General features: G+C 35.8%; 6 protein-coding genes and 1 long non-coding RNA gene across 7 annotated transcripts; 5 read left to right on the top strand and 2 right to left on the bottom strand.

Annotated features, from left to right (window-relative positions):
• The first annotated feature begins 11,165 nt into the window (after positions 1-11,165).
• LOC110715739 (sm-like protein LSM1B) lies at positions 11,166-14,330 on the top strand. The gene is made up of 5 exons (XM_021894346.1): positions 11,166-11,519; positions 13,057-13,125; positions 13,208-13,323; positions 13,554-13,616; positions 13,746-14,330. The coding sequence occupies exons 1-5, from the start codon at positions 11,459-11,461 to the stop codon at positions 13,821-13,823; spliced, it is 387 nt and encodes a 128-aa protein (XP_021750038.1). The 5' UTR covers positions 11,166-11,458; the 3' UTR covers positions 13,824-14,330.
• Positions 14,331-14,414: 84 nt separating this feature from the next.
• LOC110715738 lies at positions 14,415-16,238 on the bottom strand. The gene is made up of 3 exons (XM_021894345.1): positions 15,947-16,238; positions 15,247-15,368; positions 14,415-14,971 (listed from the first exon to the last, which is right to left on the bottom strand). Exons 1-3 carry the CDS (start codon positions 16,068-16,070, stop codon positions 14,651-14,653), a joined length of 567 nt encoding a protein of 188 aa, XP_021750037.1. The 5' UTR covers positions 16,071-16,238; the 3' UTR covers positions 14,415-14,650.
• A 913-nt stretch (positions 16,239-17,151) lies between these two features.
• On the top strand, positions 17,152-18,560 carry LOC110715896 (protein FAR1-RELATED SEQUENCE 5-like). Its single transcript, XM_021894517.1, has 3 exons — positions 17,152-17,226; positions 17,576-18,433; positions 18,555-18,560. Exons 1-3 carry the CDS (start codon positions 17,152-17,154, stop codon positions 18,558-18,560), a joined length of 939 nt encoding a protein of 312 aa, XP_021750209.1.
• Positions 18,561-24,445: 5,885 nt separating this feature from the next.
• On the top strand, positions 24,446-25,277 carry LOC110715791. The gene is made up of 2 exons (XR_002510345.1): positions 24,446-24,591; positions 25,055-25,277. It is a non-coding gene; the product is annotated as an uncharacterized LOC110715791 (long non-coding RNA).
• Positions 25,278-27,467: 2,190 nt separating this feature from the next.
• On the top strand, positions 27,468-29,167 carry LOC110715940. The gene has a single exon (XM_021894558.1). The coding sequence runs from the start codon at positions 27,977-27,979 to the stop codon at positions 28,619-28,621; it is 645 nt and encodes a 214-aa protein (XP_021750250.1). The 5' UTR covers positions 27,468-27,976; the 3' UTR covers positions 28,622-29,167.
• Positions 29,168-31,519: 2,352 nt separating this feature from the next.
• On the top strand, positions 31,520-43,483 carry LOC110715897 (RRP12-like protein). Its single transcript, XM_021894518.1, has 18 exons — positions 31,520-32,184; positions 32,816-33,006; positions 33,108-33,368; positions 33,471-33,562; positions 34,378-34,587; positions 34,691-35,095; positions 37,058-37,218; positions 37,368-37,461; positions 37,569-37,625; positions 37,947-38,129; positions 38,477-38,539; positions 39,665-39,793; positions 40,340-40,501; positions 40,611-40,739; positions 41,338-41,439; positions 41,542-41,618; positions 42,203-42,292; positions 42,765-43,483. Exons 1-18 carry the CDS (start codon positions 31,634-31,636, stop codon positions 43,252-43,254), a joined length of 3,447 nt encoding a protein of 1,148 aa, XP_021750210.1. The 5' UTR covers positions 31,520-31,633; the 3' UTR covers positions 43,255-43,483.
• Positions 43,484-44,461: 978 nt separating this feature from the next.
• LOC110715929 (3-oxoacyl-[acyl-carrier-protein] synthase II, chloroplastic-like) lies at positions 44,462-57,712 on the bottom strand. Its single transcript, XM_021894547.1, has 14 exons — positions 56,912-57,712; positions 54,647-54,852; positions 54,330-54,533; positions 53,831-53,941; positions 53,647-53,742; positions 53,503-53,548; positions 53,330-53,409; positions 53,045-53,113; positions 52,868-52,952; positions 47,811-47,965; positions 47,640-47,720; positions 46,551-46,610; positions 45,991-46,157; positions 44,462-45,156 (listed from the first exon to the last, which is right to left on the bottom strand). Exons 1-13 carry the CDS (start codon positions 57,231-57,233, stop codon positions 46,041-46,043), a joined length of 1,632 nt encoding a protein of 543 aa, XP_021750239.1. The 5' UTR covers positions 57,234-57,712; the 3' UTR covers positions 44,462-45,156; positions 45,991-46,040.
• Between the last annotated feature and the right edge of the window lie 13,901 nt (positions 57,713-71,613).

A 71,613-nucleotide genomic window follows, 5' to 3' on the forward strand; every position in this document is an offset into this window, starting at 1 on the left:
CAGCCGTGGCTGTGGCGTCCAGCCCAGGCGCCAGCCCACTGGTGGCGGCGTCTGCAGCTGGCGCCACCACCGCTGGCTGGGCGTCCAGCCAAGGCGCCCCCCCCCCTTTTTTTTATATATTTGTTTTAAAATATTGTTTTTAATTTTTTTTTTGTGTAATATATTTTTGAATTGTTTTTATATTTTGTTGTTTATTTTTATAAATTTTTTCAATTTCGTTGTATTTTTTCTATGTTTATATTTTGTTTACAATTATTTGTATGTTTTTAGTTTATTTGATTTGGGAGTGGTAGCTATTTTTCGTATAAATTTTTGTATGTTTATATATTTTAAAATTTTGTGTAGAATTCACTGGGTCGTCATGGTGCGGGGAAGAATATAGAGCTTCTTAGTAGAAGCTATTCAGTGGAGAGGTCGGGGCATAGACATGTCATATCCCGTGGTATTTCGGCCTCAGCTCGTAGAGAACGGATCCACCGTCGGGATGAGGATGACGATGACGATGATGATGCTGAGGAGGGTGACCAGGAGGAGGAGCAGGAGGAGGGCGCAGATGAGGATGAGGATGTGGACGATGGCAGTGGACCGTATGATGATTACGGTCCATTCAGTCAGAGGGTTGATGACATGTACGAGACACATATGGTGGAGGTGCGTAAGGGTAGGGGTGGTAGGTTTGTTAGTAGATCTGGCACATCATCTGCGTCCACTGTATCTGGGGCAAGCAGGAAACGGTCGAGGGCCGGTAATGATTCTTGGGTTGTTAGGAGTGAGGTGCCCGGTGGGCCTGTTGACGGGAGTGTGATTCCTAGCTTTCTAGGACACATAGCTGCCCGTATTTGGGAGGACCAGGAGAGGCCTTCAGTTACGGGGTTGTTGAAATGTCATACCCGGGAAAAGACTTGTAGCTTTTTGCGTACATGGGCTGAGGCCTGGCCGGCGGAGAGCGAGATGTTCGGGCGACTGGAGGGCACTGGGGTGAATCACGTTCCTGCCACCATGCACGATAAGATTGACAGTACGCTGATCACGGCTTTCATTGAGCGATGGCAGCCGGATACAAACTCTTTCCACCTTCCGTTCGGTGAGATGACGATCATGTTACATGACGTCGAGGCCATTCTGGGGATTCGTGTTGAGGGTAAACGACTTTGTGTTGTGGCTGATGCGGATCAGGCAGATTTGCTGGCGGAGTTGTTGGCGGTGGACAGGGCTGCACTGTACACCGAGGCGCTAGGTGTTTGGGAACACGGAGGTGTGAAGATCGCATCCGTGTTGCAGCGGTGTTTGTACCCCAGTGCACGTAGGACGCACGACGCACAGCTGAGTGCTTATGTTTTTCTACTCCTCGGATGTACCTTGTTTCCGGATAAGAGCGGCGGAAACAAGATCAGGCCACGCGACATAGTAGAGGCATGTGACCCCGACAGTGTAGGCCAGTTTTCCTGGGGATCGGCTACGTTGGCGTATTTGTATCGCCAACTAGGATTTGCGAGTCGGTTAGAGGCAATTTCGCTGTACATCAACTGACGCACCAAACCGTAGTTGTCTTCGCCCATTTAAAAAACATCAGCCACGACCCGGAATCCGCAGTTACCATCTCCGATTACATCATTCCACCCTTCCAAGTACAACATGATGATCGTCGGTATCCTTTCCTTGTACGGAAACTGATCAACATCGTTTCTTCCTATTCACCATATAATTTATAGACAGTTAAGAAGGCAGGAGTAACACTTTAAAACTATGTGCAATAAAAACAACCAAAACGTACCAGTTCTCAGGGGCATATTCACAGACGATGAAGATTGACTACGACTAGATGACGATGTCCGACCACGAGAACGACCACGACCAAGACCACGGATATACTCAAACGCACTCATGTTCCGCCGTTGTCGACCTCGAGGACGGTCAACTCCTTCGGGTTCCTCATAATCTAAGGTAGACGGGTGGAACATGTCATGAAGTACATGAGTAGCGTCACGAATAATAGAAGGATGGCTGGAGGACACTCGGTCGTACATCGAACGAAACTGCTCCAACTCCTCCTGTTCACGGTCGGCCGTTTGAGTGTCTGCATGCTCACCAATAACAAGCGTCCTCCAGAATGAATGGACCTGATCAACATGTAACGACGCCCTTTCTTCTGTAATAACGCGGTGAATGGTGCATGCGCAAGGTAATCCATGAGTTACTGAAATAGTACACCCACACCGAGCATACACTTCGTCAGCCAAGTCCCTCACCCTGTTCAGCTCAGTGAGAATCAACCCCAAGCAGTAGTGCGACACACGACCATGGAGAATCTTAAATATAAAATGGCTATACATCGTACCATGTCGTCGTCTGGAGTCCTCTAGAGAGTTCCTGATGTCGTTCTTCTGAGTTTCAATTGACTTGTTCAGTCTAGCGAACAGTGTATCCAAAGCAGCGGTCGATGAATCAATCCAGTCCTTGGTAGCTCTATGAGCACTCTCAACTCTACATGTTGTAGTGTTTTGATGGGCGTTAGAACGGTCGCACATTCCACACTCAATCAAATAAATTTATAAATCCTAAAACTAACCCCTAAACAAGTCTAGTGGTAAGTTCGGAGTCGAACCACAAGGAACGGTAATGCTAGATTGTTCTTAATCTAATGCTTAAGCTATGCCGAAGTCGATTTACGGATAAAGGACACTACAACTACACTAAAACACATATAAAGAACAAGGTATGATAAAGTCTACTAGGGGAAAAGATCCACTTTGAACAATTAACAAGTTAATGGGAATCGATTTGATAATCAATCATGCAAAGAAAGAATTAAAATGGGAATTAATTACCATCAAGAGCAATCTCTCAAATTCCTAGCCTAGATCCCTCATTGACTAGGTGCATAAAAGAAATTTACCCAAAATGCAATCAAATATATAAATTCTAATTCACAATCCCTTGTCAAACTATAACTAACATGCAATTAAGTTTGCTATCTTGGGAGATCAATCCAATCTAAAACAAACAACATGCCATCATCAATTCAATCAATTTAATCACACAATTATCATCAAATTTATCTCAAATAACTCAATTAACCATAACAAAGCTTCACTCAACACCTAGTAGAAGGAAATCTACTCAAACATGATTAACAAAGCAATTAGTAAAGCATAAAGAGAGAAGAGAGTAAGATATGCTCATTGATATAAGGTGGAGATCTTCAAATCATCAAATTCCTCCTTTGATTATCCAAAATCCATGAAAACCATTGTGCTCCTCACTTTCTCTCTCCAAAATTTGAGAGTTTCTCTCTCTAAAAACCTAAAACTAACCTACAAACTATTCTAAACTGAAAAATCTGTCTTTTTTTAATGAGCAAAAAAAAATCTATTTATACCCCTTACAAAATTGCTTAGGAAGCTCCGCAAAAAGTCAGCTGAAACGGGAAAAGGTCCGACCGAACTCTGTGTAGGTTCGGTCGGACTCAGGGTAGGTTCGGCCAAACTCGGGGTAGGTTCGGTCGAACCTCCCTGATCCTTGTTTGGTCGAACTTTCCTGGTTCGACCCCTCCTGTAAACATGCTGAAAACTTGGTTGAAACTGCCTTGGAGGTTCGGTCGAACTTTTCAAAAGTTTGACCACACCTTGGTTCGACCGAACCTCTTAGAGGTTCGGCCACACCTCCTCATGAACTTCCTCTTCTTGCTTCCTCTTCTTCCCTTTTGCTCCTCTTGTCTTTGTCCATGCCTCCATACTTGGCCAAGGGGCCTCCTACCGTGCTTAGGACCGTCATGGAACCTGCAAAAGATAGCAAAGATCACGAGAGCATGGGGATGATAAAATTATGCATAAAGATTATCAAAACAAGCGCAAATAAGCATACTTTTCATCCATAAAAGAAAAGGAAGCCATAAGAGGAGAAAAGAGGTAGAAAACCTAAGAAAAACAGGAGAAAAGAGACCAATACACTACCCCTAAGGGTAACATAAATGTCACTCATCAAACACCCTCAAGCTTAACTTTTGCTCATCCTCGAGCAAAACAAAACAAACACAACGGAAAACGATGTATATATATATATTTTTTTTTTTTAAAAAAAAAAAATAAAATAAAATAAAACTAGAAGAGAAAGAATATACACTAACTCACTTTCGTAGGAATCACGAATGCATTTAGCGCATGCATCAAGCACTTTAAACCCCATAGATCGCTCTAGAGGACGAGTAAGCTCTCGTAAGGGTGTCCTAAGAGTTTAACCCATAACTCTTGACAAAAATCAAGGCAAGGCAATAAATAAATAAAATAAAATAAATCGAAGTAAGAGAAAAGTTACAAGCGTTCTAGAGTGGACTTTTATGATGGAACAAACACTAATGAATGTCAATCTTTCTAAAATAATAAAGGTATGCACGTTCTAAGATGTCCAAGGTTGATTGAAACATAACATATGCTAAGCATAGAGAACTAAAGGAAACACATTCCACCTTTTGTTTCAACCAATTAAACCACGTTCTCTCTACTAGTTTCAAATCCACTTTCAAGTTAGCTTCTCATGATTCCACGAAGAAACCGGAAAATAAATAAGAAATTAAAAACATTGAGAAGGTTACCCGACATCTTGGCTATGCAAACTCGCTCTATAGGCTTGATTCCTATTTCCCGCCATCATTGAATGACTTAACCCTCTAGGATCAAAAGGACTTTCAAGGTATTAACATATAAGCTAGGAGAGTAAAGGTGTGGAGAACTCTTGAAATTGGTGGTAAACCTATGTGAAGCACGGGTGGAACTTCTTCCACAAGATCCAAACGATTCCAAAACAAAAGTGCCAAGTATGCTTATTAAATAACTTTCCCCCAAGCTTATTTAACACAAAATAACAAAAACAGGGAGAACAACAATAACAAAACCCCTTTTTTTTGTGCTTTACATTCTTCTTTACTTTTTTTTTTCAATAATTCCTTTTTCCAAGCTTTTTTTTTTATTTTTTTTTATTTTTTTAAATGTCCTTGCCTCTTTTAACTTTGGACGGCTTTTTCTCAAAATGTATTTGGTTTTATGCAAAAAATTATATACAACACATACTTGCTTTGCAAATGAACTTATAATTCTAAACTTGCACCATAAACAATAAAACAAGCTCCAAAACAAAATTGCTTCACAAACTAAAGGTAGGATTTAAAGTGAAACCAAGGCTGGAAGGCTTGTATTAAGGTTAGAGAAAAGAATGTATATGGCTCAAAAGAGCTAGCAAGAGGGGCAAATATAAACTAAACTCAAAAATAGAAAATCTATCCTATAAAAAGAGAAATTCCTTTGTCATCCCCTAAAGTGGCACGGTCGCGATCTTGGGAGCTAAAAGTCAAGTTCTAGATACGAGAATGCAATAGCCAAGGATCCAAATATGCCGCTCAACAAAGTATGATGAAGGCTTGAACAATTTACCTCACTAGGGATAGCAATAACTAACTCTTGATTTCATATCCACCATAGAGAGCAACTCCATCTTACCACAAGCAAGTGAACTAGGGCTTCATGGTCTCAAAGTTCTTAACAACTACCTTAGCATATCATATCCTAGAGTCAACCTAACACATTCTCAAACCGTGCATACCTTTATAATTTAGGAATAAAGACATTCAAGAATACAAGTCCAAGCGTATTATGTCAAAAGTAAGAACAAAACAAAACACATTGAAAATTTGCCTTGATAGAAACAAAATCTTTTTGGAATTTTCAAAATAAAGAAAATGGAAATGCATATACAAATGTGCATGGCATATATGAATCAAAATTCCACCAAACATGATAGAATACCCTCCCCCAAGCTTGAATGAGGCAACATGCTCAAACTTTAAACCAAAGAATCCATGGGAGGAGAAAAGAAAGAAAGTCATCCAACCAACCAACATATGTCCAACAAGTCACAAATCATTAGAGGAAGAGCAAGGAAGGATATTACCGGATATTAGGTGGGTATAGTACCCGCAAATGACCCAATTAAACCTTCTTGAAGCCGACTACCTCTAAAATTGAATCTTGTTTTCCATGTGCTAGCAAAAGTGGAGTCAAACTTCCTTGATTCTTGATCCAAACCAATGCATAAGAGTATATTAAGTTATGTACCTAGCACCAAGCACACAAACATTTCCATGAGGCCAAAAACTATTCTAAAAATAAATAAAAAATGAAAGCAATAAACACGGGTTACTTCCCGAGAAAGGCTTGCTTAAGGTCCAAGCTTGACCGCTCTAGTAAATAATATTGCAACGATCGCAAGAGCTTGTCAAATGCACTACTACACATCTCATAAGATAACAAGTAAGAAAATGATATAAGAAGGCATGCACCAAGATTAGTGCACGCAAAAGAAGGTGAAGAGGGAGTTTCCAAGAAGAAGAAGAATCAAAAGAAAATTCAAGAAAATAAGAAGAAGAATAGAAAGGCAAACTCTCTTCACAAAAATCTTTTTGGGTGGCAAAATCACCCTTTTCCTCAATTGAAGACGAATGAGGGACATAAAAATCTTCATAGGCAAGGGGGTCCCCAATAGGCTCATTAACAAAGGAAGGAAGGGATATAGGAGTGTAGGGGATATGGTTGAAATTCCTTGAAAAAGGGACATGAGAGAAGGGGATAGGAGCAATGGTCTTACAAATGGTCTCTTCTTCACCACCATTCCTCAAATCACCAATTTGAGCATGAAAATCAATCATAGAATCCTCAAAAGAAGAACACTCATGATCATGATCTCCCTCAAACATCCAACTTCCAAGAGGAACTAAATAATCCCCTTCACTACAATCATGAACAATAACTCCCTCAACTTCCTTAAAGCCTAAAATCTCAAAGCCATGCATGAATGGATGCAAATTCATTTCAAAATGGTCTCTCTCCCATGAAGCATTCTTAATGAACTCACTCAAAAGGCTATGGGTTTTCATTTGACACTCAATAAACACATTAGACATAACCTTAAATGAATCCAAATACTCATGGATAAAAGGATCACAATCATGCACTTGAGACTCATCAAGATGGGAAAAAGGGTTAGGATTTTCAAAATCAACACTCTCTTCATTCTCAACTCCTTCACCATCACTCATATGCTCACCAATGGGATCCTCACACTCTCTTGGTTGCTCAAAATCATCATCATCATCCTCAACACACACATTAAATTGGGATTTTTCACAAACAAGCATCAAGGGTGACAATTGGCTTTCTAACTCTTCTTTTCTTCTCCTTCCCTCCTCAAGACGCTCCTCATTCTTTTTCATTATCTCTAATTGACCTCTCATAGAATTAAGAATCATTTCCTTATTAGGCCCAAGCTCATTATCAAGCTCAATGCACCTAATTTGAGATTCAAAAGTAGCAATAAGGGATTCAAAAGGTGTTGAAGGTTGAGGCTCAACAAGAGAAGAAGAAGTACAACCAAGATTGGAAAAATCAACATTAAGATCATGAGCATATACATCACATTGGGGAGTGGGGGCACAATCAAACACATGAGATTCATCATTAAGGGAACGAAGCACATCACAAGAAGGCATGGTAAATAATGAAGAATATTGAAACACACCATTAGCATCAACTTGAGCATGTACCTCATCATCATGAACAAAAGAGGAAATAGAGTTGAAATCATGTGTTTTAGGTTCACTTAATGGATCATGTAACAAATCATGGGAATTCATGCTAATATTAGAAGTATCAACACATTGCATATCAATAATAGAATCATGATTACCCTTATTATAGACATCCCAAGCAAACCAAACATAAAAATCCCAAGCATCATCAATTGATAATGCTCTAAATTCACCATTATGCATGCATTCAACTTCATCCCTAGTTTGCTCATTCAAACCAAAATAACAAATCTCACAAGCCTCCCTAAGACTACAACAATCAAAATCCAAATATCCCTCAAGTCTATTGAAATATTCACAAAAAGGCTCATTGTCATATTGAGGAAACGAGTTACTTGCCATTTTTTTTTACAAAAACAAGCAAAAATAAAAAAAAAATAAAATAAAAAGAAAAGTATACACAAAGACCTAGACTCAAGCAATCAAAAACAATCAAGCATTGACACCGTTCCCCGGCAACGGCGCCATTTTGATGGGCGTTAGAACGGTCGCACATTCCACACTCAATCAAATAAATTTATAAATCCTAAAACTAACCCCTAAACAAGTCTAGTGGTAAGTTCGGAGTCGAACCACAAGGAACGGTAATGCTAGATTGTTCTTAATCTAATGCTTAAGCTATGCCGAAGTTGATTTACGGATAAAGGACACTACAACTACACTAAAATACATATAAAGAACAAGGTATGATAAAGTCTACTAGGGGAAAAGATCCACTTTGAACAATTAACAAGTTAATGGGAATCAATTTGATAATCAATCATGCAAAGAAAGAATTAAAATGGGAATTAATTACCATCAAGAGCAATCTCTCAAATTCCTAGCCTAGATCCCTCATTGACTAGGTGCATAGAAGAAATTTACCCAAAATGCAATCAAATATATAAATTCTAATTCACAATCCCTTGTCAAACTATAACTAACATGCAATTAAGTTTGCTATCTTGGGAGATCAATCCAATCTAAAACAAACAACATGCCATCATCAATTCAATCAATTTAATCACACAATTATCATCAAATTTATCTCAAATAACTCAATTAACCATAACAAAGCTTCACTCAACACCTAGTAGAAGGAAATCTACTCAAACATGATTAACAAAGCAATTAATAAAGCATAAAGAGAGAAGAGAGTAAGAAATGCTCATTGATATAAGGTGGAGATCTTCAAATCATCAAATTCCTCTTTTGATTATCCAAAATCCATGAAAACCATTGTGCTCCTCACTTTCTCTCTCCAAAATTTGAGAGTTTCTCTCCCTAAAAACCTAAAACTAACCTAAAAACTATTCTAAACTGAAAAATCTGTCTTTTTTTAATGAGCAAAAAAAAATCTATTTATACCCCTTATAAAATTGCTTAGGAAGCTCCGCAAAAAGTCAGCTGAAACGGGAAAAGGAAGCCATAAGAGGAGAAAAGAGGTAGAAAACCTAAGAAAAACAGGAGAAAATAGACCAATACACTACCCCTAAGGGTAACATAAATGTCACTCATCATGTTCCCAAAATGAAGTACCTGGTTTGTCCAATATTTGACAAACTTTTCCCTGTGAGGGACCCATTGATGCATCACATAGTCCACCAGTGCCGGACACCACTGGTACGAATCCCTGAAGTTAGCCAATGCTCGCTCATACGCTTCCTCTGTGGTAGCCTGTAGGATCTTCCGCCACTTACCATTCACCAATCTCTCTGCCATTTCCAAATTCTTCTTGAAAAGGTTGTAGGCTTTCACTTTCACGCAGTTGTTGATGTGCCATGTGCACAATAAGTGGTTCGATTCGGGAAACAGCTCTGCTATGGGGGCAAAGAGACCTCCCTTTCAGTCGCTGACGATGGCTGCTGGATGAACATTAGGCCCGATGTAGTTTCTCAGCTTCTCCAACACCCAATAATAACTTGGAGCCGTCTCATCCTTGATGATTGCATGACCAATCAGAAAGTTCTGGTTCGTTGGAGCCATCCCAACCATCTCAACCAGTGGGAACTTGTACTTGTTTGTCTTGTACGTTGAGTCGATCAAAATCACAAATGGCCAAGACTTGATCATATCAGCACAATCAGGATGCACAAGGAAAAGATGAGTCACCTCCGCTGTATCTTCATCAGAATCAAACCAGAACAGGTAACCACGTGATTGTGCCTGGTGTAGCAGCTGCTGTATAGGGCTCCTTCCCTCTGACCGTTCAAACCTGAATTGCTGTCTGACGTTGTAGATGTGTCTTCGGTTTGGATGGTCTTCTGGAAATTTCTCTAACACAGATGCTAATATTTTAGCAGGCTTCACTTGAGCATCACTCATTTCTTTCACAACTAGTTTCGCAGCAGGACTTAAGCCGCTCAGTTGACGATGACCCTCTTCATATACTATCATCTCATGGTTGTGATACCCCCATTTAAAGTAACCAATCACTTCCCAACCGTCACGACTCCGTAGTTGTCGAACCTTTACTCTGAACTCACACCCACAACCTTTCCGCTTTGTATCAAACCGAGTGGCTGTACGAAAATCTCTTTCTTCTCTTTTGCGATAACGGTCACATCTCAAAATGCGATCCATTCTACCATCCCGTTGAGATTTATGAGTTACTACTACCAAACAAAATCCAGCTGCAATTGCAACCTGTTTTGCCCAATCAATCGCCTGTTGAGCTTCTTCGAATGGACCATCATGTCCAAATATCCCACTGTAATCATTTCCGTCTCCACCATATTCCTGCATCAATTATATATTACAATAAATACATTTAACGGATAATACATTTAATTTCTATATTTACACAGAATTAACACAAAAAAAAGCATAATTATATATAATCAAACTTAATTTTTATAAAAACCCAATTCGAATTTTCAAACTAAATTTAAAAATATACCATTTCGAATTTTCAAATTTAATTTTAAAAAAACCTATTTCGAATTTTCAAATTTAATTTAAAAAAACCCATTTCGAATTTTTTTAAAAAATCATTTTCGATTTTTTTTTTTTAAAAAAATTAAATAAAAAACAACAACAAAATCAAAAAAGAAAAAAAAAATTAATTTATAAGGGTGGCGTCTGCCAGGGCTGCCACAGCCACTGGACTGGCGCCTGGCAGGGCCGCCTCACCCAGTGGAGTGGCGCCTGGCCAGGACGCCAGTCTGGTGGTCTGGGCGTCTGGGCTGGACGCCACTCTGGTGGTTCTGGCGTCTGGCTTGGACGTCCAGGCTACGGTTTGGGCGTCCATCCTAGGCGCCGGAGCCACTCCGACGGTAAACCGTGAATTTTAACGGTGACTTACCTCGTTTTCCGTCGACGACGACGTACCTCCGGCGTCCCCCGCATCTCCGGCCTGCCCTCCGGTCTCCCCCGGCGAGCCAGTACGGCTCCACATTTTTTACACCGAGATTATTTCAATTTTAGAAAATGAGCATAATGGTCAAACTATATCATATTTGTGGGCTTTATATGGTAAATTGCGGGCGATATTTAGCGTTTCACTCAGTGAATGCTCTTTACAAAGAGTCAATAATACATAAAGGGTCAAACACTCCTCATCACGAAAGGGGTTCCTGCATTAACAACCAATCTAGATTTTAGTCGATTGTTGTTAGACCCCAATTTGTAAAATACCCAATTTCCAAAATCATCAGATAAACCCTAACCCTAGTTTTTTAATTTTGGGTGTTTGGGAGATTAATTCAATTGACTGGAGATAGTAAAAGGGGATTCCTTTTCCCAGTGCAATTGAAAAATTGGGTTGAATTAAGAATTTCTTGGTGTAAATTTGTTAAATTCTATTAGAATTTTCAAGAGATTGAAGAATTGAAATTCGATTCAATGTCTTGGGCTGGTCCTGAAGATCTTTTTCTTTCTACTTCACTTGCTACTTATCTTGATAGTAATGATCCTCTTTCTTTTTCTCTGTTTGATTCTGTTTCTTGTACTATGAATTCTGTGTTTTTTAATTTGTTTCCTGATTTATACTCTTTTTGACGTCGTTTCGCTTGATGGGATGCGTTAATTGTGATTACTTTGAGGCTCAATTGTGCTAATTTTACTGTTTTATTGATAACAATTTTAAGGGAATTTCTGGGTTTTTTTTTTTTTTTGAATTCATGATGTATTGTTGATTTAGATTACTATTGAATTCTTTATTTTTATGGATTTTTCATAGAAAATGGAAATTTTTTATTGTGCGGTCATGAATTCGTGGTGATTGTGAAGATCACTATTCTTGTATGCTGCATTCAATTTGAACAAAAGAGTGTTGTAGTGTCTGATACTAAATACTCTACCTTCATTGCTGTGGACTTGGGATCCTAGAATTTATGTCAAGTGTGATTCTTAGCATTTCGCTGGTACTTTGTGTCAAGACTGTCAACTGAGTTGCTGGTTTTTGCTTTGTTGCATGTTAGATCTCAAGCATGTTATTATGTATATAAAAGCGAGCATGTGATTGTACTCTAATACTTTGTTAGGATTTAAGAAAATGGAGGGAAAGGAAGGGAAGCAAATGTAGGGATGGGTAATCTTTCATTTGGATAACAAATGAGGGAGGAAGGGAATTAGAGGGGAAAGAAATGAAGGGAATAAATTGTAAGAAATTGATCTCTTTAACAATGGAGAGATTTGGATGGAAAACTCATCATTCTTCCCTTCCCACCCTTTCCCCTCCACCCCCCTTCTTTTTTCTTCTCCTTTCTCTATCCAAAGTTCCAAACACACCGTAAATATAGCGTTTTGTGAATGAATCTTGCAACTATCTTGGATCTTAGCAATGTATATCTATCATCCATCCCATTGCTGTTGTACTAGTATGAACTTTTGCTTGTTTGAACTACTTGTCTTTCTGCATGAATAAGCCTCTGTCTTGACTCTTGAGGCTAGAGGTAGTGAATAGTTTTCTATCCAGTGTACAACATTTGTCTGTATGCCTGTAATGTATATGATACCTCCTTTTAGTTGATATGGCATTCTGTGATTTAATCTTGCAACTATACTGGATTCTTAGCAATGTATATCTATCGTCCATCCCATTGTTGCTGTACTTGTATGAAGTTATGAACTTTTTTCATGTTTGAATTTCTTGTCTTTCTACATTAATAAGCCTGTCTTGACTCTTGTCTTGAGGTTAGAGTAGTGAGTTTCTTATCCAGTGTACGTCATTTGTCTGCACATAATGCAATGTTATGCGAAGTAGATATCTTATTATCGAATTCTCTTTAAAAAGCCTTTGCTGCAAAAATATCCCCCCCCCCCCTCTCTCTCCCTCTCTCTCTCTTCCCCACTTCCCTGGGCTGACCATACTGTTTCAAGTACTCTGTATATCTGATAAGTTTACTTCTCTTCTGGTTTCATACACAATCTGACCTGCATTTAACTAAGATTATTCCTTGTTTTAATTTTAACTCGCTAAACGTGTATATATTGTGCAGGAAAGCTTCTTGTTTTGTTAAGGGATGGTAGAAAGCTCCTAGGGATATTAAGGTCCTTTGATCAGTTTGGTACTACTTCTAAAGTATTGTTTATTTGTTGTCCATTCTTCATTGCTCCTCTCTGCTTAACCGTCTCCCTTTCTTCCTGCAGCAAATGTAGTTCTTGAAAGTGCCTGTGATAGAGTGATTGTTGGTGATCTTTACTGTGACATCCCGTTGGGTTTGTATATTGTCAGGGGAGAGAATGTAGTATTGATTGGAGAACTGGTAAATTTTATATCTATTGTTAAATTAATTTTTTTGAGGTTATAAAGATTTTGATCAGTCATCAGTGTTCAAGACTATGCCAGTAGGATAACAAGTAGGATAACAGTAGGATAACATGGTCTATTTAGGATTGGGGTTGTCTCACTGCCCAAGATTTTAATCCTGTCATAGACATATTAAGGACTAAGGAGATAATAGAGTTGGCTTAATATTTTTCTGTTGATGGTTAGGCTGTAGGTGAGGAAGAGCTTCCGCCACATATGACATGCGTCTCAGAAGCAGAAATTAAACAGGTAGAAAAAAAAATATTGTTACACTTCTTCCCTCCTTTGGTTAAGAAGTTGTCTAGTACTCCAAAATGCTTTCCTTTTTCAAAATACTGGTAGTGTAATGTGGATGCTGATCTATGTTTGGTTTTGTAGGCTCGAAAGGCAGAAAAAGAAGCTAGTGATCTGAAAGGAATGATAAGAAAGCAGATGGAGTTTTTAGATTTTGATTGAACGTTGAGCTCCATGCCTCCTTAAGACTTTGTTATCTACCATTCTTAAGTCAATTTCCCCTTCCTCCGCAAATATTAAAGCGGATATCCTTTAAAGGTAGAGTAATTAAATGGGATGCTCGACCCCATAACCTGTCTCTCCTTTCCCTTTTCTTCTTAGCTTTCTTTGGCCTCTAGACCTGTACCCCTTCTTTTTTTCTTTTCGTTGAGGTTATTTTGGACTCATCAGAAAAGAATGATCACATTGATCAGTTTACAGATACTATGTGCTCAGTTGCACCTGGATATGGTTAGTGCAATGTTTGTCGCTCGATTCATAACTGATTACTGTCTGAATTGTGATTGTGCGGCTTTATTTCCTGTACCTCAATTACAACTCAATGCTGTTACAATTTTTGGTTATTGATGTATAGCCATGTTTTTTGTTATGGCTCCACTACTAACCTGTTTATTGTAACAACAAAGATACTGTAGATTGTGCTTTTAATTTGCAATTGTCTTTTCATTAGTTTATGTTCCTGTTTCAATCATATTTTCAGTGACTCAATTAAGCAAAGCCTTTTATGAATGCTTTGAATGCTAAAGATACAAGTTTTTGCAAAAGTTAACCAAGCTTTATTAATAAAGTCGGAAAAAAGAAAACATTAGGAAGATTTCCTCAAAAAGAGAATTCTTGATGAATCTACCAAGCTCTAAATGTCTGATAGAGGGTTTATTAACCAATTCCAACACAAGACAACATACAAAATCTAAAGGTAGTATATAGGGCAGGGGGCAACTTCGTAGGAGTAGCTTATAAAACCGGTCACTAACAAGTAATGGGAAAATTCAGTCAGCAGAAGTAAGGAGAGAAATAAGAGACTCATATTTCGGAAAATACGAAATGAGCTCACTTCGCTTTGCCAACTCGAAGTCCTGGAACTGGAAAGCAGGTGCACAAGTACATCCGACAAGGGAGTAGTGGTTCTCATTGTCCCTGGGGGCAGCTTTGGTTGCCACACCATCTGGAGAAACGCTGATATCCTTTGTTGGGAAGGAACCAAACCAGACATTAGGAGGCACAGTGTACTGGGGTTGCTGATTATCCATCAAATCTGGACCAAGACAAGTTAACTTGATACTTCCATCCTTCTCATTAAGCTCCAGTATCTGCAATGTCAAATGTTCACGTTAGACTGGGATTACAGTTAGCCTGTACGACAACGAGCCCACAGAGAGAATTAATGTTAGATTTGCCACAGCCTTATGAGTTATGACATTCAATGTCGAACATATAATTCTTGCAACTTAACCCCCACCCTACTTTTCTGAATTACTCAAACCAAACAGCTGGAAGAAAGTAGTCATGAAATCAGTAGGGTTACAGAAAACACACAGCAAATCAATTAACACTATCACATAATTTACAGATTATGAGCTTTTACCGTTAAGGGCTCTCCCAAATAGAAGTGCCAGGTTTCTGCACATGGAATCCGGTGGAGTTTCGACACACTACCGGAAGGCAGCAAGAAATAGATTGCTGTACTTACAGGGCGATCAACCTTGTCTGCAGTAAACCAGCATTTCAAAAGTATCAGTGCATATTTTATAAAACACTGGTTCCACTTATAACATCAAACCCGTCATTTGTCTAGTAAAATTACAGCCTAAAATTGATTTGGCGAAAAATTCTAAGATCACCAAATTAAGTAAGCTGATGCAGGGTGTTTTTTATTAGTTTTTTAAAATCTCCTTATAGTTTCATAAACATGTAGCCTTGTTCTTACATACAGTTCATGTGTGTGCGACTAATCGTTATCGGGTTTTAACTAATGCTTTCTCAGCATTAATCAAGGGAAAATCAATCCCAACTCTCACTCTCTGATCAAACTACAGGGTAATTTCCTTATCTGCCCAAAATCAAAACTAATTCCCAATAGATCTTTGAGCTGTAAAAAGATTCAAAATGATCATTTGATTGTTTTATGAATTGATTAATTGTTGCTCCACTATTTTATCAATCAAACAGTATATAAACCAAATACAAAAGTAATAATCAAATACCCAGAAGATAATTTCCAATATAATATAACAAGATCATCAAATAACAGATTATTGAAGGGGAAAAATAGAGAAAGAAATTACACTGTGGGGGTAGTTGGGATTTGGAGACAGAAACAGAATGATCTCTGAAATTTTCATGAAAGAATCCACCTTCAACATGAGCTTGCAAATTGAGCTTTTTCACTATTTCTGTTGAAGTCACCATCTCTCAAGATCAATCAATATTCAATACCAACCTATTAGTTGATTTTGATCCGATTATTTGTCCGCATATTGTCATATATGGAGAGCGTTAACTTGGTTTTTCAAAGGGGGTGGGTGCCTTTTCGATGAAATATTATGTGGATGCCCGTATAATTTAGGTACATAATTGAATAATCAGTGAATACGATTTAAGAGTTTTAAGATACCATACATAATTGGTTTAAGGGTGTCCAAGAGATGCACGTAATAGAGTCCATTTGGATTAAGGGCATGGGTCATAAAGTTTAATTTTGATTGATGTTTGGGTTTGCATTCTTCGATTGTGTAGTTATGAGATGTCGCAATCCTTTAATTTCATAATGTTGATTTAAGGTTGCCACATAAAATATAATGTAATGGGATAGTCAAAGTGAAGTGTGTGAATAATGTAAAAGTCAAATAATGTCAATTAAACAAACGGAGGAAGTATGTTACTGGCCTTTTTTTTTTGTGTGTTAAGAGAGCCACAAAGGCGGGGTGAGAATCGATCCTAAGATTTCCTGAAACCGGAAGGAAAATACTCCTTGGGTTGCGTAGTTGAATATGTGGCATATTTGTCTAAATTTACATTTTAATCGAGTCAAGATCGAGATAAGAACCGCGGTAAGAAATGGAGGATGATTCTTGGCCACTCCTTCATGGACACCTTATAGAATAATAGGAGTGAGTTTGGCAATTGTCAACTTGCTAAGAGCTGGGCAACATTAGTGTGTTTACGCTATAAGTTTTTTTTTCCCAAGTATCAAACGTACTTGAGAAGATAACCTAGCTTAGATAAAGTGAATTGCTATTTGCCACAATAAAATTACTCAAGTTATAGTATTAAATGACTTTCATGCCCCTTATAATTTTAAAAATTACATAACAATCCAACCATTACTAACTTTGCCTTTGCTCCACCTTCACCATTAGCTCCACCACCCATGCTATCACTCACCTTGACTGGTCCACCACCACGACTCCACCTTAACTGGTCCACCACCACGACTCCACCTTGACCATCATACACCACGACTTTACCTTGACCACCCACGAGATATAAAATGAGTCGACGACGGTCGGCGTTCATATCGGAGGCACTTGGCGGGGACGATGAACCGTCGACGCCGTCGAGTCAGGTATATGTCGGACATTTTTTTTTCAATTTCCGATGTGCCCAGTCGCATGCTATATGCGACTACACCGTGGTATAGTCTCATATAACATGCGACCGGGAACCTTTATATATATATATTTTTTTTAAAAAAAAATTTTAAGCAATCCGCGTAATTTATATTTATTAATTTTTGATAATTATTAAAAATAAAAAAATACACTTAATTTAATTAGTAAATTTATGGCTTAATAAAAAAAATTAGTAGTTTAAATTTGCAAAAAAAAAAAATATTATATTTGTTTTCAATTGAATTTAATTTAATTTGTAGTTAAATTTAATTTTAATTAACTTAGTATTTTTCTTTCTTATAGGATCCAATTGAAGATTTTGGCGGTGATGGGGTAAATTATTACCCACATTTTCAGACCGATCAATTATTTCCAACGTATCGAGAGTTGTCACAATGGGCGAAAGACATTGCACTAACACTCAAATTTCAACTTGTGATTTCTTACAACCATAACGGATGGTTGTATTTGAGATGCAATCGTGGTGCAAGAGATAGGGGGAAAAATAGAGATCTTAGTGTTGCTCAACGACCAAAGACAAAAACTCAACATTGCGGTTGCAAGTTTTTGATCAAGGGTTATAAAGTTTCTGATGATGAAGGATGGCAGATTGTCTTGGGTCCCGATGCATATGGAAAACACAACCATGAGCTAATTGTCTATGAAGAAGGCAATCGACAAATGAGCAAGCTTAGTCCGGGTGCGAAGCAACTTGTTCGTGACCTGACCGATGCAAAAGTGAAGCCACAAAATATCTTAGCGGCTGTACGGAATCAGTTTCCTGATGATCATCCCAATCGTAGACATATTTACAACTTTAGGGATCGGTTGAGACTTGAAGATGCTGATGGTCGAGCTGCTGTTACATATTTCCTTGAACTTAGTATCGAGTCGCAGTATACACATTGGAGCTTGGTTGACCCGGATACGAATGTTTTGACTCATGTATTTATGGCACATCCTACGTCTCTAGCGCTCTTACGCACGTATCCGTGGGTCATTGGCATTGATTCAACTTACAAGACAAACAAATACAAAATGCCTTTTTTGGAGCTCGTTGGTGTTACTCCTTGCAACATGAATTTCTTGATCGGGTATGCTTTTATGAAGGATGAGAGCGCTGTGAGCTATGCATGGGTGATAGATAAGTTAAAGTTGCTGGTTGGTAGTGATGTATCGCCTACGGCTATTATAACCGATTGTGAGTTGGGTTTGATGTCGCCTATTCGGGAAATATTTCCTGACACTGCTCATTTACTATGCACATGTCATATTAACAAAGATATAGAGCATAGAGTTAAGAAAATAACGAATAATAAAGATCAAGGAAAAATTTTCAGGAAAGCAACATGGCCTCCGAAACTAGGAATAACACTACCATCAAGGGGCCCACCGGACATGTCCTCCTTCACTATCCAAGAATCATCATCAACTTGTCTTTGACGTTTATTAGTACGTCGTCTACTAGTGGTGCTACCGGTGTCAGAAGCGACAAACTTACCATCTCTAGCCCTTCTACCAACCACTATACCTGACGTATCATCATGCTCACCACTCTGATCAAAATTACCCTCAAACTCCTCCATCTCCTCGAACTCACTAGCTCGTCCGTGATCAGGCTCGTCGTCAAAAGGAACAGATACATCATCAGAAGCACCATCAACAACAGACTTTCCCAATCGTGCAGCATCCCTTTCTCTCCTAACAGAGGCATCGATGTTTCGGGCTCGAGTGTGTCGCGGCCCCGAGCTAGTCAACACATCATTCACCACAATTGATTTTCCACCTTGTCGCTATTTAATATAATAATAAAATTTCAAATTATTATATTCATAATTCTAACAATGATTATTATTATTTCAAGTATTATTACTAATAATTTTACTATTAAACAATATACTGTTCAAATCATTTTTTTAAATAACATATTTAAGTTGGTTTTCAGTTGATTAAACAATATACTATTCAAAAATTTATATTTTCAATTGGTTTTTAGTTTCAGTTGGTTTTCAGTTGATTAAACAATAACAATCATTTTTTTAAAACAATATACTTTTCAAAAAATTTATGACTAATTTGAAATTAACTTTAAATAAAAAAGATATATTTTCACATGGATCAAGTAAAACATGATTAATATTTAAATTTTATTATCAAATAAAATATTAATTCGAATTCAAAAAAAATACCGTAATTAAAAAAAATATTAATTCGATTTTTTTTTAAAAAAAATAATAATAATATTACCATAACTCAAATTACATTACTAATTTTATCACCAATTCAAAATTAATTTACGGATGATAATTAGAAATTTAAAAAGAAAAACAAATTACAATCATAATTGGAAATTTAAATTCAAAAAAAAAAAAACATAGTCGCGTGCTATAAGCGACTCCAACACGGCATAGTCGCATATAGCATGCGATTGTACCGTGGTACAGTCGCACGCTATATGCGATTGTACCGTGGTATAGTCGCACGCTATATGCGATTGTACCGTGGTGGAGTCGCATATAGCACGCGACTATGCGATTTTATGCGAAAATAAAAAAAAATTACCGACGAATTGGCCGGCGTTTTCCCCGCGTTTCCCGGCAAATGAACCCCCTTCCCACGCCGCGATTCCATTGTTGTCAGCCCCTTCCTTTTTCCGGTTGATTTGGTATGATAAGTGGTTGATTTGGTGTGATAGATAGTGAGAAATTGGATGATTTCGGCGACCTTTGGGTGGTGGTGGTGATGGTGTGTACGGTGATGGTGATTTCGGTGATGGGTGGTGGTGGTGATGGTGTTTAGGGTGATGGTGGTGGAAGGAGTATAATTGGTGAGAAAAATTGAATAATGTCAAACATAAAATTTATAAGGGTAGATGAGTCATTTAATACCGCGCCCTAAGTAATTTCCTTGTGGCATTTAGTAACACCCTAGATAAAATCCTTAAGACCTAATGTGAAAAGCGTGCTCTAATCCCTGTGAAATATCACATACAAGCCACAACAATTGCTATACAACTCCAAACAAGTGCGATGGTATAAAAGAGTTATGCCCTGTTCTATTTACCTTAACAAAATAATATTAAGTAAAAATAATTTCAGTTCTGTAAAAATAATTTAAGTTCAGTAAAATTAATTTCAGTTCAGTAAAAATAATTTAAGTTCAGTAAAAATAATTTCACTTCAGCAAAATTAAGGTGAAGAGAACAAGGCCTTAGTCCTTAAATATTATTGCAAGCCAAAATAACTTGTGAGGAGAAGTTTCGAAATCATTTACAATCCATGTAACTAATGTTAGTCATAGATTCATAATAAAAATAAAAATTAAAAAATAAATAAAAAAAAATTTAAATAAAAAAAAACCCTCGCATGTAAAAGGAAATATGTGAGTTTCTTCTTAAACAACACATATCATGTGTGTGTCTTAGGCCCTGTTCTATTCACTTTAAAAAAAAATATTAAGTAAAAATATTTCGGTTCAGTAAAAATAATTTCAGTTCAGTAAAAATAAGTTCAGTTTAGTAAAATTCAGTTTTCTTAAAAAAAGAATTATAATAGAAAATCAGTAAAAATAATTTGAGTTCAGCAAAAATAATTCCAGTTTAGGAAAATTTATTTAAGTTCAGTAAAAATAATTTAAGTTCAGCAAAAATAATTTCAGTTCAGTAAAAATAATTTCAGTTCAACAAAATTAAGGTGAAGAGAACAGGGCCTTACATTGATAAAAGAATACAAATAGTTGATCACACAAGTTTAGAAACTCCATTATTGTCATATGATTATTTTAAGGTGATTACTCTTTTAGTTACTAGTAGAGTAGTAGGTGTTAAATGGTAGGCTAGGTTGATCACCAACATTACTAGAATTAGCATGAAATCAAGCTAGTGCTGTAATTAGTGTTGCTGTGTTTAGGGGTGTACACCGGTCCAAAACCGGACCGGACCTGGACCGGACCTGTTTGGACCGGGGACCTGAATTAGAGAATTTTGAGGACCGGAGACCGGACCTGAATCAACAGGTCCGGTTTCGGGTCAGACCTGAAAATTCAGGTTCGGTCCGGGTTTAGACCTGAACAGACCTGAATTTGTATTTTCCCTTTTTTTTTTTCTTTATTCAAGCCAAAGTTTTGACTAAAAACTATCATCAACAACCTCCTACGAACAACCCACCACCACTAATACATACACCCCTACGCACAGCCCACCACCACAAGCTTCTTTCCTTCTACCACCTACCCCAACTCACCCCTTAACCACCTTAACCCCCTTAACCCAGACACCATAACCCCAACAACCCAGACCCATTGATACCCACCCATAACCCAGAAAAACGAAAAAATTACCCCCTTAACCCAGACACCATAACCCCAACAACCCAGACCCATTGATACCCACCCATAACCCAGAAAAACGAAAAAATTGAAAAAAAAAACCCACCACCGTCAGGCATCCACCGCACCCACAACCCAGAAAAACAAAAGAAAAAGAAAAAAACCCAAATCGATTCCACACATACATCCAACATCCGAACAAAAAACAAAAAAACGAACAAAAAAATCGCAAAAAACAAATTATACATAAATTGTCAGAAAATCCGAGAAAAAAAATACAGAAATTTCGAAAAAATAGATCTACAAACTTAAATTACAAAATTTATAATTTTACATTACAATTTCATTAAAAAAGATAATTATAATCGTAAATTATGTGAAAAATAAAACTAGATCTACATACTAACCTATATTCAACTAAAACTAAAGTATAAACATACTCTGGTGACGGCAGATGGTGGACGACGGGGCCTCGATGTTGGACGACGGTGCTCCAATCCCACGATGCTGGAGCCAGGAAGAGAGAAGAGGAGAGGAAGAGGAGTCGTTGAGAACCAGAAAGAAAGGGTGAGATTGAGAATCAGAGAGGAAGAGGGGAGATTGAGAATTAGAGAGGAAGAGGGGATACTGAGAATCAGAAAGGATAAGAGAAAAGGTGAGAGGAGAAGAGGCGTTGCAGTTGAAGTATTAGGTTTTTTAGGCTTTTATATTTTTTTTATATATATATTATATAAAAAATCCGGGTTTCAGGTCCGGACCTGAAAACCCCGGTTTTGGACCTGATCCGGACCGGAACCGGAAACCTTGAATTTCAAGGACCGGGACCGGACCTGAATCTACAGGTCCGGATCAGGTCCGGTCCCAACAGGTCCGGTTCAGGTCGGTTTTCAGGTCCGGTCCTGTTTATGTACACCCCTAGCTGTGTTGGTTTGAATTGTCGCACATTATGACATTAGGCTATGTTTGGTAAATGGATTTTTGGTGACTTTTTGGTTAGCTTTTGGCTTTTGGTTTTTTTATGAGGTCAAACAGCCAAAAAATGTGTTTGGTAATTGGCTTTTTAGCCAGTGAAAAAGCTGGCTTTTAAGCCAAAATGAAAAAGTTGCTTTGAATAGCTTTTTGGTTGGCTTTTGGCTTGTTGGCCCACAAATTATCTAATAAACAGCCAACTACCAACAATTAATTTACCAAACACTTTTATAAACAGTCAGCTTTAACAGCCAATTTCAAAAGCCATTATAAACAGCCAAACATACCAGCAGGACAACCAAGCCAAGTGAACCAGCCAACCGCCAAAACCCAATTGCCAAACAAGGCCATATGAATGCAGTGGCGGATTTAGGATTTTCGAACTTATGAGTCACCATCAATAATTGATCACTTGTTTCAATCCAAAAATCATATAAAAAATAAAAATAAAAAAAAAAATTATTTTACCAAAATGATTTCAATCCAAAAATAGGATATAAAAAAACATACTATAAAACTATTACATTAAACTAACTTTATGATTTTTTACTTAAAAACAAGAATTTTTTTTTAAAAAAAAGTAAGATAACTTAAAAGTCCTGTTATTAAATATAACAGGTCTCTTTAACGAAATATGAAAGCAGCACAAAAAATTATTCTAATTCAGGCTGACAAAAAGAGACATGTTTTCTAGAGAACAGGTCTCTAATGACATGGTGGCACTAGCAGCAACAAAGAGACCACCTATCTGATATTTTAATATGCGGTCTATTTGATATTTAAAAACTGACAGTGGGCTAATCAGAAGCAACAAAGAGACCGCCTATTACAGATAGGCGGTCTCTTAGATTTTTTTTTTTTTTTTTTTTTTTTTTTTTTTTTTTTTTTTTTGTGCTGGTGAGTCACGTGACTCACTGTGCACCTTAATAGATCCGCCCCTATATGAATGTAGATATGTTAGCAAACTTACTGTTGTACTAAAAAGCTAAGGTGGAAATACAAATGTACAAAATCCAAACATGTAACTTTATTCTATATACCATCAAAATAATAAGTGGACATTACATTAGTGTATGTGATGATGAATTTAACTATTGAAGCCTTTGATTGACAACTAATTTAGAGGCGCAAACTAAGAGAATTGCCTTCATTCATTAAACACCTCCATCATAATCAATAAAACTAAACACATTTTTATAATACTCGTACAATATAGCACGGAGTAGTAGCTGTAAACTAATTTCAAAATAGTGTTTTTTGATAAGGTCCCTATGTTATATAATTTGTGTTTTTTTTTTTATACTTACAACACTTTTTGTTTTTCATGCTTACCAATATATTATTTCAATCATTAATATTTTTAATTGTGAATATATAAAAATAATAAACATGTCAAAGTAGAGTACTTAAATAGTGTAAAAGTCAAACTGTTGCAACTATTAAAAAAAATGAAGTATAGAAGAAACGGCTCATATGATAGGACATAAATCTATGAGAATTGTTGTTCACTAGTAGAAAAATACAAAAAGGCAACCCCCAATTGGCACCGGTTCAAGCCAAACCGGTGCCAAAAACCGGCCTACAATTGGGCTGGGAATTAGACCGAGAACAATGGCACTGGTTCAGCTCAAACCGGTGCCAAAAATAAAATGGCCAGCGGTTTGAACCGGTGCCACTGAACCGTTGCTCCAAAAAAAAAAAAACCCCGGCCTTTCCTTTATATAAATACACTCTAATATAACCTAACCTAGCTACCTCCTTCTCTCTCCTCATTCCCACGGCACTTCTCCTTCTCTCTCCTCTAATCACGATCCCCTTATCTTCTTCCTCCTCTGATCTAAGCTAGATCGCCGGCGTTCCTCTCCTCCCCTCCTTCTCTCTCCGACCTCTCTTCTCTGTCCTCTCTCCCTTCTATGTCCTCTTCTTTCTAGATCTCCCACCTCTCTTCTGTCTTCTGCCCACCACCACCGACGCCACTAACCACCGCCGCCACTGATACAACTTATTTTCTGGTCAAATTTGAGGTTAGTGCATGTTTCTTGGTTTAATTGGTAAGGATTTCCGGGTTTAATTATTTATGTTATATGCCTTAATTTTTTTGGCTTTGATTGTTGTAATATTGTTCAAAATTTATTGGTGTAATTATAATTCATTGTCTTAATTTTTTTGGGTTTGATTGTTGTAAATTTGCACTTAATTGATTTTTCGAAATTTCTGGGATTAATTGATTTTTGAAAGTTTTGGGTTAATTGTTGTTTTTGGTTAATTGATTTTCGAAAGTTTCTGGATTAATTGATTTTCGAAAGTTTTGGGGTTAATTGATTTTCGAAAGTTTTGGGGTTAATTCAATATTTGTGCGGTTTTCTGGGTTTTCTATATTGATTTTCTCTTTCTCTTTATCTTGCATGCATGAGTTTTCTGGGTTTTCTATATTTCTTGTTTTTTTTTTTTTGAGTTTTAATAATTTCTGGGTTATTATTGATGCAGGTGTTAATTCATGCTACAATTCAAGGATTCAAGACTTTTTTTTTGGAATATTGTTTTGATGTTGTAATTTTTTTGTTTTTTTTTTATTTTATTTTATTGTTTTACAATTTCAATTTCTGAGTTAGAATTTCATTATAATTTATTGTAACTTTTTATTTTTTATTTTTTTTGTATTGTACAATAACAATTTACTTGAATATAATGTGATTTACAATTGTTTTGATGTTATAACAATTTCGATCAAGACTTCGTATTTTACCATTTTGTTTGGTTCGTATTTATGATCTTTGTTAACTTGTTTGTATATTATTTTTATTATTATTGCAAGAAAAAAGTTAAAAATAATAATAATAATAATAATAATAATAATAATAATAATACCAAAAAGGCACCGGTTAACCGGTGCCTAAAAGAGCTTCCACCAAAAAAATTTATTTCGCGGAATTAGTTAAGGCACCAGTTAACCGGTGCCAAAACCGGTTTATGGCACCGGTTTTGAACCGGTGCCAAAAAGAGGGGTATTTGGCAACCCCCACATAGGCACGGGTTCAAACCGGTGCCTTAGGCCGAGTTTGAACCGGTGCCAAATGCGTTTTTTCACGTACTGGTTATTGGCCTTAATGACACTAATTATGGGTTTGGTACAAACTGTAGCATAATTTTCAGTGGGTACACTTGACAACACAAATTAATATGGAGTAATTAGAGTACTTCAACATCATTTATGTCTTGTTTTGAACCTAACATTGTAATTTGTGATGTGGAATGCACCAATTTAAAATTGTATGTGACACTTATTGGCTTATTGCAAACAAATCATAATTAGTGGGATTGAATTGAACCGATTATTCCTAACAAAAAATGGTACTCTATTCTTTTTAATCAATACAATTCATTTTTCATATGAATCGAAGAGAAAGTTATAAGTTTATCCGTATACGTCTTGTTAGATAGCTATTGTTTGCATATCTACTTCTTAATAAGGTAAAAGGCTAACCTTAAAAATATACTAAGTTTGTGATATTCTTTAGTTTGAACTATAACACACAAAACTCCATGCATATATGTCAAATATCTAACTCATTTTGCCCACATCATTATATACATTTGAGGCTCTCCATACAAAAGTCTAACTCATTCAATTCTTCTTTATTTATTTATAGCCTCTTATATTGTGATTCTTCTACTAAATATGAAAACTGAAAAAAAAAAAAAATCTAATTTATTCCCGCTTACATCATTATCTTTACGATTCTATACATACAAAGATCGCTATAATTTGAACCATATGATACGTATAGATATATTTATTTTTTTTAATTATTTTGGGCCAGTTGCATGCAAGTTGATAATTGAAGACAGTAGAAAAATGTACAAATATAAGTAGCAAAGGGGAATATCCTCTCCTAATTCTTACTAAAAAGAGTAGCAGCCTCATTTCCAGGTGATCTCATGAGCCACAAATTCCGCCCATCCTTCCTTTCTGATTGGTCAGTTACAAGTATCAGTCTCAACAATAACATAATCCCAAAATTTCTTTGACTCTTAATTCTATTGGCCAGCCAATTTTAGCCCTATTCAGACAAAAATATAAACATCATACATCCAAGTGATCCAACTAATGCTAGATATCCTTAAAAAATCAGCCAATAGATTAAATAATCGGACCCTACTGTGATTTCTATTGTGCATCCAAGTGCCATTCTAAGACTATCAATTGAGATTGTTCAATTAAAATGGGTGGATAGTTGAAAATTTAAGTATATAAAGGTCGTGTTTGGTAATAACTTTTAAATAATTTTTAGTGTTTTCACCAGATCAATTAAGATACAACTCAATTGTAAAAAAAATGGTTTTTTTTAACAAGGTAGTAGTTGATAGTGATTAGTGGTGCAAGTAGTTTTTATTAGTAAAAGTTAAAATAGTTCTATGTAGCTTGTGAAGTTGTGATAGATAAACTTAGTAGTTGATACATTATTATCTACATCTTTAGTTTAAACCAAATATATATTCAATTATTCACATTTAAACCGTCAATTAACTACAACTTCATACTGCAAAATTTTCATAATTTAATTACCTATCTTCACTAGTAATATTCACTTGATAGCTAAACCTTTTACATTAGTCCCAAAATTATAAGTATTTACTAGTATATTTTTATGACACTTTAAAAACTTTGACCACAAATTCTCATTATTATATCAATAAAATAATCCATAACAATCCAAAATATCGTAGCATAATCCAATGTCTAGTTTTATAGTATCAACTTATTTATAAATTTTGTTAATGTGTAATTAAAAAACACAATTTCTCATTATTATATCAATAAAATAATCTATAATAATCCAAGATATCATAGTACAACACAATGTGTAGTTTTATACGGAGTAGTATCAACTTATTTATAAATTATGTTGATGTGTAATTAAAAAACATGTTTTTAAGACCATTTAAAAAATAATACTATGCAAGAAACACTTAATTTTAGGATGTACAGAGTATCTATACACTACCAACTATAGTTTTTAATCAGGAATGTAAAAATACAAATTACGAATATTACTAACATTAAAATAAGATACACCCGAATTTATAACAGAATCTACCCCGCATATAAGCCGTTATAGGCCACTACTTTCGCACGAGTGGTGAAATAATATCCCTTTCCCTTAGTACAAAAATGAATATTTCAATAATTCCATCCAAAAAATAAAAAAATAAACGGCATTTTGGCATCTTTGATCCTTCGATTCTCAGCATATTATTTTCTCTCTCCAAATTTTCCTCTCCCTTTAAATACACCCTTTCTCTCTCTCCTCCTCAACACACTCTTCCTTCCTACCATAACCACCACATTGTCCATCTAATCAATTTTATTTTTTCACAACAACAAATTAAATTAAAACAAAAAAAAAAATGAACGGCCTTGATTCACCCTTAGAGTCATTAGCCTTCATCCCAGTTAATCTTGGCCCTCTATTATCCGCCGTACTTAACAATATCTGGGCATGGCTCGCCGTTGTCACCGCCGCTGTTAGCTTCTGGCGCCTTCGTAACTCATCCGTCAAAACGACGTCGTCCCACATTCTAGAACCAGCTCCTACGGTTCCCAAAACGACGCCGTTTGTTAGAAAAGGCGGTGTCGAGGAAAAGGAGAGAGAAACTGAAGATGAAGATGAAGATGAAGAAGAGGGGGTGTTGACGAGGGGAAACAGTAAAAAGTTTTTTACTGTTTTTTACGAGGAGAGAGAAAATGACGAGGGTAAAAATGACGACGGTGAAATGGACGGTGGAGATTATAACGATGACGATGATGAAGAAGTTGATGAGATGAAGAATAATGAATGGGTGATGATTAAACGATGGGGTTCGTCTTCCGAATTGACGGTCGAGATGAGAGGAGGTGATTTAGGATGGTATAGTTACCAAAATAGGAAAGTGATTGATGGTAGTGTGGTTAGATTATGGGGTGAGGAGGGTGAAATTGGTTGTGCTTCTCCTAGGAGTTGTCGAAAACGGGTCTATTCATCGCGTAAATTATCCACCTCTAATAGTTTTTAATAAGCTGTCGGGATTTTACTAGCCCGAAACTGTTAAATATTCTTTGATCGTGAATTAGAGGTGGGTACTGGGTAGTTTATCCGATGGGTAGATGGAGCTGTCGATCTCTCGTAGAGTCGTCCTATGGTTCGAGTTTCGACATTGGTGCTAACGTGAAGTTGAAGGATTAATGGATTATAATGTTGGTAGGTTAATCATTGATTAACTTTTAACCAATTCAAATAATTCTTCCTACTAAAGTAATGCTACTAGTACTTTTTTTTTTTTTAATTATTACTCTAGCATTTGTAATTGTACATGTATATTAATCAATGATTAAATTTACTCATTTTGTTATGGTTTAATTTCACTTGAATGTTGTCTGGTTGAGTTGTTAGAATTCCTAATGACAATGGAGTTGTATTATTCCAAAATTTTGTTCGTTATTTTTCCCCAGTTGCGTACTCTTCATTCAATTGCTTCTAACTATTATTGGTTATTTACCTCCTCTCTATTTTATTTTAATTTTTTAGATTGTTAACTTCATTACTTTTCTAATTGCTCCACTTTAACTCCTAAATCTCTAGAAAGAATTAAACTTAATGTTCTTTTGCATGTACTCGTACTCCATAGTTAAAATTAGTTACTCCCTCTTTATGTATTGCAACACCTGAGAAGCTTTCGATCTCATGTTATAAAGTTTAAGAAAAGGTATGAATGTATATTGAGCTTATTATATTGAATAATGTTAAAGTGAAGTGGACGGGATAATATTTGAAAGTTTTAAATTGAATAGTGGGCATAGTAAGGGTGAGAGATGGGGTAAGTTAAATTTTACTTTGCATTTAAAAAGGTTAATAAGTGGGTCACATAAGTTGAAGAAAAAAATATATATTAATGGTCTCATTTTATTTTAATAGTGTGTCAAATATTTAAAAACTAGCATTGTGTTATGAAATAGAATGAGTATCTATTTTTAGGTAAAGTTTGTTACCAGTGTATTGATTTTCAAAAAGAAAAAAGAAAAAAAGAGGGGGGGGGGGCTTAGGGCCGCGAAAGGCTACACATACAATGGTTGTATGTGATGGTCTACATACAATTACTGTTCGCAGCATTTGATTAGTTTGCATTTTAGGGTCCACTTCCCTAATTTTGTTTTCCTTACTTTTTCCCTCTTATTATTTTCTTCTCTTTTGACATGATATACATACAATGGCTACCACATACAACAATTGTATGTGGACTACTACATACAACCATTGTATGTGTAGCATCACTCCTTGGGGCCTTTAAAGTAAGAGGAAAAAGAGTTTGTGTATCAATACAATGTATGCTTTGATTGGTTGTAAATGCATCATATATATGATGAGTATACTCTTGTTGATTACCTATGTATTGCTTTCTACCAAAGGTAGTTACAAATGATGCATGGTTGATTGTCAAGTGTACATTAAATGATTTTGAGAAAAAAAGGATTTCCTCAATGGTGATAGGAATTAAAAAAAGTCTTACATTAGGGGGAATTGACTTGCAATTTTAGTTAATTACAAACTTACAGTACCATATTTTTAAATTCATTTGAAAAGCACAAATGAGGCATTCATTTATTAAGTGGTGCGAATTAGACCAAGACAAATTAGATAGAGTATGGGAAACGAATCTATACTAATCTATTAAAATGCGTTTCTAACAACGTTCACGTGTCACATAATCTCCCCTCACTACGCCACGTCATCCATTCAAGTACTCATAACGCCACATGACTCTCTCTTCCATTGATTTTCATTTCATGTCATGCACTCATAATAGTTTTTTAAAAAAATAATTCTCCACAAGATTTGAACTCCCAACTTCCAATTCAAGAAGTAAATGTCTTACCACCAAGCTATGTGATTCTTTATGTAATCTTTTAGATACAAAATGTTAATATGTAGCAAATGACAATATGAATAACAAATTTAATTACAAGAAAATAAAATCATAAATTACAATGTATATTAATGATCAGTTAGTTTCATGTAATAACCCGGGACATCGCCCGGGCCCAAAAACTAGTTATGAGGATGAAACATTGAATACTTAGGAATGGAGGAGGAAGAGTTTTGTGGATGACCACACAAAATAATCAAATTTGGTTTATGTAATCGACCCCACTTATGGGATTAAAGATTTGTTTAATTGATTGATTAATCAGAGACTGATAATTGGTTAAGTGGGAATGAGTAACGAGTAGATTTTGATCCACTAATTTCAGGGTTTGAATGAATTTAAATTTAAAGTCTATTTTTGATGATATTGCTAAATGCATACGACCCTCTTCCATTTAACACTACCTTCTTCCAAAATTTTAAGTCCTTGTATTTTTGCCCCATTGCAGAAATTTAGGTCAAACTTTATAATCTTTGACCGTAAAATACTCTTAATCTATAATAAATAATCTAATCATGTGGGACCTTTTTGGATTTGTCTCATTGCATATTTTATTAATATCTAACTTTTATAATTTTTACACTTATAAAAATTAAAATAAAACCGTAATAAGATGCATTTTGGAGATGGCAAAATGTCAAATGGGGCAAAAATTTAGGGACGGGGAGAGTAGATGACAACCGGTCTCTTTATTAAAAAGTTTTTTTTATTCTTTTTGGAAATGTGGTGGAGGTGATCAAAGTTAGCCCAACCCGATTTTGGGTAGAATTTTTCGGCCCAAAAATTTAATTTTTTTGGGCGAGTTTGAAAATGCGTTTTTATGCATATTTAGTTGATTTTTAGGCCCGGTTCGACTATTTGAGCGAATTTGGGCACGAAAATTTTAGCCAAAAGCTTGGTCCAACCCGACCCGGGAATTGAGCTTAATGTTTTCGCTTCGGTCCGACCCGCTCAATGATCATCTCTAAAGCGTGGGTACAACTGTATATGTGTACCCATACGGCCATACGCCCCTGCCACCTAAAACCCTCCAAAACCCTTGCATTCATCATCTCCCCTCAATTCCAGGGTTTAACACCGTCTTCTTCCCGAATTTCATCCGCCATGGATATGGAAATTGAAGGTTTAGACCTTGAAGAATTCGACCCAATTGAAGAACAACATGAAGATTTCTGCACCTCAATCATCTCTCAATTCGGCAAATCCACCAACGAACAACACCTCAATCTCTGCAATGTTATCGGAACAATGTCGCAAGGTCTCAAAGACAACAACGTTCCTCTCTTACCTGCTGCTTACTTTGGCTCCATTGTTTCTTCCCTTGATCGACTTTGTGTCTCCTCTCATTCTTCCTCCACGTCACCCGACCACAATGTTGAGGCACTTCTTACTTTGATGAGTTTGATTATGCCGAGGATTCCTGTTGGGAGTCTTAGGAAGAGGAAGGTGTTGTTGTTGGGTTTGTTGATTAGGGTTTTACGAGGCGGTAGTTGTTTGTCGACTGATGGTGTTGTGGCTGGGTTGAGCTGTGTTTCTGGGTTGCTGGTTATTAGGGATTCTTTAAATTGGTCTGATGTTAGTCTGTATTATGGATTTCTTCTTGGTTTCGTCACTCATTCGGATAGTAAGGTACCAAATTTGCGAATTTATATGTTGTTAATTTTGATCAATTAATTAGTTTTTTATGTGTTCTGTTGAATGAGGAATTTTGACATCAAATGGTGTTGAAAGATACTGCTTTTATAATGTTTAAGCTCTTAAAATATGCTTAATTAGTGTGTGTGGTTTGGTTGATGAGTTTATTAATCATGTGCTTGTACTATGTTAAATTTCCGGCATTGATAAATTTATTGAGTGTGTCGTTTGATTGCTCGTAAGTCGTAACTGTTTACTGTCTCGGAACAAAAAGATACGTAAAAAAATTATCATTGGAAGGAGGAGAAAGTTAGACTGGATTGCTGCAATCTCTGTGCAGTGCAGCAGTGTCTTTGTCGTATCCGAAAATTAGTTTGGGGGTGAGGTGAAGGTTTTAATAACTGGATTGCTGCAATTGCTGCCAATGTCTTGATGTTGAGGAGCTTCAAAATTTGCATAGGATTTAGTATAGTGTAACCAAATAGCCTTTTTCTTTTAGGAAGCTTGAAAATTAAATCTTAAAGGTAGTATGTGTGTCATAAATCATAATATGACTTTCTTTTTAACGGCCAAATATCTTGTACAATCAGTAAATTTTCTTACATGTGACACATAATCTTACACTCTTACTTTGGCTTTGCCATGGCCTAGTGTGGAGGTTAAACCCGAAGATTTGGTGGACCTTCTAAGCACTTTGGCTACTTCAGTACCAGTGAATGAAACGTCAGCTGATGGCATGAATTTTACTGCTCGTCTGTTGGATGTCGGAATGAGGAAAGTTTACAATCTCAACCGGCAGATCTGCATTGATAAGCTTCCACTTGTACTAAATGCTTTGCAAGGTTGTTTTTTCTCCTTTTCCATATTTCTGCATGACAAGCAAAATTATTTCAGTGATATCTTACCATTCTGTTTCTTGGCATTCTACTGGCCTACTTGGCAGATATTTTTGGATCTGGGTTCGAGGAAGCTAAATTTGCTGCGACTGAGTCATTGAAGAATCTGATACAAGCTTGTGTTGATGAAGACCTAATAAAGAAAGGTGTTGACCGAGTAAACAGCAATTTAGACTTCAACAACAGAAAGTCTGCACCGTCTACTATTGAGAAAATTTGTGCTACTATTGGAAGTTTGCTCGACAACAGATATCGTAGCGAGTGGGACATGGCCTTCCAGATTGTCTCTTTGATGTTTGACAAACTAGGTAATCATAAAGATGTGCTTATTTTAGACTTTCAGAAGCTGCTTTCCTTACCTACATTCTATCTCATGTAGGGTGTATTTATTTTTGGGTTACTGTTTTTAGGTACTTTCTCTGCTGTCCTCTTAAGAGGCAGCCTGGAGAGCTTGGCAAGCATTGAAAAGGAAAGCGAGGAGGATTTCCCGGAGAGGAAACAGGTTGCCTTTTCACTTTATAGCTCAATCCCCATGAAAGTTGGTGATTCCATTTTAGTCACTTTCATATTGTATTCTGTTCTGCTGAAGCTTTCCGTTAAACAAGGTGTAAAGAGGGATGTCATATATTTACTGTCAGGATCATCGTTGTTCACAATATCCTCATTGATCAGAATAGAAAGCTGAGAAAATTTTTGTATCGTCATGAAATCTCAGGCAAATGTTGTTACATACTTCACTATTTTGCAAGCTATCAATGGTTCTTACCCAAAACATTTGCTATCATATCTTATATTCTTATTATTAAAATCCAGTTTTATCTGCTAAGTGTCCTAGTAAGGCCTGCTGACTTCACCGCATAGTTAGAAAGTGATTGCATTTTTTTTTTTCCTATGTTAGCGGTTCCCCTCTTATCAAGAAAAGTTCCTCATGCAAAGAAGAGTTTTTTTGAACTTTCATGATTTGATTGTTACCAGTCTTGTCTTACACGTGGTCGGAACTGAAATTCAACTGGGTAAGAAGTTCTTTGAACCCAAAATGTGCCTGGGTTTACCTCTGCCATCTCTCCCAAGATTGCCTGGTTTTCCCAACAAATTGTAGTATATGGTTTGATAGTTTGTGCTGTAGTGTACACAATTACTCAGACTATATATCCTTTTTCAGATTCTAATGATTGATATATGACATATGCAACTAATGATTTATGGAAACTGTGTCATAGCAATACTTTCCCCTTTCCTTTCCCATTCCCCTTCTATTTAATGTTTTCTTACCTTCAATCTACCTCTTTGACTTGTGATGCTTGTTCTCATGTACAGCTGCAAGATTGCATTGGATCAGCACTTGGGGCAGTGGGACCTGAAGTCTTTTTACGCATTTTGCCTCTGAATTTGGAAGCTGACACTCTGTCTGATATCAATGGTTGCCTTTTTCCAATTCTAAAACAGTATACAGTTGGTGCACGTTTTAGGTTCTATGTTGAGTCATTGCTGGGTACGGTTGAAAACCTCAAGCATAAATCCAAAAAGGTACTTTTAGTTTTGCTACTTAGCCTTCATAAATACTCATAATTTTCATCAATATTTTATACATTTTTTCTAGTATCATTGATAAACGAAAGTACTTTACCAGCTTAAGTTAGAGGGGCAAGTCCAGGCATCAAGATATGCAGACAGGATTGTATACCAAGTGTGGACCTTATTGCCCTCATTTTGCAATTACCCTTTGGACACTGCTGAAAGCTTCAAACTTCTTGAGGAAGTTTTATGTAATGCTTTGTATAAAGAGCCTGAACTTCAAGGAATTATTTGCTCCAGTTTGCAAATCCTCATTCAACAGAATAAGTGTATTCTAGAAGGAAACAATTATGTACCCATCAATAAACTAAATGCTCCCACTGAGAGAGCTATTGGTTTTTACAATCAAGAGGTGGCTTCCGCTAATTTGGGAGTGCTGAGATCTTCTGCTCGTAATTTCTTGTTAGTTTTGTTCAGTGCTTTCCTAAACTCCACAAATGATCCTGGTGGAAGCTTGCTGGTACATTTCTATGTTCTTTTTCGTGCTACAGTTTTAAGTTTCTATCTGTTATATAGTGTTAGCCGTGTCTGCTTGCATATTCGGGTAGAGTGACTTCATTTTTGTTTGTCATAACTCATGTCGATTATTTTTCTTTATTCAATATCAACCCTGTTGAATGTTGCAGGTATATGTTTATGATTTATTTTTTCTTGCTCCAGTTTATTTATTTATTATTTTTTGCATTGTCAGGCTATCTAGACAAAAAAAGTTCTGTACTGTCAAGTTGTTGGTCTACATAGATTGATTGATTTTATTTCAATAGATTGACTGATTTTGTTTCAATTATAATTCAATGCTCAGCCATGATTAGGTATGATGGGCTATGTGAGCACAGTGAGCCCCAGGCTTAATACCTTTGTATCTTTACCAAAATGAGTGTGTAATTTCCCATCACTTTCTCCTTCAATCACCACCTCTTATTTTAGATTCCACTACCCCTAGTCAATACCCTTGATGTCCTTAACAATCTATAAAAATAACTCAAATGTGCACTGAGGCAATAGGGATCATGTTGTGCCTTTTTGTACCCCATTGAGTTGAAGCGTACTTGATAGAAATAAAATATTCGGTGGCAAAAAAAAGTTGTGCGCCTAGGTGAGCTTCATTAAAATCACTTGTCCTAGAGAAAAAAGGTGTTTGACCCCTAGCGCTTAGGCATGCCTTTTTATATATTGTCTGCTAAATAATGTAGCAGAAATTGTTATGCTTTGGAACTGTATTAAGAGGGTGTCCTGCCTCACGCACTAGTGAATATGTGTTTCTGTGATGTTCAGTAAAAGAGTTGTTGAACCTTTATGTATGTAAAGCATCTATTAGAATTTCATTTGATCCCTTTTTTTTGTGGATTTGAGATACTTGAAGACATTTTCTGTCTCCCTTAGGGCTTATTTATCTCTCTCCTCTCCATTCCCCTTCCCTGCTTGAAAAATTCGTTATGCCTCAATGACTGACTCCATGCCAGTGTTTTAGGGGATCAAGCTTTAAGGAGGAAATCTGAGTGAATGTTTATGTTTCTGAGAATTTTTTAGTTATACATTGTTTGGTTGTGGGAAGGTATGGAGGTGTAAATCTAAGCCAATGTGGGAAAATCTTTTAGTTGCCCTTTTTTTTTTTGAATGGCTTTTCTTTCAAAAGTGTTGGAATAACTATGGAAAGCTAAGCAAATCAATACCATAGCTGAAGGATACTCAATTTTCCACAGTTTTCCAAAATAACAAACCAAACAAGTTAACATTGAGGATTTCCATGTATTCTTTCTGGTTGTAATTGCACAGATTTCCATAGGTTTACTTCTCTATTTTCCCATTAAATTGGGTCCCGAACAGGGCGAACACATTGTTAATATTGAGGTATACTGACTTGCATTTCAGTGTTGTGTTAAAACAGTGACAACTTTGATGTTGTAAGCAAACTTAGAATGCAGATCCTAGATGTTTTCATCAGTATGGGGATAAATATAATAAAAGTTGGTATAAATGTTGGGAAGTGGGAAATTATGGGGTATTGGATTAATTTTTCCTGACTTTCCTTGTCAAATTAACTGTCTGCTATGGCCCTATGGTTGCTGGCTGCTTCACTTGACTCGGCCGGTGGCTAAACTGATGAGTGATAGTTCACTTATTATAATTTTAACTTGTAAAGAAAAACAAGTTAATCTGCTTTATACTGTTGCTATTCTCCTCATGGGTTCATATGCTTTCTAAGGATAGTGATGCTTTCTTTTGAAGTAATTGGAACCTAGAATCCTCTTCTTGAAGTTAGAATTTCTTTCTTTGACCAGTAATAGTTGATTTGTGGTACAAACTATAGCCCAGTCTTGGTATACCAAATGATTTATGCAAGTATGCGTTGCTCTTTCATTGTTTGCTTATAATTTTTTTATGCTTCTCGAAACTTACATCCGCTCTGGTTTGATTCTAGTCTACAATATGTGAATTTGCATCAATAGCGGGTGAAGACACTGTGTCAAAATTACTTAGGAAAGAAATGAAACAACTTTTGAAGGTCACTGAGGATGGTAATGAAAGAGATTCAATGGAGATTGACTCTTCATCTGGTGATAATTCATTTTCTTGCAAGAAGTGTGTTATTTGTCTTTTCTGTTAGTAGTATGTCTTTTGTGTTAAAGCCAAAAGGTGAATTCCCATGTTTACTCCTACCAATGTGTTATGTTCACGGTTTCTTCTATGTTTATAATGATAACTCCTCATTTCTTCTTTTAATATGGCAGAGCTCAGCATTTTGATCTGGCTGTTTCTCTTTTGCCTGGTTTTGGTCCTCAGGATACTGATATCATGTTTTCTGCCATAATTCCATCACTGGAGGTTTGTGATTCACCAATATATATAATCATCTCATTTATTCACTGTAGTTTTCTTTGAGCTTTGGTTGTGAGGTATGTCTGATGCATCTTTGATATAATGAGCTGCAGGATGTTGATGGCTTGATCCAAAAGAAGGCGTACAAGGTTCTTTCAATGATTCTCAAGGTGAATTTAACCTCTTTACAGATTTTAATTTATTTAATCCGCCACAGCAACATTGAGGATTTATGCTTAAAAAATGAAAAGTGCCCAATAATAAGCGTTTTGAAGTGGGTTTATCATTGGCTAGGAGGTAGATGATGCTTTTTAGCATTTGTTTCTGATTAATAGGGATATAATTTATTTCTACTTCTATTTACCATTGTTATGGTTGAAGTAAGCAGAGTTTCTAATGGTTTAAAATGAAAGTTCAATTCTTTTGCGCGATATAAAGATCTTTTTCTAGTCAGTTTTTTAACTGTTCATTTGACTTGGGTTTGCTGGTAGAATTCGGATGGGTCTATTTCAAGGAAGATTGAAGAAATTCTCAAGTTGATGAGTGAAGTGCGGTCTAAATGCCTGAGTGAAGTGCAGTCTAAATGCCTGAGTGAAGTGCAGTCTAAATGCCATTTCTCAGCCAAACGTCATAGGCTTGACTGTTTGTATTCTGTTATTGTCCATGTGATCAAGGTTTGATTTGTTTTCCTTAAACTCTAAATGCTAGCTATATGTATTCCCTCCATCCTCGATTTACTTCACATTTTCCTTGATCGGCTGTCCAAATTCTATAATACTATAATTTGGGTTGAAGATGACAATCCCATAATACTTCATATGTATTCTCTCCATCACATAAATCCTTTTTCTCTTTCCTTCTCACTACTTTGACTTTACATTTTTTCCCCTTTCTAATCACTTCTGGTACTTTAATTTTTCCAGTTATTTTCCATGCTGAACCCACATGTGAAGAAACTTTGGAGATGGATGGGGTAATTATATTAATCAAATAATTTATCTCTTTTTTTTTTATTCAATAGGATGAAGCAGGATGGGATAAAATCAGTCCTTTCATGGTTGAAATTGTACTAGCGCTGAAAGAGGTATTTTTTTTTGAAATCGCATTTTTGGGAATTACAATTTTTTTATGGTCTTTACTCCTTTCTGATTTTTATTTTTTATTTTTTTTATATGTACTATAATAATTTCCATCCGTCCCACAAAACCTTTCTCATTTTTTTTTTATGTACGGAGTAGTTTTTTTCTTTTTCCTAATGGAGTGATGGCATATCTTCCTAGTATCTTTGCCCTTGTTCTGTCATTTTCTGAATCGAATTCATAGGATGAATGCCAATTTTGATTGCACTGATTATTGGCTTTGGTGGACTCTATATATACTTCCTCCGTATTTTTTAAGTGAAACGTTTTGACTTTTTGCACGGTTCACCTAATCTACTTTGACTAATGTTAGTGATTTATACATAAGAAAAAATAGTCTTGTGGTTATCATCTCAATGAATAGATTATTTATAGGAACATTTGTCTGGAAGGGACATATATATTCACTATTTTGTTTGGAAGGATCTTATATGTTTAAAGTGGTTTAAAAGGACCTTATAAGTTTATTTTATTGTTTAGGGGCACCTTGAGGTCGGAATCCGGCAATAATTGACTTTTTTCTTCGACGTTGACCTTTCACGTGACCTTAAAAAATGACCCCGTTTTTTTTTTTTCCACGATTTCCCTCCGATTCCTCCTTCTCTCTCTTCTAATCCCCAAATGGCACAAATCAAAATAAGAAAATTTGAGGGAAATCATGGAAACTAAGAAAATGAGTCATTTTTTAAGGTTACAAAAGAGGTCAACATTGGAGAAAAGTAAATTATTCCCGGATTCCGACCTGAAGGTCCCCCAAACAACAAAATTAACTTATAAGGTCTTTTTAGACCACTTTAAACATATAAGGTCCTTCAAGACAAAATAATGAAACATATATGTCCCTTCTTGACATATAATTATTGATTATTACAGATATTTTTAATTAAATTTTTTCATTGGCATGCGTGCACATGAAAAACACTTCACTTAAAAAAATACAGGGGGAGTATAATTTTTACTTTTTCCTGATGGCATATCTTGCTAGTATCTTTTCACTTTTGTACCGTCATTTTCTTAAGTAGAATTCATAGGTTGAATCACTTGAATGCCAATTTTTAAATTATTTGCAGGTTAATAAGAAAACCAGAAATCGGGCTTATGATATTCTAGTCCAAATTGGTCATGCTTGTGATGAGGAGAAGGGAGGGAAAAAGGAGCAGGGAGGGAAAAAGAAGAACTTACTCCAACTCTTTGAGAGCGTATGTAGTTTCGCTGCTACTTTTATCATTTTTTGGAGTACCTCATTTTGTTTGTTTTGTTTTATACTCATCATATGGCTAGTTTCATCTTATGATCTGCTCTATGGAAGTATTTACTTGGGGTAACCAGTCAGGATCGGGTCCAAAAATTTTGTACCAGTCTCGGAAACGGTCTAATCTGGTTAAATATATTGAACCGGTCGTGGAACCGACGGGGCTTGGCTTGATTCTTTTTTTTATTTTTTATCTTTTTTAAACAAAAAAAAAAATAAAAAATAAAAAAATCATGATTTAACTTTGAAACAAATTACAAAAATAAATAAATAAATGAAATTAAGATAATAACCATGCAGCAAAAGTAGAAAAAAAAATTGAGTAGTTAGTATCTCATACTCCCTACATCGTGAAAAAGGGAGAGTTGTGTGGTAAATGAAAGTTACATTTTTTCATAAAAAAAGAACACTTTGTGACATGTATCTGACTAAAAAATAGACTTGTTATCCTATTTAACTTGGAAATGATTTTAGGGCTCTTTCATTTGAACAGGTAGCTGTAGGCCTTGCCAGCGATTGTTCGCATATGATCAGTGCGACTGTGAAAGGGTTGGCTCGCTTGGCTTATGAATTTTCCGATTGTCTTTCTAGTGCATGCGATCTGTTTTCCTCCTCACTTCTACTTCTTGAGAGGGAGGACAAAGAGATCATTAAAGTATGTCCTGTTTAACTGACCATTGGTGTTTTTTTTTTTTTTTTAAATTACAAACTAAAATAAAATTTATTCGTAGGGATATTTATTTTGAATGATGGTGTTGTTTCAGGCTAATTTGGGTCTACTTAAGGTTTTGGTTGCAAAATCACCATCTGAGATTCTGCAAATTTTCTTGAAAGGCATGGTTGATGGTATTTTAGTACGTCGGGATGATTCCATGAAGCATTTCAAAGCTAAGGTTTGTGGCCTACTGTTATGAGACTTTTATTTCCTTTTACCCTTTTTTAGCGCATGTGGGTCATGTGCTCGTGTTCTTGGCACTATTACTCTGTTTTCTTTTTTCTTTTACTTTCATTTTTGGTATATGTCCTTGGGTTTCACCAGAAAAGACACTGAACTTATCCTTCTTTATCCTAACCCTGGCTGTGTTAAATTGGTAGTGTAATTGGGTCAAATATTGGATCTGTACATTCGAATTTATGATAGATAGTGCTGTTAGGATCCTTTCCAGCTCTTTTCCTCTAGTTTCATCTTCATATGTACACGTAAGCTACCAAAATATGCCACCTGCCCTCCCCTTCACCCTTGCTGAAATTGTGTATCTAAGAACTGTACCCTTGGCCCCTTGGGTCCCTTTAGGAGTGAGGATCTAGCTAGGCTTTCAGGCCATGTACTGTATTTCTTCATTTTTTCTGTTTCAATGGATTTTCTTATTTCTAAAGCATTTATATTTCGAATGAGAATTGTATTGTCATTGATCTTGCAAAATCAAAGGAATTACTGTAGTAGCTTGTATCAACATCTCTTCATAAGTTTGGTTTCACATCTATTGCTAGGTTAAACACTTGTTGGAGATGCTTGTCAAGAAATGTGGCCTTGATGCTATTAAGGCTGTAGTGCCAGAAGATCATATGAAACTTCTTACTAATATCCGCAAGGTGCGAAGTTGAATATAATTTTTAATCTTTTCTTTTAGTTGCTTTGTATTATCTGATGTTAGTTCTTTTGTTTGTGCTTGCTTACTTGTTGGTTCTCTCCAGATAAAAGAGCGGAAAGAAAGGAAGTTGACAGCCAATTCTGAGACAAGTTCCTACCTGTCAAAAGCAACTACTTCCAGGTTTAAGTTTTTCCACCTTTGTTTTCTTCATATTGCTAGCATGCTTACGGGTTGAAATTTACAATGACATGTCTTGTCAACATTTGGGAATTTTCAATTGCTATATTTTTATCCTTCTCTGTAAATTGCATGTGTAACATAACTCTAGCTCGAAGCAAATTATTAAAATTTATGTGGGAAATGCTTCATTTCACCTCACATCCTAAAGACTTTCACCAAAAACATGGAAATTTGAAAATGGCTGAATATTTTACTTTGACAGATACTCATGTCTAACACAGTAACACGAGATCTTACTTGAATAACAAATAATAGCAGATGTTATTGTGCATGGACAATTCAGTAATTCATACTTCATTTTGGGCCAAACGTATGGAAATTATAAATGGCTGAATTTGATACCGAGACATATCCATGTCTAACATGAATACTAGCTAGAGTGATACGAGTGTAGAGTAGATGTTATTGCATGATGGTTATAGTTGACAACTTAACCATTCTTTCCTTTAATAGAAATTGTAATGATTGCTCAACTTTTTATTTGACGCTGTTGGTCTATACCAACTTGTCTTGTGATTAACGAGTGTGACTGCGGATGATATGGATGCTGGGACATCTGTTGGTCGACGGAGCAGATTATCTTCCAAGTTAAAATCAAAAGCGCCTTCATCAAGGTATCTTGCATTTTATTAGTCTATTCATCTTTTATGTTTGAGGTACTGAAGTATGCACTGTTTACTTTTTCTATTGGCCTGCACTGAATTGGTTTCTCTTTCATTTGGGTCCACTGACCTGACAAACAACAATACCCTAATTACCTGACTTAGAATGACCCAGCCAAAAATTGATTTGTTCTATAATACCTAATAGAAGTATTCCATAGACTCGAATATAGCCAGACTTGGAAAGACTCAGCCAAAATCGATTTATTCTATAATACCTAATATTCAATAGACTCGAATATAGCCAGACATGTGTACATGACTGCAACCTGTTTTCCACCTCTGAGGATGGAGGACTGGGGTTTCTCTTGATTTATTCAGGTCCAATAAAATGAAGGATCTGTAAAGTATTTAAATAATTCGTAACTTAAGAGAGATTCTTTTTATGAACCGTTGTACCTTAATTTAATAAATTTCTCCTTAGGTTAAGGAAAACGAGGTCTGGAAGGAGCTTATTAGAAGACTCACTTGACCTAGAAGATGAACCACTTGATCTTTTGGACCAGCGTAAAACAAGGCTAGCTCTTCGTTCTGGTAGAAATCTGAAAAGGAAGCTCGATTCAGAAGATGAGCCTGAGTATGATGAAGATAAAACTGATATTCGAAGTTATGTTTCTTCTAAATCAAAAAAGGCTAACCAGAAGCGCAGAAAAATATCTGAGTCAGGATGGGCCTATACTGGAAATGAGTATGCTAGTAAGAAGGCTCGTGGAGATGTGAAAAAGAAGGGCAAATTTGAGCCGTATGCATACTGGCCACTAGACCGTAAGATGCTCAGCCGTAGACCTGAGCAACGGGCTGCTGCTAGAAGGGGTATGCATAGTGTTGTTAAGTTGACGAAAAAGCTCGAAGGGAAGAGTGTTGCAAGTGCACTTTCCATGAAGAGCAAGGTAAAAAAGGCTCATAAGAAATGAAAGATAGCGTAGAATGCTCAATATTCTGTTGGTGAATTTTGATAATTTTTCGTGTTATATATAGAAAAAATAGGAATATCGAAAAAAACTAATTTTATTTTATTTTTCTCCCTTTACACATGTTACGAGTCTTCAATGAAGTGCAGTCTAATTTTGACGTCATGTAAATTCATAATTTTTTTTGTAATGATGCATCATAAATTAATTAATGAATGAATTTTTCCCTCAATTTTAGTTTATTGTTTTTAGTTTTTGCAGTATAATTAATTAATTATTGACATCGCGGGCAAAGTTTTATGTTTTCATGGGAGCACAAATGCACTGCACTGATTGTGCTACTGTATTTTGTGATCCAAGACCAAGTTACTACTCAATTCAGCTGTAAAGCATGTAATCCGTTAAGTGACATTACGTCATTACCTTTTTAAAGTGCCTTATCAAAATAGTGAAATACAATATGAAACTTTCGATTTCTTCACTAAGTTCAAATTTCATGGTACTCCTTTAGAATGCAATATACTTGAAACGTACATGCTAAGCAATTTGATTTTTTTAGACAAATTAGAAAAAGCAAGGTGCATAAGTGCAGAACTGCATACCATCTCAATCATGCCTAATCAAGAATTAATTAGACAAAGAGCACAATATAATCCTAACTTTAGATATAGACGGATTCAAAACGTACAATAAACTCCAAACTTTAAATGCAGCCTAAACTCCCAACCCGAAAGACTAAGCTACTAATAAGAAACGGCTCCAATCTCACAAAGCAGCAAACCCACAAAACAGAACCAACCTTGACAGCAAAATAATGTGATACCATCTCATACAAAATAATGTCAAGCTTCTAGCTTAGATTATTTCTCACATTACTTTGAATCTCAAATATTTATATTGAAATTATCAGCTTTGATCTTGATTTAGAAATCAGATGAACAAAAAAAATTTGAACTTCTGGTTTCAAAAAAAAAAAAAAAAAAAAAAAATCTATAAATAAAAAAAAAAATTAAAAAAAAAAAATAATGAACTTTATTTTTTTGTAGTTTGTAGGTTAAGGTGTTATTATTATTTTTTTTTTAAAAAAAAAAAATTCTGTTTTATTATTTGCAAACGAAGATTAGATGTTGGTCTGATCACTGCTATTATAAATACGAACAGCTAGAATTCACTTTAAAAACTTTTGATACAGAAAATCAGGTGAAGGGAATGATTGAAACCTCACTTTGTAGTTCATGGTAGCAGGAGCGTTCAATGTGGCTTAACAACTCAAATTACAAGTATCAACAAATAGTGTATCAATGTTTAACTTGCTTGTAGGAGTTGTAGATATAGCATCAATAAATGGCATACACCTTTGTTTCAGTTATCAATTCAGATGAGAAAAAAAAAATTACACTATTTGACACCACTATTGAATCTAAATCTACCCAACAGCAGATGCATCAAATAAGTGCAGCACCTCTCCAACACCTTCCCGTCAAGTAATGATTGAGAGAGCGCACATGAGTGTTGAGCATCAAAGACAGAAAAGTCTCAACATTCATCAGTAACTAACTGGAATGTAAAATTCTATTCTAAAACTCGCTATGAATATCAAAACCCATTCAATTACACTTGTACACCAACAAACCAACAGCAGTTTTAAGTAGCGGATATTCATATCTTGTGGAGCGGTATAAAGTGCCAAGTATAGTGAGAGTGACAATAAATCTGCTCCAGAAGCAAGTCCTCTTGTCGCCAGCAGGCTGCATTTAACTTTCCCTCATATTGAGCATGCCTTTATGTAAAAGCATCACCTTACGCACTTCTGCCATCTATATGCCTTCTAGGAATGCAAGGTTAGATATTAGCAATCTGCACTTTTTTTTTTATCAAGTTGTAACAAACCATCAATTCGCACCCCTGTAGAGAAGCATGAACATGATTGTCAGATATTATATGTTTTCACGTACAATTGGAAACCTCTTGAATCTCTTTCAGGATTGTAAACTAAGTGCATTTCCAACAGAATGAAAATAAATATTTTCCAGCATGAATGCAATATTACTCCCTCCGTGTTTTTTTAAGTGATACATTTTCCATTTCCGGCCGTGTTTTTTTAAGTGATACATTTCCTTTTTTGGCAAAACAATACATTAAAATATTATATCTCTCTCCTCTCATGGCCCCCACCCAAACCCACTACTTTTTTATTATATCTTTCCTCTCACATTCATTACTTTTCAATAAACTATTAACCCCACTATCTTTCTTTAACAATTTTTTAATACTCCACTACCCCACTTACCTCTTATTTTATTTAAGTCAATTAAATTGCCTAAAACTATGTGCCGGTCAATATGTATCACTTAAAAAAAACACGGAGGGAGTAGTAAAAATGCAACACATCACTCATCAAATACATTTGTGAATAATAACAACATGATTTGTTTAACTGCATTAAGTTAATAAAGATTCCACATCGATTTTACGACAGTATGTTTCATTAAGTTAATTAAGATTCCACATCGATTTTATGACAGTATATGGAATAACATAAAGTTCTCATGTACATCCTATAAACAGCAATTAATTTAGAAGAACTAATGCCATCCAATTCACATGTTTCCAAAGTTTTCAGTTGCAAACCAAACAAGATTCACATGTCTATCTCTCCACATTTTTAGACAGAAGTTTCTAACCCAAAAAACCTACGGTTCTATATACAGTTATAATGCACTTAGAGAAGCAGCAAACCTGATATAATCAGCACCATTATTAAGTGTGGCTACGGTAGCAAAAATGATCTACTTGTAAGGAGCAAATACGATTGAAGAATTCTGTCCACCAAACCCAAACGAATTGGACAAAGCTGCTTTGATGTCCATTCTTTCTTTCTCTGGACCAACGAGCAACTTAGTGTCCTGGTTCGAGCACCTTCAAGTTAGATGATACAATGGTACAAAGCATAGTAACAAATTTACACCTCATACCAACTAATACTCATTAAGTCTAAAAAAACAACATTAATGGCAGAACAGATAAATTCAGTCTGAGTATGCTCAAGCAGTCAAGTGCAGTTGGATTGGCACAAGAGATCATTAAAGCAACAATGAAGATAAATAAGTATTTATGACAGACAAATCATTATTCATACTTCACAGCCATCACATTCTAGCACAACTCGTTTTTTTAGCTTGGTGATTAAAAAAAATGCAGAATTTAAAGAAAAATGCAGGCAACAGCTTATAAGACAAAATACAAGTCACTGAATTTCAAAGATATAGCAGCTATTAAAAAAATAATAAAAAAAATACCACGCCTTCATCTGGATTTTCAAGGTTGACATTTGGATGTAGCCATCCTGTCCGTATTGCCTGTTACAGCACACATATGCATTAGTTAAAAAGCACTTAGCCAGATAGGTTCAAATGGAAGACTTTTTTCCAATCACTTGGTTGGGTGACCAAAAGATAAGGAGATATGTGTTAAATGATTGTAAAAGAGGAACATGAAGGTATGAATTAATATGACCAAGCAATCGAGTTTCGAAAATCATTTGTTTGTAATTACTACAAAGCACCTCTAGAAAAACAGTGACACTCTTCATCAATACAACCCAGGAAAACAAATCTAAAATATATTTTTCTACTTTGAGAAACTATAACGTGGATACTGGTAAACTATTTTCTGTTAGAAGACCAGACAAAATACAGATGATGCTAATAGCCCATAAAAATAAATAAATAAATAAATAAAAAGGGTGCTTGTTTGGTTGATAAAACATGGGAAGTCAAACTTATGTAGTTTCACTTCCCACAAAAATTGAAGTCAAACTTTCTATGGGAAAATCTATTTCCCGTATTCAACCAAAGAACATTTTTCCTTTCTATCAAATGGCCGTCTGGTTTGATATAAGAGGTAAAATATCCAAGGAAGAAGGTTTTCCTAGGAAGTAAGAAATGTTTTTTGGATAAACATGGCCACCACATGAGAAGTAGAACTTCTCAGTTCCACTTATCTACGAGGATTTAGGAAAGCAACTTCCTCCATTTTGTGGAAAGTGGGACTTCCTAGGATAAGTAACTTCTCATGTATTAGCCAGCCAAACAAAACCACAATCTTCCAATTCTTAGAAAATTTTAACTCCGTTATGTCAACCAAAAAAGAATCAAGTGATTGTCTTCGTTTTAGCTGACAAATATCAAGCGGAAAAAACAATGCCCATCGTTTTATAACTCCAATTAAGTTGCATTATTAGCCAAAACCCAATCAAATAGAGTCAGGTTTCTCTCCCCGTGCGAGGGGAGGGTGGGGGGGGGAGGGGGACTTTTTTTTTAACACTGAAGGTCAAGAACAAGCCATGTTGCTAATTTGATATCATGGGATTACTAGTCCAACAATACCTGTACAGTTGCAACAGCTTCAATACCACCAGCTGCTCCAAGTAGGTGGCCAGTCATGGACTTTGAAGAGTTTATTCTCACCTGTGTATGGGGAAAAAAAAAAAAAAAAAGCTTATTAAAGCTTAATAAATAATTAATCACTGCAAAAGAGGATATAAAAAATTAATTTACCTCAGGATTATCACCAAAACAGCGAACCAAGGCTTGGTATTCCTTAAGATCACCATTCGGAGTTGATGTAGCATGTGCATTTATATAATTGATATCTTCCTTGGCAAGACCAGCTTCAGCTAAGGCTTTCTTAATGCAGAGCGTAACTCCAACCCCTTTGTACAGAAAAAAAAAAAAAAAATATATATATATATATATATAATAAAAATAGGGTAAAAAAAACACATCAACTATCAATCTCCAGCTAAAAAAATACATTGAAGATGCAGGAGAAAGTAGGGGACCATCAAAAGCAACATAAAGCACCATGAACAGGCAGAAGTCATACAAAGTTTGTGTCCTCATAACTAATAGAGCAAGTGAGCAGGCAAGACATATCAGCTTTTTAAATAACTACTTTTTCAAATGAGGATGTTTGCGGAAACCATAATGCAGCATAATTAAGGATATCAAGTCCCTCGTACAAATTATGGAGCCACCATTTACACTTATTTATGGTTATTTATTTATTTATTTATTTTTGGTTTGATAGGAAAGAGAGTATAAACAGGACATGAAGTTTAAGAGTAGTAAACAAAGCACTTGATGTCCTTGAAGGTCAAAGTAACAAAATTTACAAAGAAACCCAGTCCCTTTGAATCTCCAAATAATGTAGCACCTAAAACTGTAAAAGCTCCAAGCACTGTAGCCCATAAAAAGCTAGATAAGAATTTATTTGCCTTTCTTCTTTTTTTTTTTTTTTTATTACCACTTTTTCAGTCAAGTGATGTGTACTTATTTTTTTTTTACATTATTTCTGCAACTTTTCTTAATTTCTATTAAACATTCTTACCTCTTACCTCCATTTCAAACAATTTTACATTAACTTTTGTGTGTGTGTGTGTGTGGGTGTGTGGGTTGATTTCCTGTTAAAATCGTTAAAAGCTTTTATGTTAAAAATAACCCATTTCAAGCAATTAACTATAATGTTACTTCTTTGAAAGCTTCAACAGGAAATCAAACCACTGAAAAAAAAATTAATCAAGGTATGTTTCCTCCAATTTAGATTTAGATTCTAAAACTATCTATACCTCAGTATACCAGAGTGGAAGATGAGACAAAACTTAAACACCTACCAATAGCTAACTACTCCTTCCATTCTAAATAATGGTTACATTTGCCATCTGGTGTTCCCCTTCGTTAGATACATTCCAACTCTTTCTATTTCCAATATAGATTCTTTTACACATTTTCCCTCATATATATATACATACTTCCAAAGCAACTATTCCAATTCACCAAGATATTTACCTACTCCCAAAGTAACTACTCTTACTTACCTACTCCCAAAGAAAATATTCCTATTATCCAACGTTAATTTAATGCCTTAATACTTTATATGTGTGACATCTAATCATTGCTTTACATTATCTTCTTTTATTTAACAGCCACGTAAAATCACAAGTAACCATCATTTGGGAACGGGGGGAGTAATAAATAAATTACTCAATTGTAGTTGTGAGATAAAATAAAAATAGTCGCAGAAATAAGATTAAAATAAATTAACCTCTCTCAATAAAATAAAGCCCAGCGAGAAATAGGCCAAAACATCAGCAATTTTTTCATTCTTTTTTAATACCAAAATGTCACCTTTTTTCTTGTCAAACTGGCAAAAGGGTAAATTTATTTATACCAAAATGGCTAATTGGCTCACACAAACCCCCATAAATCACACAAGCAAAAACTCTGCAGTGGAAAGGGGCAAACCCAAAACTCCTGGATCCTGACACAACATGAAAATTGTCATCTTAAAATGTTTACCCGCCTAACAATGAAGGAAGGTGTATGATCGTGATAATCATTGGTATGAAAAAGCAACCAAATACTGATGCAATTTATAATGAAGTCTTACTTATCCTACAAAAAGTTAGCATTCACATAAAACCTCTCCTCTTAAAAGGAGCCTCTGCTTTACAATTTCCAAATGAAATCAACGACAGGCAAAAGTGGATGAGGTGGCATAGTGTTAGAATCCAATTCCTTTTGATGTATTAGATTCCATTTAAGTGCTTTCCTAGAGTTTAGGTAATGTTTTCTTAGCTTGAGGTCCCATTATTGTGTTACTGTCAGATCAGTGTTCACTAGGGATTCTCCTTGTATGTCATTTAAAGCTCTTTAGAGGGCGAATGATTAATGAAATCTTAAAGCCTTCTACCAAGTGTTGCCTTGCTTTTATGCTTGTTTGTTGTTAGACCTTTATAGATATTGTGTCTTACTTGCATATTAGCTCCCCTCCAACCCAACTTGATGCGCTAAGGACTCGTGGTTCGGACCCGCTTGTGCCCGCTTTGAAGTACCGGCCGTCACAAGCCCCGACCACCCGCACTCCGTCGCCCAGATAGACGTTAGTGCTCCTGAGATTCTATTGCTTGCTTGTGTTGCTTTGTGCTCACAAGCCCCTCTTCCGCTCAAGGCTAGCATTCTTGCCGCCAAAAGGCTAGAGCGCGCCGCACGTTTCGGGGTCCAAACTCCCGGACCGTGACAGTTGGTATCAGAGCCGAGGCTCAAACCTCGTCGCAAGCAACCCGTGTAGGCACCAAGGAGGGCTACACGAAGATGGAATTCGTAGAAGAAAGGCTCGCTTGGCTCGAGGAGAAGGCGGACAAATGGGCCGAGCTCCAAGTCATTGTACACGAGCAAGCCGAGCAAATTGTGAAATTGATGGCTGACAGAGATGCCCTCCGCGAACAATTGCAATTTGTTCAAAGAAAAGCCGACGAAGCACTTGAGAAATGTGCTACCTTAACGCGCGCTGTGGGCAGAGACGCACTGGGTGTTGGTGCGGCGAAGATAAAGCCGCCCAAACCTCGCGACTACAGTGGCGCTAGAGATGCGAAAGAAGTTGATAACTTCCTCTTCGACATGGAGCAGTACTTCCGAATATGTCAACTAAGTGACGATCAGAAGGTGGATACTGTCATCATGTACTTGTCCGAAGATGCTAAGCTGTGGTGGCGCACCAAGCACGCAGACATCGAAGCAGGAAGGATCAAGATTGATACATGGGCGGAGTTCAAAGAGGAACTCAAAGAACAATTCTACCCCGTCAACACAACGTTTGTTGCTCGGATGAAGTTGCAAGAGTGCCGCCAGAAGGGTTCTCTTCGCAACTATGTTAAGGAATACTCGGCGATAATGTTGAACATCACAGACATGAATGAGAAAGATCGTGTGTTCAACTTTGTCAACGGGTTAAAGGAATGGGCGCAGCGAGAGATTTTGAGGCAGAATATTGATACCCTCGCTGCTGCTATGTGTGCTGCTGAGAGATTGATGGACTACTCAGTCGGGAAGGGTCGTCAATCCGAGAAGGATTCAAGTGGGACGTCAACACGCTCTAACAGTCCGTCTCCAAGCTCTCCAAAGGGTACAGAGAACGGCTCACGAGTATCGTCCAACACCATTAATACATATCATAGAAGAAGTGGAGGAGGTGATGCCTAGAGACAAACATCTACCCCCTCCCACAACTCAGGAAACTCGAGGGCCGGCGCATCCTCGGAAAACACAAGGGAAATAAACTGCATATTTTGTCGAGGTCCACACAAATGGTGGGATTGCGAGCATAAAGAAGAACTTGACAAGATCCAAAAGAGATTGTCATCCATGTCCGTTCAGGAAGCCACAAAAGAGACTAGCAGCGATGAGGAGCCCACATATAGGATGGGTTCCATACGACGCCTGAGTGCTATGAGAATGATAGCACCTCAAGAAGAACCAGAAGTCCGATATCTTTCGGCAATGCGAGTGATGGAGCCTGAGAAGAAGGCAACATCGAAGAAACAAGCTCGCACCAGAAACCCAGAGAAGCGGGAGATGAAGCCCATGGAGTTGGCAACATCCCAGATACACACCCGCCAAAACCAGAATCAGTCACAAGGTTCGAAGCAAAGAGCGACGAGCCCAGAGACACCAAAGAGACACCAAAGAAGAACCTCCCAAGAGGGAGGAAAAACAGTGGTTGAGCAAACAACGCAGGGCGCGTGCAAGGAATTACAAAGAAAATGGTCACCCAAGAGGCACCAACCACAACTTGAAGCTCTCCACCACAGTCTCAAGGAAGCAGCTCCCCAACAGATGATGGTGGAAGCAGCTGTCCCCCTTAATTCAACAGATTCCACTCCCAGGAGGAAATTTAGAGATGAAGCTCTCAACAAGATGTTCGAGCCGAGCGACTCCAGAGACAAGCTCCTCGTCAACAAAGAAGATCCAGCTCAAGAGTCAGATAAGATTCCAGAAGATAGCCGCACCAACGGCGCATCCGAAACTTGAGATAGTTTAGGGTTTTCTAATTTTGATTGTAACTTTTGTAAGTCGACGAGGTCGTCGACAGCTTAAGTGAGGGAGGATGTTAGAATCCAACTCCTTTTGATGTATTAGATTCCATTTAAGTGCTTTCCTAGAGTTTAGGTTATGTTTTCTTAGCTTGAGGTCCCATTATTGTGTTACTGTCAGATCAGTGTTCACTAGGGATTCTCCTTGTATGTCATTTAAAGCTCTTTAGAGGGCGAATGATTAATGAAATCTTAAAGCCTTCTACCAAGTGTTGCCTTGCTTTTATGCTTGTTTGTTGTTAGACCTTTATAGATATTGTGTCTTACTTGCATATTAGCTCCCCTCCAACCCAACTTGATGCGCTAAGGACTCGTGGTTCGGACCCGCTTGTGCCCGCTTTGAAGTACCGGCCGTCACAAGCCCCGACCACCCGCACTCCGTCGCCCAGATAGACGTGAGTGCTCCTGAGATTCTATTACTCGCTTGTGTTGCTTTGTGCTCACAAGCCCCTCTTCCGCTCATGGCTAGCGTTCTTGCCACCAAAAGGCTAGAGCGCGCCGCACGTTTCGGGGTCCAAACTCCCGGACCGTGACACATAGTCAAGCACCCAAGAAATCCAAGTACTGAAGAGTGATGATAAAAGAAGACAATTACAGATGAAAACAGAACATAGTGTGTTTGATTGGTACTTTTGGTCCATTGTAAATAAAAAAAACCACACCCTAAACCCTTGCATAAGTTACCTTCTGGGTGAGGCTCAGTCACATGATAGGCATCACAAGTGAAACTACCACCCAAAAATTCGGCATAGATTTCAGCACCTCTTGCCTGCAAAATAAGAATGCAATCCTGTCAGCATGCAAAAACAACTAATCCCGAGTGATTAAAATTCATCAAGCAATTGTCAAGAGCTACTATACCAGAGCATGTTCTAATTCTTCCAGAAGCAAAACACCAGCGCCTTCCCCCATAACAAACCCATCACGATTCTGAAGACACAAAATCCAATTAAGGTAAAGTTAAACATCCTTCTGTATGCACTAATATGCCAGAATTTATCTTTCAGACTGGGTCTTGCACACATGAAGAAGAAGAAAAAAATTAACAGTTACAGGCCACAAATTCCAAGGTTGCAAGTTTATTCAGCAAGAACAATATGATCCAATTACACATGATCAGCCAAGGACAAAAGAAAAAGATCATACCATATCCCAAGGGCGCGATGCTTTGGTAGGATCATTGTTCCTCTGTGAAAGTGCTTTGCAAGCTACAAATCCTCCCAAGCCTATTGGAAAATTTAAAATTATATAGATAGGTAAGTATACAAAATAAATCAGAAAAAACTAATGAAAGATCATAAAGGTCAACACACACATACCAATTGGTATTATTGCTGCATCTGAGCCACCACAGAGCATCAAATCCTACATTCTCTCAATAAATTATCAGGAAAAGTTCAATATGAATATATGAAAATAAACAGAAACTAGATTCCAAAAAGTCAGTATACAGGAATACTTACAGCTTCCCCTCTAATAATATGGTTTGCTGCACTAAGTATACAAAAGTTGCTAGTTGCACAAGCAGTAGAGATTGAATAATTTGGGCCCATCCACCCCTGTGGTTTAAAATAACAATCAGCAATCATCAAGAGAACATTACAGAGTCAGAACAAGTTTTTTCAATAGCTGTAAAGAACAACTGACCAAGTCCATTGCCAACATGGCAGATCCCATATTTGTTGTTGCAAATGGCACACAAAACGGATTCATCTTCTTGTATGAAATACGGAGAGCTTCTATTGCATCATTAAAAACCTGCTCAAGTTCAAACACAGACCAATGTCAAGGAAGTATTAAGCAACAGTGGCATGACAGCATTAGAAACAATCTCTATCGCATTAGGACATTAGGTAGGTAATGTGAATATAGCCCTCATGTAAATATCATGGTGACACAAGCTCAACTTAACTGAATATTTTCTTACATTCCCTAATAAACATTAAAGTAAAACTAGCTTCCAGCTTTAGACAGCAGCATTAACCTCGTTAAGGAGCAGTGACAGACTTAGAGGTTAACCACACGCCTCAAGCCCTCAACAGTGGCTCAAGACATTGTAGGTTTAGAACAAGTTTTTGGGCGGCCCTGGGCCCAATATTAATCACTCTCATGGTGAATGATTACATGCTTAAACAAAATATTGTACCTTCATGCCACCCATTGCAGAACCAATCAGAACACCACATTTTGTTTTGTTTATATCATTCATAATTTCCTCTGTAAGTCCAGCATCCACCAAGGCTTTCTTTCCAGCAGTAAGCATATACAGCATGAACTTGTCCATTCTCTTCGAAAGCTTAGGTGCAACCCAACCTTCAGTAGAAAAAGACTTGATTTCTCCAGCAATTCTCTACAAACAAAATAACTAAATAAATAAATAAAATAAAGTAAAATAAATTGTAAATACAAGTTTTCAGCAGAAGAATTCAACACGTGCGATGCGAAGGAAGGCAATAGACATACTGTAGGAAAACTGGCACAATCAAAAGTCTCTATCTCACTTATGCCGCTGACACCCTCGAGCAAGTTATTGTAGAAGACATCTATTTCATGTCCTAACGGGGAAACCACTCCCATCCCTGTCACAACTACTCGCCTCTGTTTTGTAACAGGCTTCTTATTAGATGTAACTTCCATTGAAGGCTCAACTGCCACAGCCATGGCTCTTCCTGAAACACAGAAAAAGACTATTAATAGACAAGTAATAAGAATTTTGCTCCTTTTTCATAATATTGAGCCACATAGCAGGAAGATCAAACAGCTATAGAAACTTAGCAAAGTTACACGATCATTCAGTCAGATACCACCACAGAATATATAACTATTGTATATTGGGAAGCCTTCAAAACCCAAAAAAGATAAACAACCCAATCACATCCTATAAAGTAGATTTTAAAAAACAAGGCCCATAAGCCCAATCACCCCTCTCAATATAGAAACGCATCTCCTGGTAACGAAAGGTCTTTTTAGTGTTGTTCTACAATTATATCTGCACACTCCTTCATCATAGCATAGATACTATTGTGACTAAACAATACTATTAGTAGCTCCAGAACCAAGGGCTCAAGCTAGTATTTATTTGAATTGCAGGCCTCACTAAGCCACAGCTCAAGTTCACTAGCACTCAGCTCAAGTTCATATGCAATCAGCTCAGACTACTCAGGGTATTAAAACTTAGGATGACAGCTATTCTTTCTACGCTTCAAAAATAAAATCTTATTGCTTTTAAAATTGAACTTTGACCAATAATTACGCTAAAAATATATGGTAATTATTATATACTACGTACCTATTTCCACATGTGAAAGCATGCATATATGATTTATTTATATACTTCAGTCAATTTTAAAGATTTTCACGTTTAAAGCACATCATATATTTAGAAATGTGGGATGTAAAGCCCTAAAAGGCAAAAACATGCAACTGAATAATAACAGATCAGTCTGTAATTTAGGAGTATTGCAAGGGGTCATTTATTGGTCATACTTATGATGGTTTTAAGTATGCTAGACTGTGAAACCCTACAATCGACAGCATTACTATTTTGCTTCACTCACTCACATTTCTGTTTTACCCCTCTTCTCAGGCTCAAAGAAGCTACTCAACTCAGCTTGATTTCCAATAGTATAAAACAACCAGGCTCAAGTGAAAGAACCATAAATTTAAACCACACATAAACTCACTTGACAAGGCTCAAACTATTGGGCGTGGGTGGACGGGTAGATATTTGAGGGGTAGGGACTCTAGGGAGGGTGCCGAGATGTAGTGAGGATCAGCTAGATGCAATTCTCTATAGGGGCTGTGCATTTAGTCAGACAAATATTTCTATACTTCTATTCTGTAATTAATTCATCCCCTACTAGATAAATGTGCATCAATATCATGCTCCAAAGCCAATTCTTGCAAAACAATTGAAGAATTCAAGGGAAAAAAATCCCTATAATATCAAATAAACATACCCACATCAAATGACATCCTCAAGGATTAACACTCATGAAAGACGAATAAATTAAATCCAAGGCCAAGCAACTAGGCCAGCTTACCAATCCTAAACGTATATCATAAACTATGCAACTTTCATAGAACAATCTCCACCCTAGGTAGTCACGTCTGAGAAACTATAACCAAAGTTGAATGACTTAAATGAGCCTTCACACTTGCTAACATCGTCCCTCCGAAACCTAGCAAGAATCAACTGATCCTACCAACCATCCTCAAATTCGGCAAAAGACGGCGAAATGCCAGGCAAAAAGGAAGCAGAGTAGATACATTTATCCCATCTCATGCACAATAAGATTCTCACTCCATACTAACAGATAACAGCAACATCATCCAAAAGTACAAAACTCCCTCACACAAATTGCATGAACAGGTTTGACATAGTCACACTTCACTAATTTTTACAAGGGACAAAAACATGTCATCCTTGATGTCAATTATAATATTGCCTCGTATTAAACGCCCCTACACTCAACAAACACAGATACTTGATCTTCAATTATTCAAGAATCTAATGAAAAATCCTATGATTACATAAACAAGTCACAACAAATAAGATCATCAACAAAATCATAAATAATCAAATATGATCAAAATCATTCAAATAAAATAATCAAAAATAAAAATACCCACATTGGAAATATCAATATAAACTCAAATCCAATAAAACCCATTAAAATTACTTGAAAAAATAATCAAAAAAATTCCCAATAAACTCCATTGATATACCTGAATGTAGAGCTCGATTACTCCGCCTTTGCCTTCTATTCATATACCCAAAATTGGATCCAAAAATCGAAGAAAACCCACGAAAATCACCATTATTATTACCAAGATTATAAAAACTACCATTATTATAGTATTCATCACAAGGTTCAAATGCCTTTAACATCTTAGCATTGCATTTAAACTCCATTGCTCTTTTCTTGCGACTTCTTGAGGAGAGAGAAGATGCACCAACATCTCTTCCACCACCACCGCCGCAACCAACGGACATGCACGCCGCCACCAGCCACGTGCACAGTGGTGTCCCCACCGTGTACACCGCCATGAAAACGAAAAATGAAGCTTTTTTCTTGTTTTTTTCTCTCTCTTACTTAGTAGTGGAAATTTATTTTTTTGAGAAATTATATTGTGATTATCGAAATTAAAGAAATACCCAGAAAGCTAAAAATTGTGGGGTTTTTGAGAAATAAATGAGAGCATTGAAGAGAGAGAAAAAGGGTGGTTGTGACTAGATTCAATCTGCGGAAGATAATGGAAGTTGAAAAAATCACACTCTAAAAAATTTATTTATTTTTTTACCCTTTTATTTTAATTTTTGAGGGTATTTGAATTTGATCGATATTAAAATAAAATGTTTTTTTTTTTGGGTGGAATTAAAATGGTTATGTTTTTCTGGAGAGAGCAATTGGAGAGAGAAGAAAATGAAGAAACCCAGAAAAGAACAAGAGGAGCCAAGTGTCCTGTGATTTGTGAGAACCCTAAATATCTGACAATTTTATTGTTTATATTATTTTTGTTGTTATATTATTACAAACTTTGTAATATAAAAAATAAAATTATAAGCAAAAGGATATGTGTACCTAGTAATGTCAAAACGGTTTGACAGTTGGGTTTCGGTTCGGTTTGAAATCGGGTCGGTTTGAAATCGGTTCAAATGTCTTACGGGTCGGTTTCAGTTCGGTTTAAATAATTATCGGTTCGATTCGGTTTCGGTTTATTCTTGAACGGTTTAAATTCGGTTCGGGTAGTAAACGGTTCGGTGCAAACGGGTTGGGCTTGTTAACGGTTCGGTGTAAACGGTTTTTATCCCGGTTTAAGTTCGGTTCGGGTTGTAAACGGTCCGGGTAGTAAACGGTTCGATGCAGACGGGTTGCGGTTTGTTAATGGTTTTTCTTCCGGTTAGAAACGGTTCGGTTTTTTTTTAGTTCAGTTTTATTTTAGTTCGATTTATAACTGGTTTGGTTTGTTAACGAGTTCGATTCTTCTACGATTTAACATTATTTGGATCAGTTTTATTTTAGGTTTACTAAATTACGGTTCGGGTCTGTTTTTTATTTAAAAAATCGGATTTTTATCGAGTCGTTCAAAATACTCCTAGTAGGAAGTGGTTTGTAAACGGTTCGAATTATAAGCGATTCGGTTCATAAACGGTTCGGTTTATAAGCGGTTTGGTTTATAATTAGTTCGGTTTATAAACGGTTCGGTGCAAACGGGTTGCAGTTTGTTAACGATTCGGTGTAAACGGTTTTTATGCCAGTTTAAACGGTTTCGGTTTAGATTTGGTTCGGTTCTTAAACGGTTTAACGTTTACTCGGATCGGTTCGGTTTCGGTTTTACTAACATGCGGTTCGGGTCGGTTTTCGGTTTCATAAAATCGGTTTTTAATCGGTTCGGTTCTCATTCGGATCGGTTGAAACGGTTCGGTTTCACCAGTTCGGTTCGGTTTTTGACAGTGCTATGTGTACCAGAAATTTTGATAGATTATGATATGATGATTTTATATTACGATATTAACAATGCTCTCTCAGTTCGTTTCTAATTCTTGGCAAATGCCAAATGGCAATCCTTGGTTTTTTTTCCTTTATTTTTAATTATTACTCCGTATTTCGACTGACCAATGAAATTATTTAAGGAGTAATAATTTTACTTACATTTATGTACTCGTAATTGACTATTTTTCAAGGAAATTTAGAGTAAAATAAGAAGAACATGTTTTCATACGTTTATTTTCAGTTCAGTTCAGTTCAACTCAGCTCAGTTCAGTTCAATTCAGTACATTTCAGTTCAGTTCAGCTAGTTTCAATCTATTAGAACAGGCCCGTAATATATTTAAACTAGTTCAATTCAATTTGAATAAGACCAATTAGAGGTTGCCATGCTATACCTTAATGACTTAAAAAAAAAAAAAAAAGTTAACGAAGTTAGTCGTTAAGGACATTAGGTGACATGTTCATTAAACTAATGTATGTATGGTGAAATTTAAAATTTCGATAGGAATATAATGAATTACGTAATAATTCAGGGATATTTCGTGAAAAAGCGCTAATTATAATTTACCTTGCATGATAATTCTAATTGATGTGTCAATTCAAATGTCTGAGTCAAGTTAAGTGAGGTTAGGTCAAGTCGGGTCTAATTTCAAACTTGAGTCACGCTATATTACAAATTTACAACAATTTAAAAAAAAAATTACAAATTTACAATGTCCTGTGAATCGAAATATAAATCGGATATTTTTTTTGGATCGGGTTGGTCAAGTCAAGTTTTGACATCTCTAATTTCTACTTTCTAGTACACCCTCTGTTTTTTTTTTTTTTTTTTTTGCATCACTTTGGATTGCACAAAGTTTAATAGAGTAATATAAAATTGTGAGCGGGTGGATAAATTATTATACTCCGTAGTAAAAGTAAGATGGGGACCATCAAAGAAAAAGTATGTGAGAGAAAAAACATATTTTCATTATTTTAGTGGGTACCATGGAAGAGAGAGAAATAATAAAATAAATTGAGTGGGGTTTAAAATAAGACAGAGAAATGATAAAATATAGTATTCCCTCCGTTTTTAAATATTTGCTCCATTTCTCCATGCGCGGAGTTTTAGAAAAAATTGGATAAAGTAATAAAATATGGAGGTATTGGTGTTGGTGGAAGAATAAAAAATTGTAAAAGACAAAAGTAGTGAAGAGAATTGGAGGAGAGAGAATATATGTTAGGTCCACCAAGTGAGATAAAATTAATTAAATATTGTAAAAGCTTTCCAAATAAGAGAATGGAGCAAGTATTTAAAAATGGCCGAAAAAGGAAAGTGGAGCAAGTATTTAAAAACAGAGGGAGTATAAAGTTACCAAATATAGAAGTGATACATTTAAAAAAAACATTCCAAAAAGGAAATGTAGGGAATAAATTCAAGCGTTAACCCCTAGCTTGAACCCCACTGTGATCATATACTAAAGTACGGTGGCGTCCAAAAGGGAAGAAGATAGAGCAAAAGAGTCGCCAACAAGTTTTTTTAGGAACTTGTAAACCATTCACGAGGTGAAGGTTACACCCCTTAACGATCCAAGAGATCGTCAACTCCATAAGGTCTACAACCAAATAAGGGTTCGGGGATGAAGGTACAAATCCAACCTAAAAGAGATTGAATCTACCCTAATAATAGGCCTCTACTTTATTCTAATCGTATTCATGTGCGCTTCCTGATTAACATGCAATTAATAGGATTAACCCTAAACTTGTTTATCTATGTTGGTTGAATATTAATGCACAAATAAACTATTATTGGCGATTACTTGAAATTATAATCACATTAACCCTAAACAAGATTATTAATTATCTTATTAAGCGTGATTACAAGTATAAATTCCCTTTAAATATGCATAAAAGGTGTGATCAAGCAATAACAATAAAAATCAAGCAACATAATAAATAATCAAAATAAATAATCATCATAATAACCACAATAATAATAATATCATCATAAATAAAATAATCATCATCAAAATAATAATAATAATAATATTCATAATCATCATGAATTATAACAATTATAATTATAATCATAATCGTGTTCATGTTAATATTAAAGCATAATAATAGCAAGATCCTAGGCACGATACTAACAAGATTAATAATAAATCCTAGCATGTCACTAAGCAATAAAAATCAAATCTTTAGCCCTAACATGATACTAACAATCATAAATATTAGGAAGAACATAGAAGCATCGTAACAATCATATTTAATATCAAAGTTACCCTAGACATGATACTAGGAATATCATAATAACAATTTAAACATGATTTCTACATTATAATATCAATAAAAATCAATTAAAGCACTTACTTTGATGTCTCGTACCTCTTTCTAATAACAAAATTCACACGTTAGTAACTTCAAGGAAAATAATAAACAAACAATTAAATTAAATAATTGAAATAGAGATTTGGGACCAAACCCTCAGAAATTAAAACCTTTCACGTCTAGGGCGAAGGCAACTTCGAATATGGCTAGGTGTTTCTAGGTCTAATGAATGCGGAATTTTGTATTAAAAAAGCAAGTTTAGAAAAGAGAAAGAGAGATAGATGAATGATTAAAGAAGAGAATTAGAGAATGAGAGAATTAATTCAATGAAAACTGATTGTAGTTGAATATTAATTAAAACTGATTGTTGATGAGAATTAGTGAATTAAAACGGAGTTTTTAATACGTATTTATAGAGAAATCATCCAAAAAGATAAAATATCAAAACAGAGCATTTGGCGCACGCAAAACGAGATTGGTGCACGCAAAACAGAGCTGGCGCCAGCACCTGCTTATTGGCGCCAGGCGCCAATGGCTAGCGCCAGGCCTGGTTCCAGGCGCCAGACCTGTTTTTGAAAATCAGATAAGTTTGCCGTACTGGAGGATAAAGTCGTATCTTTTCCTCGAAAATGCTTTTTGATTATAATTAAAACTCTGAAAAGTCAACAAAAGTCAATTTATCAATGCTAATTGAATTAGGAATGAAAATAACTTTCTAGAAGAATCTAGAAGACTAAAACCATTCCTAATTGCATTACGAATGATAAATCATTTTAGGTCATCCCCTAGATCATTGGGCCGCATATAAGGCTCAAAACGGACCCATTTGAGTAAATTGGTCATAACTTCCTCAATATTCATCGGAATTGGGCTTATAATATATCGTTGGAAAGGTCTTTGCAAGCCCCATCCAACTACACTATTATTGGACCCATATCATGGACCAACCAAACTGAATTGGCTGTTTTCTTAAAATAGGTTTTCAAAAACAGAGAGAAGAGAAAAGAAATTAAAACTATCCGCAACACTAGATTTTCCACACTTTCGCTTCATTCGATTATGATTCGACGCGAAAGGTACTCATCACTGGGTTTGGTTTTGGGGAGACACAAATGGGTGTCTACAGGAAAGTGATGCAAATAAAAAAAAATTAAAAAAAACAAAAAAAAAAACGGAGGGAGTACTACAAATTGTAAAACAAGAGGTTGTAGGTTCATGTCAAGAAGAAATGTGTAAAGTTAGATCAAAAGCCTTATTGTAACCCTGTATTAAAAAATAATGCATGCAGAGTTAGATAAAATTAAAAAATAAAATAAAAAAAAAACTCTTATCATGACTTGTTTGATTTAACGAGCTTATTCTGAAAATAGACTTATTTAACCACTTCAAATTATCATATGTTCCATCCGTTACAGAATAAGTGATACATTTTGATCAAGCACACACATATATATCAATGTAAAAGTTTGACCATTAATGTATGAAAATGTATAATAGTAAGAAGTAAAATAAAAATGATATTATAAAAATACGCATTACATATTAATATCAATTTAACACCCTAAGGTATTTGCTTTGAGTCTCACCACATATTCAAGTATTTGTGCAAAATAATATGACCAAAGGTATTTGCTTCAGGCCTCACCAATCATCACACTTCAAGTATTTGTCCAAAACAGGACGTTGGCATTGGAAAGGAAATAGCTAGTAAAGCATATTTTGTTCAAATCTATTTTATTTTGTACAAATTACATTAAAAAAGTTTCTTTTTGCGTGCTAGAAAATGCTTCGATTTACATGCTTCGTTTCTGAGCATCTGAAATTGATCGGTTTGGTTGTTGTTTTGATCCTTAAGAGTAAAATAAAAGGTCACAAGAAAATGACTAAATAAAACGCCTCGATTTGCATGTAAAGAAACACCTTGGTTTGCTTGCTTCATTTTAAAACCTAGAAAATTGTCCAGTTTAGGTTTTGGGAGTCTTTTTAGTACTTAAGGGTTAAGTTTAAAGTCAAAATTCACACACACACACATACAAAAGCCAATTTCGACCGTAAATTTGTTACGTATGAAATAAAATAGCCCCAAAACCTTAATCGAACTATTTTTGCGATTCCAACACGAAACATTCAAGCTAAGACAATTCCTTGCACACAAAACCAAAGGTTTTTTGGTTTTTTTTTCCTTCCCAATTTCAACCTCAGAATCGTAAACGAACAATTTTTGTGGCTAAAAAAATGATGCACACAAACCGGTGCATCATTTTTTTTATATAAATTATTAAAATAATAAATTTGAACAAAATATACCCTAAGATTCATATTTTGGTCTCAACTTACTATTTCACACTTATTCTTGAATAAATGGTGATGCCATAAACAAATTCCTTATGTCGTACAAAGTATTATTTTGCACACATGGACAATAGTTTAGATTATTCAAAGCCATTTTTTTTATTTGTTTAAATATACAATAAAAGTCTTCCTCCATATTTTTTTAAGTGCAATTGTAACTTTTTTTTTCCCGTTTATAGAGCCATAAGGATAAATAATAAGAGTAAGGGCTTGTTCACATTTACTTAATTTCAGTTCAGTTCAGTTCAGTTCAACTCCAATCAGTTCAGTTCAGCTCCTAATTTCCCTCTCTCATAAAATATTCATTTCAGCTCAGTTCAGCTCCAATCAGTTCAGTTCAGCTCTAATCAGTTCAGTTCAGTAAATGTGAACAGGCCCTAAATCTTAGGATCCCCTATATACTTTAATTCCCTTTGACCATCATTTGTGGTTTTTAAGTAAGGAAACATTTATGTGGAGACTTGTTAAAATTGTCTTGGTATATACTTTCAAATTACTATAGTTATAATTTTTACTCCGTATTAATGGGAATTGTAAAATACTAATATTCACAATTATGCATTGACAAGCGTAATAGTCGTCTAAATACCGCACTTAAGTTAAAAAAAATGTTATACATAGTCCTTACTCCCTTAGGGCTACATATAAGCATTAAATATACACTAAAAAATCGTATAAATTTAGAAAATAACAAAATGATAAACTACATATATAGGCATCAATAGACTTCCTAAAATGAAATAAATTTGGCAAATAACAAAATGACACGCAAATCACTATAGGTCCCAGTTCACTTCATCTTATAAAAATAATATTCGGTAAAAATAATTAATATTTAGTAAAAAAAATAGTAATTTAATAGAAGAAATATAATAAAGGATCAATAAAAATAATTTCTATTCAACAAAAATAAATTAATGTCAGTTTAATTAATTTCTATTTACTTAAATTAATTTAAGCCAACATAAATTATTTTAGTTTAGTAAACTTAATTTCAGTTCAGTTAAAATAAGGTGAAGTGAACATGGTCTAATAAGTGTTATCAATTTTTCAAATTCCTTTATAGTATCACTCATTACTTGAGTTGGTTATGCTTTAATTTTCCACTATTCTCGGGGTAGCTTATCTCTACCGTGGTAATGAACTTTTACATTTTTACCCTTTTCCTACCTACAAGAAATTTAGTTTGCATTATTATTTTATTTTTATTACAAGAAGAAAGGTACAATTGTTTTCTTATCATAAAGAACTAGAATTTACCCGATATATATAATATTTGCTAAAATACATATTGTAATTTGATATCCTTTTTTATTTTATTAATAATTATATATAATATTTGCTAAAATACATATTGTAATTTGATATCCTTTTTTATTTTATTAATAAATAAAACTATAAATTATATATTTCATGTTTCAATAAAGAAAATTAATGTAATACTATCAGTTAATTTAAAATGCATTATGATTTGAATAGTTAATGAAAATGGGAAATTGGAAAGGAAAAAATAAAAAAAGACTTATGCAACCCTTCATGAAAAAATTAAATGAATTAAACAATATACAAATTAAATTATAGAACCATTAAATAATAAAAATGATAGAAAATTATCATACCCCCTCATAAAAAAGAAAGAAATTTTTAAATGTAAAGGTTCTTAAAAATTATGGACAAATAAGAATATATATGACAAGTGACATAAGAAGACAAAAAGACCAATAACCGAAATTATGCATTAAATAAAAAGAAAAGTACAAAATATAAAAAATAAAAGGAAATTTTGACTTTTACCACCAAAAAATTTGGACAAATTGTTTTTTACCACCTACTATTTTAAAAGTTGTATTTTACCACCAAATAATGTTCTAAAAATTGTTTTTCACCGCCTACCGTTTAGAAAACCTTTAAATCTAACAGAATTTTTTTAAATTCTTCGATTTTGTGCCCAAAATATGTTCTTCATGGGTTTAGGGGGGCATTATGGCCCTATGGTTCCATTTTGAGGTCAAAATTGATAAAAATGATCGAAAATACCTCATTTTGCGTGTTTAAAAATACATCGAATTGCGTGAACACGTAAAATGAGGTATTTTCAATCATTTTTTTTTTATCAATTTTGACCTCAAATTGGACCCATAGGGCCAAAATGCCCCCCTTTACCTATAAAAAACATATTTCGGGCACGAAAATTGAAGAATGTATTTTAACACCGTTAGATTTAACGGTTTTCTTAACGGTAGGTGGTGAAAAATAATTTTTAGAACATTATTTGGTGGTAAAATACAACTTTTAAAATAGTAGGTGGTAAAAAACAATTTATCCAAATTTTTTGGTGGTAAAAGTCAAAATTTCCAAAATAAAATACATAAGAGAATACATAACAACACTTCTCGAGGAAGCCAAAGCTTTTTAAGAAGGAAAAATTGGCCAACATGACAATAAAGTATAAAAACACAACAAAGAATGTAAAAATGAAAATTATACTTTATTTCATTATACTTTGTACCCCACCTTTAAAGAGTTAAGTACAATTGTGGGGTCTAAGTTTTTCATTTTTTCACCTTTTGGGACCTAAGTTTTTTTTTTCACCTTTTGGGACCTAGAGTTAAGAATCCGGCAACTTAACTCATCTTTAACTCACTTGAGCAAAAACTTAGTCCCTTTGCATTAAATAACGTGTAAAAAGCAGAATTCATTGATAAAAACATAATCCCTTCATTAAATATTTCCAAACAAAAAAACATAGACCCTTCATAATTTCTGTCAAAGCAATTCACTATATTTTTTTTCAACGAACAGAATTTGAACATCCAAAAAAAAACTAGGCGTTGGAGAATACAAGGTGTATAAATACAGGAATAGGCAAACTTGAAGTCTCCATTGTTAGCACCAAAAGATGAAGCTGATCCTGCGAAAAAAATGGCAACAGTGAGGGAGGTGAAATGTGAAATGATCAAAATGATACAAAAGAATGAGATGCTGCAGATTGGTTTTATGTATTTGTTCAAGTAAAGCAAGATTTGCATTCACTTCTAACCTCCTTAGTACCACCATACAGTTGTATTACTTGATCCAATGTTGGAATGTGACTGACTATCTTGAGATGTATTCATTGGCTGCACAAATTAAAGAAAAACTGAGTTAATTTAAAAGTTTATTTATTATGAGTGAATGAAATGAGTTATATTGAAATCCAAATGCTTACCATAGCCTGTCTTTTGTAGCCATTTGGGTAAGTGTATACTCCTACACCCCTATTATGCATTGGAACATTAACTTGACTTTGTTGGGTGCTAGGAGTGGCCTGTTCCTGCTGGTTCAGTTGTTGTTTCCTCTTCTTTGTGCCTTGACCAGAACCTTGTCCTTTTTGAGCAGTAGGATTAGCTGATTTTTTTTTTTTTTTTGGGGGGGGGAGGATCTTTCAATGGCATTGGACATTTTACTTTGTTATGCCCCTGTTGCCCACAGTTGCTGCACTTCTGTGGCTGTCCTTTTCTAGATTTCTTTATCCCTTCAACCTCACCAACTGATGGCCTCCTTTTTGTAGCAGGCCTGTGTTGTATTTTTTCACTTGGGGTGCTTGGATTGGAGCATATGGTGAATGTGGCTACTGTTGAGGTCCATTTAAAGGCTCCAAGGGAAGTTCATAAGCCTTTAGGTATGTGTCTTTGCTGAACCAATCAGACACATAGTGTTCAGGATGCTCCACTGCCTTCCAGATTGCTGCTACAGCATGATTACATGGCACACCACTTAACTGCCATGCATTACAACTACAAGTTCTGTCAAGAAGGCTGAAAACATACCTTATTTGTGTAGCACCCTCTCTTACCCCATAAGTGAAATGACCATCCCAGAAAGCTGATCAACCCCTTGCATCAATTTTGGACCTTTCTAATCTCACTTGGATCCTTGGACAGATGTTGATCTCTTTCTTGGCTATGTAGTCTCTTTTTTTGTGTAGTCTCTCCATTAGGCTTTCCCTAATATCCTCCAACATTGTTATTATAGGCTTATGCCTACTGGACAGGATATATGCATTGAAAACCTCATTCATGTTGTTGTCAATGCTATCACATGAGGACTGTGGTGTGAAATATGCCCTGACCCACTTCTTATAGTTTCTCTTCATGAGGTCCTTTCCTGCAGCTACAAAAATTTTAGAAAACAACTCCATGTTTGTGTTGAACCTGCTTTCAGTTGTGGATTTTGCGATTCTCCAAAACCCTTTTCTGTACTGTAAACTTCCTCCAAACACTTGCCTAAAGTTACAATACACATGCCTAGCACACACTCTAGTCTCAGCAGATGGCCAAATATCAGACACAACTCTCAACAACCCTTTCTGTTGATCTGACATTATAGTGTACCCTTGACCGTCAACTGTCCCCAAGTCATCAACCAAGAGTTGAAAAAACCAACTCCAAGTCTCAGTGCACTCAACCTCAACACAAGCCCAGGCAACTGGAAACATCTGGTTGTTTCCATCCCTCCCCACAGCCACAAGAAGCTGTCCACCAAATGGACCTTTCAAAAAACAACCATTTAAGCCAAAGAAAGGCCTACAACCAGCTAAGAAGCCTTTTTTCAGAGCAGCAAAGCAGATATACACATTTTCAAACACATTATTGTTCAATTTGAATTTTATAGTATTTTCAGGGTTGGATCTTAGTATCTCTTGAGCATACCTATGCAACAGTGAGTATTGCTCCTTGTATTCCCCCAAAATCAATTTCTGAGCTTGTCTCCTGGCTTTTAAAGCCATCCAAAGTGTGATTTTTATACCCCATTCACTCCAAACAATGTCTACAATCTCTTGACACTTTAAGTAAGGGTTCACATTGAACTTGCTGTGATACTTTTTGGCAATCCAAGCAGACCTTATTTTGCCAACCTTAGCTAACCTACCACAGTTATGATGTGGCACAAGAGTCTTTACAGTCAAGGTCCCATTCCCACCTTCAAGTGATGCCCACAAGTACCACTTACAGTCTTTCCCTTTGCACCTAACCTTAATTTTTTTTTTTTTTTTTTTTTTTTTTTTTGTCATTTTTAGTGTATTGCACATATCTCCCTATGCTCACACAATAAGAAGTTATAGCTGACCTAAGCTCTACAACATCCTCAAATTCCTGACCCAAGTAGAAAGGAGATTGCACTTCTGTGTTGCCTCTTAGTGGTTCATTTAAATTCCACTTAGGTTTCACTATTTTTTACTTCTTAGGCTTGGGTACAAGAAAGCCACAATCTGCATCATCATCAGATTGTGAGGGTGAATCTAAGTCAGAGTTTGATTCCTCACCATCATCACTACTGAGGTCTAAGTGAAGTTGATCTGACCTTACTGCAAGCCTATCAAGTGACTCTAGTTCTTGACTGAACTGGAACTCATTCTTTGCATCATCCCTAATTCTTTCCCTTGCATCTTTAACCTCTGCATCATCATCATCACTGCCATCCTCATCCCAATCAATATCATCCTCTAAGTTCAAGTAAGTTTGTTGAATAGGATCATAGAAATCTGACACACTTACACCCTCCCCCTGGTCTCCTAGGTCCATTACATCTTCATCCACAACAGTTTCCTTATTCCTACAAATAGGACCCCTACCAGAACCTATATTAAACCCTCTAACATACTCATCATGCTCAGTAAACACATCAATGATCTTATACTCAAACAACAGACTTTTGAATTTAGTAAAAGTGCAATCATCATAAGATAAGAACCTTACACCATTAACCACATTCTTTAAAGGATCACAATAATGAAGCTTTATTACATTAGAATATCCTAAAGAGTTGATTAATGACTTTATAAATGTACCATCAAAATCACCTCCCAAATCATTGAACACCTTCACTTGCCCACCAGCATATGTTAGATTTTGTTCCTCATTAATCCACTTTCCACCATGATGTAGTATTATGCATGGTGAAATTTCCATATCCATACCTAACAAAGAGCAAAAAAACAACAACATTCACTACAATGTACATCATGCTTAAGAAAATCAAGGAAAGTAAAGTAACAAAAAACTAATCAACACAATTTCATTCAAAATAATCCACATTTCCAAAAGAAACTTCATGGTTACAATCATTCCCTACCACTACATTAGTATCCTAAACTAAGTTGTCAAGGATGTGACAAAGTGTTACAAAAGACAACGTCACAATGTCACCCTATCCTTTGACAACAACATTAGCACTTAAGGGCTATAAGCAAAAACTGATACAACCCACAATGTCAGCATTAAATACATCCAAATCAACCCCAAAATATACATACTACCCTACATCTTCACAACCCCAAAAAACAACCGTATCCAACTTACAACTTACTTCTCCCCAAACAACATAGAGAATCCATCACAATAAACAGACCAATTGTTACTAGTATAAGCCCATAAATCCTTCCCATCATTGTCCCCAATGTCATCCATCACCCATGTCTCGTAGCTGTGTGTTCTGTTGTAATGATGAAAAGGGATAAATGCACACTCTACAATCATCCTTCTCCAATTTTGACAGACCACAGATGCTCTTAATGACTCCTTCCAGTTCAGTTTAGAGAACACACAGAGCACCATTATCTCCTCCATGTTCAACACAGGGTGGGTTTCCCGCAGCCCGAACCGTATCATTCCCCTCCATCCCCTACACACATTAGCTGCCAAAAATCTATCTTCAGGACTAAGTCTTGAAAAAACAGTGACACTCATAACATCCTCCAATGACAACACAGGGTGAACATCCTCAAGACTGTCCATTTTCTCCTACAAACACCAAACACATACAATTTTTAGGGTCTTACACTCACACTCTGTTTTTGTGTCAAAACCCTAACCAACAACACCATTTGAAACAAAAACACTAAAACGAACCAAGTACAAATCAAATAAACATCATCCAGACATAAAAACACACATTAAACAACCACATCCAAACAATCAAACCATAATTCTGAAAAAAAAAAAAAAAATATCAAACCCTAAAACCTAATTATCAACACTTCAAAATTCAAACAAAATCATCGAAAAAACAACCACAATGTAAGTTAAAGATAGTTATCTCAGTTTTGTTGAAGAATCGAGTGAGAATTATGGCTTTGATCAAGTCAGATTGCAAAGAAAATTCAGGAGAATAAGGGTTTGTTCGAAGAAGAATAGAGTGAGAAAAGAAAGGGCAGGAATAAGCTCTCACTCTCTCTCCTGCCTCATAAAAAGCTTCCCACATACGCTTCCAATACCCACGCAACCACGTGTCCTTATTTGGAAGGCCGCCAATCCAATCGACCTGACAAATTCTTTTAGGGGTCTAAGTTATTATAGGGGTCTATGTTTTTTAATTTACCAACTTTCTAACTGACTAAGGTTTAACTAAGGGACTAAGTTATTTAACCCAACAAAGTTAAAAGTACACCGGAAAGTGCACTTGAGGCCCTAAACGGTGAAAAAAAAAACTTAGGTCCCAAAAGGTGAAAAAATGAAAAACTTAGACCCTACAATTGTACTTAACTCCACCTTTAAACCATGAAAATTATGCAACCATGCAACAAAGGCCGTAAAAATGCAAATTTGGGTGAAATTCTTGATTTCATCTACGTTAACAACGGTGAATCGTCACAATTAAAGATGATTAGATGAATAGTAGAGGGTGAAAAGGTTAAATTGAGAGTTTGAGCTCAGGTGGGGTATAATGAAATAAATTAGGAATAATCAAAGTTACGTGTAGTGTAAATGAATTTAAGAAAAATAAAATGAGAGAAATATAAAAATTATAATAATAAAATAAGCAACATTATACTTTCCGATGGAATTTTCGGCCTCCGGTGTCAATAATGTCATTTTACGCACCAAAGACAATAGGTGGTGCTATAGGATATCTAACGAATAGGTGGTGTCATTTTATGCCCTCATCTATATGTGGCCAATTTATCCTTTTAAGAAAGCTATGTCACTCCTAAAAATAATAAGAGTACACCTCCACTAGCGGAATCGACCAAGACCACACATCTTCTTCAAATACTCGATGACTCGATGAAGACAAAGGGTTTCAAAACGACAATGAAAATGAAGCAAGCCAAACATGCATCACATCTTCTTCAAAATGAAAGGGATTGAAGATTAAAAATCCAACAACTACAAACATGCATATATATATTTTTTTTTGAAACCGCATGCATATATACTCTGTATATAACTACATAGTAAATTGTAAATACTCTATTTGTATCTCTCTCAATTGCTCTAACTTGGAAATACTCTA

The sequence above is a fragment of the Chenopodium quinoa genome, unplaced genomic scaffold (genome assembly GCF_001683475.1).
Source record: "Chenopodium quinoa cultivar QQ74 unplaced genomic scaffold, ASM168347v1, whole genome shotgun sequence".
Classification (NCBI taxonomy): domain Eukaryota; kingdom Viridiplantae; phylum Streptophyta; class Magnoliopsida; order Caryophyllales; family Amaranthaceae; genus Chenopodium; species Chenopodium quinoa.

Bases quoted from the DNA above. Each gene is read 5' to 3' on its own strand.
- LOC110715738 (XM_021894345.1), bottom strand. From the start codon at position 16,070: ATGGTGACTTCAACAGAAATAGTGAAAAAGCTCAATTTGCAAGCTCAT. The intron at 15,369-15,946 runs GTAATTTCTTTC...GGTTTACTGCAG, and splicing joins ATCCCAACTACCCCCACAGT to ACAAGGTTGATCGCCCTGTA. The intron at 14,972-15,246 runs GTAAAAGCTCAT...TTGACATTGCAG, and splicing joins ATTTGGGAGAGCCCTTAACG to ATACTGGAGCTTAATGAGAA.
- LOC110715739 (XM_021894346.1), top strand. From the start codon at position 11,459: ATGTCTTGGGCTGGTCCTGAAGATCTTTTTCTTTCTACTTCACTTGCT. The intron at 13,126-13,207 runs GTACTACTTCTA...TTCTTCCTGCAG, and splicing joins AAGGTCCTTTGATCAGTTTG to CAAATGTAGTTCTTGAAAGT. The intron at 13,324-13,553 runs GTAAATTTTATA...GTTGATGGTTAG, and splicing joins TAGTATTGATTGGAGAACTG to GCTGTAGGTGAGGAAGAGCT.
- LOC110715896 (XM_021894517.1), top strand. From the start codon at position 17,152: ATGAGTCGACGACGGTCGGCGTTCATATCGGAGGCACTTGGCGGGGAC. The intron at 17,227-17,575 runs GTATATGTCGGA...TCTTTCTTATAG, and splicing joins CGTCGACGCCGTCGAGTCAG to GATCCAATTGAAGATTTTGG.
- LOC110715897 (XM_021894518.1), top strand. From the start codon at position 31,634: ATGGATATGGAAATTGAAGGTTTAGACCTTGAAGAATTCGACCCAATT. The intron at 37,626-37,946 runs GTGAATTTAACC...GTTTGCTGGTAG, and splicing joins TTCTTTCAATGATTCTCAAG to AATTCGGATGGGTCTATTTC. The intron at 40,502-40,610 runs GTATGTCCTGTT...GTGTTGTTTCAG, and splicing joins AGGACAAAGAGATCATTAAA to GCTAATTTGGGTCTACTTAA.
- LOC110715940 (XM_021894558.1), top strand. From the start codon at position 27,977: ATGAACGGCCTTGATTCACCCTTAGAGTCATTAGCCTTCATCCCAGTT.
- LOC110715929 (XM_021894547.1), bottom strand. From the start codon at position 57,233: ATGGCGGTGTACACGGTGGGGACACCACTGTGCACGTGGCTGGTGGCG. The intron at 54,853-56,911 runs GTATATCAATGG...TCTGTGTTTCAG, and splicing joins TAATCGAGCTCTACATTCAG to GAAGAGCCATGGCTGTGGCA. The intron at 52,953-53,044 runs GTATAGTAGCTC...CTTATTTTGCAG, and splicing joins AAGAATTAGAACATGCTCTG to GCAAGAGGTGCTGAAATCTA.